The 72,089-nt window shown below is 43.7% G+C and overlaps 1 protein-coding gene and 1 pseudogene across 3 annotated transcripts; both read left to right on the top strand.

Annotated features, from left to right (window-relative positions):
* Positions 1-18,742, top strand: part of LOC142095510 (uncharacterized) — a 48,405-nt pseudogene extending 29,663 nt beyond the window's left edge.
* Positions 18,743-41,498: 22,756 nt separating this feature from the next.
* Positions 41,499-62,508, top strand: LOC142160125 (uncharacterized). 3 transcript variants are annotated; one of them, XM_075215093.1, is made up of 6 exons: positions 41,499-41,548; positions 43,070-43,269; positions 43,393-43,459; positions 43,577-43,674; positions 56,198-56,309; positions 61,268-62,508. In XM_075215093.1, exons 3-6 carry the CDS (start codon positions 43,429-43,431, stop codon positions 62,263-62,265), a joined length of 1,239 nt encoding a protein of 412 aa, XP_075071194.1. In that variant the 5' UTR covers positions 41,499-41,548; positions 43,070-43,269; positions 43,393-43,428; the 3' UTR covers positions 62,266-62,508. The 3 variants fall into 3 exon arrangements, with proteins under 3 accessions (XP_075071194.1, XP_075071193.1, XP_075071192.1); XM_075215092.1 differs by lacking the exons at positions 41,499-41,548; positions 43,070-43,269; positions 43,393-43,459; positions 43,577-43,674 and adding an exon at positions 55,522-56,055 and having other exon boundaries at positions 61,271-62,508; XM_075215091.1 differs by lacking the exons at positions 41,499-41,548; positions 43,070-43,269; positions 43,393-43,459; positions 43,577-43,674 and adding an exon at positions 55,522-56,055.
* The last annotated feature ends 9,581 nt before the right edge of the window (positions 62,509-72,089 follow it).

Below are 72,089 nucleotides of genomic sequence, written 5' to 3'. Positions count from 1 at the left end.
GACCATATGTAAAATGGTGGAATACACGTTCCTTTTACTTGTCTATAATGGAGTACCTGTTATATCCACTTCAGTCATAAAAGTTGTTCGTACCAACGCAATTAGTGGCGTTCCCACTCAACAAATGCCGGGAGAATACACCAATGCAGACACTATATGAAGCTGAAGAGATGGATTGTGTCATTTTGTGATTTTCTGTATCCATCAGTATCTTGCTGCGTATAGTTTGTGTGTGATTGGACCGTCACATTCTGAGGAAGAGACGCCTGGGCCCAGGCAAGTGACCGCTAAGCGTAAGCAGCCCAACATCAGCTACCAGGAGGTTGGTGGATAGGCTGCACCACACTATCCGGCAGCTACCCACCCGTGAAGCTCCGCATCTGAGAGGCTATAACCGAGCAGGTCAATGCTGTGGCTCCAATTTGGAGACATGTAAGTGAGGTATAAAAGAGGTTAGGGAACTAAAATGTTTTTGAAATATATTATGCTAGGAATACATTAAAAAATGGCCACCTTCTTAGAATATTGTCAAAAACACAAATGTTTTTCAACGCATGTGAAGTTATAAGAAACAAAAAACATGTACAAAAGCTAAAGATGTTTATAATTCCATTGTGACCTCTTTTATTTGTTTCAGTATGTTTAGTCTAAAAATAGAGAGATATATTTATTTGTATGTCTGGAGGTGAAAAGTCTGATTAGAAAAGGAAGTGAGTTCCAAAGGAGGGGAGCAGAACAGCAGAAGTCTTGGAAGTGGTGGTCGTTGGCAGAACAGAGAGGGTGGGAGGGAGTGTGGAGGGAGATGAGGCTGGAGATATAGGGGGCCATTGGTTGAGAGCTTTATAGGTGAGGGTAAAGAGTTTGAACTGGACTTGGTAGCGGAAAGGAAACCAGTGTAGTAGAGCGGCGAGAAATGAAAATAAGATGGGCAGCAGCGTTGAGAACGAATTGGAGCTGGAAGAGGCAGGAGGAAGGAAGGCCAAAGAGAAGGAGGTTTCAGTAGTCCAGATGAGAAATAACAAGGGAGCGGAGGATAGTCTTGGCTGCCTCCAGGTTGAGAAAGGATCTGATCCTGGAGATGTATTGAAGGTGGAAGTGACATGCTTGGGAAAGGAATTGAATGTGGGGAGTAAAATAGTAGCCAGGAAAGGACAGTGTAACGCCGACCAAAGCAGTGAAGGATTTGCTAGAGGAGAGGGTGGTTGATGGTGTCAAAAGCAGCAGTGAGGTGTAAGAGTTTGAGTAAAGGGGAACTGAAACTTAGATTTGGCAGCAAAAGGTGATTATTGCCCTTGATAAGAGTAGTTGCTGTGCAGTGGAGGGGACAAAAGCCATATTGTAGTGGGTCTAGGAGGGAGTGGGAGGAAAGGAAGGTAGTAAAACAGTTGTAGACAATCCACTGTAGAAGCTTGGATGCAAAGATGAGGAGAGAGAGATGGGACGATAGCTGGAGAGAGAGTCTGGATCTGGGAGGGTCTTTTGAGGATTAGAGGATCAAGGACATGATTTAAAGACAAGGAGAAGAAGCCTGGTGCGAGGGACAGGTTGAAGAGATGGGTAAGATGGAAGCAGGTGGTAGGAGAAAGAGAGTGGAGAAGGTGGGAGGGAATAGGGTCTTGGAAGCATTTAGTGGGGATTCGGTGAGTACAAGAGAATGGACCCAACTTCCTCCCCAGAGAAGGAGTACAATGTGGGGAGACTGGAGGGGAGAAAGGGGACAGGCTTTGGGGGGAGATGAGTCTGATGGGAGGCGATGTTCTGGAAGATGGTTTTGATTTTTGAAGTGAGATGGGTGGACAAATCTGGTGCAGATAGAGAAAGGAGGAGAGGGGCAGAGGAGTGAATTAAAAGTAGTAAACAGGCTATTGGGTTGGATGACTGAGAAGAGATCAGAGGTGTCAAGACTTGCACTCTGCAGCTGCTGTCTGCAGTGACTCTATTGGATTGGTTATGCTTTCCACTTGTAGTACCACTGCCCACCAAAGGGGCCACTGTGCTATTTGATTATTCTCCTTGATCACTGGGAGTGGTTTCAGCTGCATGAGGCCTATTTATACCTGCCTGCTTCAAACAGTCTGGGCCAGATCATCAGGTCACTCCTGTGAGCATTTCCTTGTGCTTTGTTCCAGTCTGCATTATCAAGTTGTTTGTCCCAGTCTGCATTTCCATGTGCTTTGTTCCAGTCTGCATTATCAAGTTACCTGGCATTTTAGGTTCCTACCTATTCTGTGTGCTCTCACCTGGATCGTCAGTGCCTCTGCTGTGTTGCTGTTCAAAGGCTATACTGCTCAAACTGCACTTACCTCTGCTGTGTGCTGTTCAAAGGCTATACTGCTCAGACTGCACTTACCTCTGCTGTGTGCTGTTCAAAGGCTATACTGCTCAAACTACATCTCCATGGACTGCACCACTCAAGATCATCTACTCCACATTTGTCTCGGTGGCTCAGTGGTTATTACAGGTCGTATCATCTGAGCTGCTTGCTCTTACCCACTCCACTTTGTTGCTGGACTGTTACTTGTACCTCCTGTATCGTGCTGCCTCATTGTGGTCTCATATACCTGCTGCATTACCATCTCCACTTTGTTGCTGGACTGTTCCTGCTATTGCTATATTTGAATACACTGATTATACTGCTATATTGTATGCACTCATACTGCATTGCTGGTGGTACTGCTCGCCCTGTTCCTATGTTCCTTGTGCTTAATTACCAAGACTTTCTGTGATCATTCAAGCATCATTAAATAGCTAATTGTACCTTATCCTGCATCTGTTGTCTATTTGCTGTCTGGGTATAGAACTGACATTACCAGTGTGCCTACTTCACACCAGTTACTATCACTCCCCCTAGAGTCCAGAATACCAAACTGTGACAAGAGGTTTGAAATAGGTCTGTTTGGACAGAGGTAGGGCAGATCTATAAGATGAGAGTATGAATTTGCAATGCTGGAAGTCAGCAAGAGAATGCAATATACTCCAATGCTGCTCAGCAGTACAAGAGTATTTCTGCAGATTTCTGGTGCATTTGGAATGCCAGGGTTGAGGCTTGGATTTTCGAAGGCAGGTGGTGACGGCAGGGGCTACAGAGTAAAGGGCAGAAAAAATGTTGCAGTTATAAAGGGAAATAGTAAGGTCAGAGCAGGAAAGGGTGGAAGGGCAGGAGAGAGAGTGAGTACTATGAGGAGCAGAATGTCATTAGCATTGCTTGGTGAAGGTGGCCTTGAGAGGGGAAGGAGGTCAAGGACTAATGGTAAGGCTAAAAGAGAGACGATGATAGTGAGAAAGTGAGTCTGCTAAATCAGAAATTTCACAGCGATAACTAAAAACCATACCGAGGGCGTAGCCACTGGAGTTGGAGGGTGAAGAGGTCCATTGAAAGACACTGAAAAAATGATGAGTGGTTTAGAAGTTACAGGCTTGGTGGGGACGTAAATTGGGATGTTGAATTCGACCAGGATCAGGGAGGAAAGCCACACAGCGAAGTTATCTAGCAACTGGGAGATGGGACTGGTGGGGGGGGGGGGGGGGGAATAACCGCAATGCGAAGGTGAACATGGTGCTAAAGGTGAATGTCACGGGATAGGTTAGGAGAGAAGTTAACAAGTTCAGAGGGAAGAAAGAGAAAGGAGAGAGAGTTTGGAGCTCAGTGTGTGTGGGGGGGGGGGGGGTCAGGCAATGTGGTTGGGATCTAGGAGATAGGATGAAGTGTGTATGCAATAGATGTATGTGTGCATGAGATGAGAGAGAAAGCAAGTTGACAGTATAGAGGGGGATGAATGGTTCAGGAAAGGAGGGGAGACTAAGGAAAGGAAGCAGGGGTGCGAAAAGGGAGAGGAGACAAAGGGGAAGGGTAGAGAGGTGGAAACTGGTAGGAGCACAGACTACCCGGGTGATGAGAGAGGAGGCTGGCATCAGGATAAAGCCAGGAGGCAGCAGGAGAAGGGTCCAACAGGTGGGCTTCATGAGGAAGTCGGATAAAGCAGGAGGAATCCATCAGTGGAAGCACAAGGCCTGGAGGATGCAGGAGGCAGGCAGACACGAATTAGCAGGAAGAGACTCCAGAGACAGCAAAGTGCAATAAATAACTTCCACCTACAATATGACAACTGTCATAAAATAAAAACAGTCCCCTTTTGGTATATTAGGAATCCCAACCAATATAAGATGTCAAATGAGTGTGTATATCCCCGTTTGCTAACGATATGGAAACGCAAGTTATTTCAGCGGCATCCATGATGGTCTTTTCTGGAAAATAACCAGTTGGTAGGACGTACTTCCAACTATAATCCAACGATCACCAACCTGCTCAAATACAACAGAGTTCTGTGTTGGACTTAAAAGCCGATCTTGGCCAAAATCATTGAGAATTGATATAACAATACTAAAATTAAGACCTTATATGTATAAGTACAAATCTACTTCAGAACAATAATGCTTCAACAAAAATGCAACTATAAAATTAATAAATATTTGTTTATCACACAGATGTCAGGTCACATGATCTGCATATTCCACATTTCTCCACATCTCTTATAAACAAAGCGGGGCTAGCTGATATATAATTATTATATCATAGATAAAGGTGAAATTAATATATCTCTTACAAGGGAATAATGAAAAGCAGACACTTTAACTGGATAGCACAGCGATTAGTGCCTGACTGAAGTCCAATCACATGCTATGTCTAATTAGCATATATAAGCAAGCCAAATGTGCTAATGAATCCCACAATGGTAACGAACGGATGTGTCCCAATACGTAAACATAAAGCCAGCAAACATTAACAGCAACGTCCACAACCCCATGAATACAGATTGTTCCATATCCAAAGGTATAGTACAGGTGGAGCAGACTCTGGTGTCCTGTTATTATATTACAGGTGGAGCAGACACTGGTGTCCTGTTATTATAGTACAGGTGGGGCAGTCTGTGGTGTCCTGTTATTATAATATTAAAATTATATTATATAACATTTACAGCCAAATAGTAATTTTTTCGCTTTTCCAAGCATAGTATAGCTGTCCTGACGTTACTATAGAATGTTATCTGTGCCAAAACCTACCTCATTTATGTGATGCAGATGACAAGATCTCCATGTGTGTCAGACATTGTATCCTATTCCTGCTGCTAGTGTCGCTGAGATCTTTGTTATCCTCCTTTATTCTTCTCTATATTCCCTCACAATATTTCCCATGTGCACAGCTCTGTGCCCACATTATACACAACGTTTTGTGGTGACCTTAGAATGTTTCCTCCTTTTTAAAAGTTTATTCTTCCCATGATTTTTGTAAGATATACTTGTGCCTGGATCACGTAGCAATAATTTATTGTAGAAATGTATTTCAATTAGTTGTGTAGGCGCCAATTTATATCATTGCAAATGTACTGATTTTTGATACTGTGTTATACTTCTGTATCTGTAATGTACAGATTTATGCTACAATAGGTAAATGTTGGAGGAAATTTGATTTGTAACTTCTGAGACAATATGTCACAATTTGGTTATGTAATATTTCTAGAGGAAATCCTCATTAAGGCTAATTAGAACTCTCATGTGACGTGGCCAACATTGGTTTAGCCTGAAAAAAACAGAAGGGGGGGTGTTATCTTTCTTTCCTAAGTGGCCTTTTGTCTTGTGAGCTAAAACCTATCTGAACAATGTAAATAGCATGTGATGTGGGAAATCACAGAATAGTATAAATTGCATTTAAAATCCAAGTTTAAAGAACATCTCACATCCTGATGTTAATCTTTGAATGAAAGGACCTTTTGGGCCTGATAGGAAAAGGTGTCTGGTTTACCCCATGCAAGGCTGTGTCTAAAACTGTATAAAAACAAGCACTGTTTGACCATGTAGTATCATTATACCACCAGTACTTTCTGGATATCACTAGTACCTCAAACTAGTGTGTAACTGTCCTTTTCAGCACTTTCTGAGCTAATAAACATCACTGCTTAAGAAGCCCGCTTTGACACCTACTTAACTGCTGTGATTCCTGTGACCACAGAATAGACCAATCTAATCTGTTCTCTGGCTGTTCTGAGGTTGGCACCCAGCATCTAGTACCAAAGCTCTGCCCGCTACCCAGCTCTGGCCAGTGTGATAATCCAGGGAGAGGGATCCAACGCAGCCCTGATCTGAAGGTAACACGTCGGGGGTACCAGCCGAGGTGTATCAGCAAGGGGGTACACTAGCAGCGAGAGTTACCCAGAAGGAAGCGGTTCTAAGTGCCGCTAAGGAACCTAGTGGTGGCAGCAGCAAAAGCCCCTCCTACTGTGGTTAGAGGGCGCATTTGGGAGAAAGAAAAGAGGACAGTAGCAAGGCAAGGCCAGCTGGTCCCCAGTAACACAACAGACAGGGTGGCATAGGAGCTCCATCCTGTCATAATACACTTCTTGTATATTATGTACAATTGAATCATAAATAAAAACTCCATATTGGTGGAGTTCAATTTAGCTTTTAATTGATGTCTCCCTTAATACATAGAATTACACAGTGGTGAATAAGACATCTGGTGTGTCTGGGTGATGACCATTGTGTGTGTCAGGTTCCTATAAGGTGGATGATGTCACTGTCTATTTCTCCATGCAGGAGGGGGAGTATTTAGAAGGACACAAGGGTCTGTACAAGGATGTGATGATGGAGAATCACCTCACATCACACGGTAAGAGGAGACTTTCATTTATGGTAAAGGGGAGAGCGGTGTTAAGGGCCATCTATATACATAGTATCTGGTCATCACCTATAAACAATGTATTCAGTCACTGTGTGTCTCCTACAGATGGATCCAGTAACAGAAATACCCCAGAGAGATGTCCTCGTCCTCTTTATTCACAGGATTGTACAGAGGAAAATCACAGCGTCCGACAAATGTATCGGGTATATGAAATTTAGGGTCTCAATAAATACTAAAATACTAAAGTGACTTTTCACTATATGATTTGTACAGCCACTGCGTGTGAGTTATACCTTGATATTCTTCTGTTTAATCACAATGAAATCCAACATTAGTGTAAAGATCTGACAGATATCAAAATAGAAGGTATAGAGGGAGAAGAAGCGACGTATGTGAGGGGTGATCAGCAGTGGGAGAGTCAGGAGCCATCAGCCCCTATTAGACTCCCGCTCTCCTCCTCACATCATATCATTGTGCTACCAGCCCAGAGATCTGACCAGTCTCCTCCTCACACTCACTGGTAATTCTCATACATCAGGAGCCATCAGCCCCTATTAGACTCCTGCTCTCCTCCTCACATCATATCATTGTGCTACCAGCCCAGAGATCTGACCAGTCTCCTCCTCACACTCTCTGGTAATTCTCATAGAACACTACAAGAAACAACCCAAACATCACATTAGGCCCTGCCCACCATAAGGTTGCTGCTTTTGCAGATTACGTCCTTTTATCTACTACTTTCCAGCCATCTCTATCCCCAACCTCATACAAGCATTGTAGGCTTTTCAAAAATTCACCAACTTTAAAATCCAAGGCTTTCAATATTACTCGTTCCACTTTTCAAGTTTCTTTTGTGTCCTCCCCCTTTTTTTTAATTTAATAACTTTATTTATAGCGTACCAGCACACAATGTATACATACAATATAGAAAACCAAAGTAAGCCTAAACAGGTAACGCTGTAAATATCTGGAGGGCCTGTGAAGCAGCCCCAGCTATTGCACAGAGGAATAGACACAAGAACAAAGGCAAGTAAAGTGCACATTCAGTTAGGAGGTCAGAACTGTAACAACATATTATATACCAAACTATTGAATGATGAATCAGAGTGTGAGGAATATTTTTGTATTGTAATGAGGAAGGGATGGAGAGCGAGGGACACAAGGGAAGGGGGGGGGGGGACTGAGACAAGACACGGGACTACCGGCGACCAGCGCTTCTCTAATTGAAAGCTGAATCCACTTATAGCTCATACCTGCCAACTTTTCCTCATTGCCTTCAGGGAGATCCCGGGGGAGGTGGGTGTGCGGGGACAGGGCTTGATAAATCACATTATTTTGGCCCCGTTCCTAAACGATTGTCACAATTGTGGCCAATTACAGCAGGGGTCTCAGATGACACAATATTTGCATCATTAAGCCCCGCCACTTATCTATTGCGGGGGCGAGAACGAGGAAGTTGCCCTGCTTTGCCGGGAGTCCGGGAGATCTCCCAGAAATGTGGGAGTCTCTTTGACATTCCGGGAGAGTAGGCAACTATACGTTAAAGAAAAGCAGCTAATGAATCTCTAGAGATTGAAGTGTCTTTTACATTTCTGTCTCCATTACTGAAGTCATGTTGTCTTACCTGTCAGTCTTTCATTAAATCTTGGTCTCCATGAAAATGGCCACCTCCGTAGGCATCAATACATGGACATAGGACACAATTTCATCATGCCACAGATGGCGAAGCCAACCACGTCTTGTACTGGCTCAGTATCAGGGAGAATGCCAGATTCTTCAGGGAGTGAGGGAGATCACCCCTATTTCAGGGAGTCTCCCTGACATTCAGGGAGAATTGGCAAGTATAATATAGCTTCAAGTTAGACAGATTATAGGAAGATGGATGAAGTGTTCTGAGGATGAGAGCTGTTATCGTGTGTATTGGGGGGATTATTATAAATAAACCAGTTGCACCAGATTTGGGAGAATTTGTGTGATTTATTGTTTATTTATGCTGAAATTTTTTCCATTGATGGTAGGAACCATATTTTATTGATGCGGTGTCAGACCCCCCAGTCTGACTTTTACCAGTTATTAGCCACTAGGCATCTGGCTGCATTTAGAATTTGTGTGGACAGCTTTTCTGCATTTTTATCAAGAGCCATTTAGTAATTTGAACCTGTGTAACATCACTAATTAAAGCAACCACATCATCCCAGAACAATGCATTTTTTGGGCAGGACCACCAGATGTGGAGGAATGATCCCCTGATCACCACATCTCCGCTAACATAGGTCAGATGTGGTCCCGTACATTGTTTTCAGTGTAGTCGGGTACCATCTAAAATAGATTTTGTAAGCGTTTTTTTTCACAAGAGAGGAGACAGAGGTCGTCGAGACCTGTTCTCTGATTGTTGACCAGGTGTCCTCATTCGGTGGTCCGCCCAAATCAGCCTCCCATTTAAGTTCATGGGTTGGATTATCAGTCTGCCTAGAGGCAACAAGAAGGTTATACAAGTTGGAAATAATTCCTCTCTGAAGGGGATCTCTTACACAAATAGATTCCAAAGGGGTCAACGCTCTCGTAACGTTAGGTTCTGAGAGGGATTCGACATAATGTTTTACTTGAAGGTACGCAAAAGGGCTGATTGACGGAAAATCTAATTTTTTTATAAGGGATGCCAGTGGAATACAGTGAGAAGAGTCAAGTACATCTTTACTCAACTTTATGCCACTCACATGCCAAGATTGAAAACGAGACTGGCATTGTCCTGGTGAGAAAGCAAGGTTATCTCAGGGAGGCGCTATGGGAGAGGGTATTGGGGTAGTCTTAAAATGCAATCTGCAGTAGTCCCAAATGTTGGAAGTAAAGGAAATAGCCGGGGTGAGCTTTCATAGTTCCAGGTCTGTCACTCGGTAGTATCCCCAATGCCGAGTCTAAAGATACCCTGATTCCAGATCAATCCACCGTGGGCCAAGTCCCCCTGAGAACCATGCCACGGCCTGGCCCAGGTGGGTAGCGGTATAGTAAAGGTTAATGTACGGAAATCCTCTACCTCCATTGGGCATAGCTCTATGCAAAGTCACAAAGCTGGTACGTGGGGGTTTGTAACGCCAGACAAATTGTGAGAACCAGCGGTGCAGCTGTAGCAGGGGAGACTTGGGTACCTTCACTGGAAGCGTTTGAAACAGGTAGAGTAAGCGGGGTATTATGTTCATTTTAAGGGAGACAATACTAGCCAGCCAGGAAATAATCATTTTTTGCCATCTGAGCAGATCCAGCTTAACTGTGTTAATAACATGTGGGAAGTTTTTTCTGAGTACAAAGTATCATAATTGGAAGTAATATAGGCTCCCAAGTATTTTATTTTGCAGTGCTGCCAATAAAATAAAATAAAATTGCCTTTAAGGAGATCCAGGAGGTGGAAGATGATGTGCAAGGGCCTCAGTCTTGGAAAAATGTACTTTATATCCCGAGAGAGAGCCGTTGGCAGCTAGGACATTAAATAAGATTGGGATAGAGATACGAGGTAATGTCAGTGTAAGCAGAATATCATCTGCAAATTAACTGAGTTTATACTCGTCAGACCCAGACACAACACCCCTAATATCTGGGGAGAGACGTATCCTCGCCGCCAGGGGCTCTATCAGAAGAGCAAAAATCAGTGGTGATAGTGGGCATCTATGTTGGGTGCCGTTTAAGAATGGAAGTGAGGAAGAGAGTACTCCATTCATCAAGACCCTCGCCGAGGGACCAGAATAAAGGGCACGGGTCCCATGCAACAATAGTTTTATTAGAGATTTCCCTAATACAAGTTCTCTAACTCCGCAAGAGGATAGAAACATTTGAATATAAATCAGACCAACAAGTCTCAATAAACACTGTTTTACCGCTAGACTCCCAAGAACTCCCTCCCCCACTATCTCTGATTAATGCCCAACTGATCCGGATGCAATATAATTGTGTAGGACCACGGTAGTCTGATGTAAAGCAGCAAGCCTGCAATTCCATGAATTTAGATTGTTTGACGCAGAGCAAACATGTCTGCAATTCCAAGAAAAGCTGGAAATCCAGTAGCCGCGATACTCCCACGCACAATCCTCAGCGCGCTGGCAGAAGCCTTGAGTCCAACTCCAGTAGCTTTCAGAAGCAATAACACAGACCCCCGGAGCTCTCTTGCATACTTTTTTTTTTAAAGGGGTTCCAATTCCCACAACCAAAGTTCATCCTGCAAAGGGTGGTCTTAGGAAAGCTCTCCCCTGATTGGTATGAGGGACTGTCAAGAGAGTAGTCATGTCTCAGGGCTAATATGAGTTGGGGACAGACGCGTGTTTTCTGCACAAAGTGTTTATCTCATAAAGTGTTTAGAAACTACAGTTAAACAACACAGTTGAACAACAATTGGAGACATCCAGAAATAAGCTACATTTGCTCCAACCTGACTCTGCACTTCTTCTCTATCTGCAATGGACATTGTAACTAGGTATTTCTTTTATTTTCCTCAGTTCCTTGCTTTTTATTCTTAACTCCCAATGTTTAACAAATTGCTTTTCTTACTCTCCTTTCATAGCATTATGTTTAGAACTATATCATTCTTCACCCTTCCTGGAACACAAACCTTTGTCCACAGCCCCTTCATTACTCCACTCGACTCTATTTAACACTGATGTCCTATTTATAGTCTCTAGCTGTAACAGCCTCCTCCTGTAGTCAGAAAATAAAAGGTTGCGCATCTTACAATCAATCATCTTTCCAATCTTTCTGCTTTTATTAGCTGGTGTGATATCCCCTAATCTAGGTCCCGCCCAACATCCCCCATACACGTATATTAGAATACTACAGAAATCTAGCAAGCTTCAAACACTTTCTCATTTCTCTTCCAAAGCCCTTTAAATGTGCCCTTTGGAATGCACGCTCTGTTTGTAACAAACTTACCTCCATACACGACCTCTTCCTCTCAAACAACCTCAACCTTCTGGCAATAAAAGAAATATGGCTCATACAATCAGACACTGCCTCACCTGCAGCCCTTTCACATGGTGGCCTCCATTTCACTCACACTTCCAGACCTGGAAGCAGACAAGGCGGTGGGGTTGGATTACTTCTCTCCACACAGTGCACATTCACAGTTCTACCAAATCCCATCACTTTCGTTCACAACTTTTTTTAGTACATGCTCTTCAGATTATTAATCCATTCTCTATGCGTGTTGCCGTGATCTATCGCTGCCCTTGACCACACCAACAATTTCTTAAACATTTCTCTGCATGGCTCCCTCACTTTTTATCTTCTGACATCCCCACCAACATCCTGGGGGATTTCAACATCCCCATTGCTCATCCACATTACAGTGCTGCTTCCATATTATTCTAACCTCCTCCCTTGGCCTCTCCCAGTAGATTGAATCCTCCACTCAATGGGGTGACCAATGCCTTGATCTTGTTTTCTCTAGAGTATGCTCAGTTTCTGATTTCCTTAACACTCCTTTCCCCCTCTCGGACCATCACCTTATCAGCTACATGCTTACCCCCAGTTTTTTAACCTCTCTGTCATAAAACTCTACCAGGCTTCCTCATACCTGCAGTAAACTTAATTCTGTTCATCTTCAACAGTTTTTCAGTTCTCTCCAAAACCTTCTCACCCCAATTTCTACATTCTCCCCTGATATGGCAGTTCCTCATTTTGACCAAACCCTAGCAACAGCCCTTCAAGATCAAGTGGCTCCAGCGACTCTTCAACTGGTATCAACTTCGATATCAGTCGTGGCACAATAAAGTAACACAAAATTTTCAAAGGCATTCTCGTAAAGCAGATCTTCACTGTCGTAAATTCAGTACCTTTAATGATTTCCTCACATATTCTCCTATCTACCACTCCTAACAAAATGCTCTGGACACTGGAAGACATACTTCCAATCTCTCATCTCTGCTCAGGCTTCTAACCCCAAATGCCTTTTTAACACAATTAAATCACTTCTCAGCACTCCGACTACCATCAGTGCCTAGAATCTTGCTTCCTACTTCAAGGACAAGATTGATAAGATCCGACTTGAAATGATATCCTCTTCCTTGACTAGCAATCAGCTCACTTCCTTCCCAGCACCCTCTGACACCCTCCATTCATTTCATACCACAAATGAAGAAGTATTTTCTTTCTTCTTATCTTCCTACCCTACCTCCTGTCCTCTTGATCCTATTCCCGCACAAATCGGTAGATCTCTGTCTAATGTGCTCATTTCACCTCTCCCTAAGATCTGTAATATATCTCTCTATCGGTAACTCTCCATCATTATTCAAGCACACAGTGATTACTCGTATTCTGATAAAAAAAAAATTTGACCCAAACTCTCTCAAATTACCGCCCGTCTCATAGCTCCCATTCCCCTCCAAGTTTCTAGAGAGAATTGCCTACACACAGCTCACATGCTTCCTTTCTGCAACCTATTGGATCTGCTTTGGTCAGACTTTCGTTCTTAACACTCCACATAGACTGCGTTGACTAAGGTTGCTGCTAAAACTAAAGGCCATCACTTTAATTATTCTAATCCTCCTGGATCTCTCATTTGACACTGTCGAAAAAATCTCTTCTCATACAAACGCTATAATGCCTTGGTCTTCAAGACACTATACTATCCTGGTTCTCATCCTACCCATCTAACCGCTCTTTAGTGTTAATTACTCTGGATCTACCTCTGCTCTGCTTCCTTTATCAGTTGGAGTACCACAAGGCTCAGTAAAGTTTTTTTTTCATGAAATATATTTATTAGGATGTTGTTAACGTCAACTGATCATAAAGTACATTTTACAGTTGCTCGTGATTGCAAACACATGTTATAGCATGTATACGTGACTGTCATCACTACTGATCAGGACTGAGACTAGCCCTTTAGAACTAAACTAAAGATACCCCAGAAAAACAAGTGACTTCGGACATTGCTGCGTGCGCTTTAGTTTGGCACAACCCTACTGTAATTTGAGTACGACAAAAGGCCTCTTCCCCGGCCGTTCACTCCAAGAAATCATAGGCCGCAGTAATTGTCCTTTGCGTTTGACGCAGCAGAGGGGGCTGCGTACACGGCTGTTCTGGGCATGCGAAGAGTGATTTTTTGTATGATATGCTCAAAATCGGCAGATACGTGCCTTGATGAATCAGGCTCTGAATGTTTCCCTTTGCCCTGTCACACTGCGAAGACCCTACAATACATTGTTCCTTATTTTTGGTAATGTCGTGGGATGTATTTGAAATGCAGACACCATGATGTCGACAGTCATAATGTCAACACACTTATAATGTTGACAGTCATAATGTGTACATGTTCATAATGTTGACACAGTTAAAATGTTGAAATGAAAAATGTGGATGGGGTTGTAAAGTCGTCATTCAAATTGTCGATATTAATCACTAGATTTAAAATGGCAATACATGAAAAAAAATGGTACTAGCAAATTTGGGTACCAAATTACTATTAACAGCACTAAGCTTTGCCAGCCTGGGCAGGTGGCAGTATAGCAGGGAAATCCACAGCGTGGGGTCCCCCTGACAATGCTAAACCAGCCCCAGGATGGCTGGCAGGGGGCTGGATTCCCTAGGGAGGTCTGGTCCGCCCAAAAAAATGCCCCCCCCCCCCCACCCACATCCCCTTAGTTTTAACCAGCCCAGTGCTGATAGGGCTCTTCCCAAACCCCTGGGGTGGTGGGTGTGGGCTAATAGTAATTGAATTAATGTAGGAATCCATTATGTCCTTGGTGAACTATAGGTACCAGCATATGTTGCACACTAGGTCTAAGAGGGGCTTTCCACCTTTAGTTCAGCCCTCTTAGGTGATTTTTACACTAGTGTACTGGAAATTTACAAATCCTCAAAGTGAGGAGGCCTCTAAAGCTCCCCTTGTACGGTAATTTCAGAGAAGAGCTTACTTTTCTTAGAATTCAGTGTACTAGATGGTGAGTCATGAACTTGGGGAAAATCACAATAAGTTAATGGTGAAAAACAAGATTATAACACCTTCTTAATGTCATAAGATGCAGGCAACTAAGCTTAGCATGTATGTCAGTTCAAGCCTTTCATTTGCATTACTAGACAGAATAAATGTAGGATTTGGATAATCCATGGTCCACCTTGGCCATACCACTAGTTTCTGCTCCAACATATCTCTCTTTTTATACTTGAGAACACAGGGACCATATATAAGCACATTTGTGTAGCATCTTACAGGGATGATCTGGGCTGCTACATTCTATGGAGATAGTGGAACTTGTTCTCACATAGCTGGCCATAGGGACATACTGTGGGTCTAGTTGGACATAGTCTGAGTCACCTTGTGTTATCTCATTGTAGACATCTTGGCAGTATACAGTGTGGACTCAGGATGTCCTAGTCCTTTTGCACATAAAATAAGTTACTATCCACATAGAAATTATAGAAAAGCATGTAGCAGTAAATGTATTTACAGTCAACTAATCCCCTCAATCTCATATGGAATTGCCCAACCATTCCCTCTGTAAGGCCTTAACAAGGTAATCAGCAACATGATACATGGCTTGAAAGTCTTCTTGGACAAGGTATACTTGGTCCTGGACCTCAGACCATAGGAAAATAAGTGTGTTTACTCTTCTCCCACAGTGTGCCTTGACATCAGATATTATTCACTTAGCTGGCTCCTAGCCTGTACTGTGAGGGTGTCATCAGTTAGCCCAGGCGTTGGGGCTGAAGACAGTGTGGTTTTTGTTTCAAGCCCATGTGACCTTCAATGATGGTTGTCTTTTGGATGGTAATGCAGTAGTCGGTGGGAATATTGGTCCTCTCTCCAGATCATTATAGGATCATTCTGCAGTTGAGACATAAAATAAACCATTGTGGTTGAGGGACAACAAATGTCTGTGTCTGAGTGTAGTCTGAGGCATTTATGCCATGAGTGTGCCCTTAGAGAAAGAAGGGGCATTCACCCACTGTATGCCTTGTACTAGAAAGGAAGTTGTACTAGAAGGGAAGTAACTGGGTACCATCCGGGCTCAGGTTTGTTTGTAGGAGAAACAGCAGTGTGATATTAGCTGTTACCCCATAAAGAGGTCAGTGTTTCTCTCTCAGACTGTGAGTTGTTCCCTTTAGAGAATCGGTGGTTATATCCTCTAAAGCACTTAGTCTAATCCACCTTGCACTTTGAGTGACCTTCCTGCAATATTGCTTGTTACCCATGCGGAAAACTCCTTTGATCGTAGACTGGGCTTTCTTGGAGACCATTAAGACAAGTGGGAAAGGTCACAACCTTATTGTAAGGATCCTTACCCTCTGTTCACACCCTCATTGTGAGTATGAGTATATGACAGCCTTTCAGAGAAAGTTCCCATCCACAATGTTACCATACAGGATTGGCCACAATTTCGCTTGATCTTCATCATGGTTGTTGAGGTGTGTTATAGACCTTTACATGATGATCACTAGCAGTTAGTAAATGTAGCATAAGGAGTCAGTCCTACTTTCCCTATGAAGTTATGGGTTGCTTACATAGATGTACACATCTCATCTGATAATCACTAAATAACAACATCTTCTGTATCTGTGTCTCTCCTACAGATGGATCCATCTGTAGGAGAGACACAGATACAGAAGATGTTGTTATTTAGTGATTAACATAAATCGCCCAGAGAGTGAGTAACATAAATCGCCCAGAGAGATCTTCCCGTCTTTTTACTTCACAGGATTGTACAGATAAAAATCACAATATCCCACAGTACCAGGTAGATGGAATTTAGGGTTTCACCAAATACCAAAATCCCAAAGTGACTTTTCACTATCTGTAGAGCAGCTGTGTATGTTTGTATACAATAATTATTGAAATCAGATATTATTAAATTGTTATTGTGTTGTTTTATGTGTTATTTAGAGCGAAAATCTGAGTAATCTAAAGGTAAAAAGTACAGAGGGAGAAGAAGAGACGTGTGTGACTGAAGATCAGCAGTATAAGGAGGAGGAGATCCCTACAGATATCAGCACAGGTCAGTAATAAACACTTATTACAGAAAAGTGTCGCCTTTTCCTTGTTCAGTCGCAACATCACTGTGGTTCCATCAACTGATCAATGAGATGAGACCCACCATCAACCATGATTCTCCATGTGTATTAATACCATAATGTTTGATACAGTTTCCACTGTATCCAGTGTATATTAACACTGCAATACTAAGCTAAAATAGCAACTGACTCCACTAAGAGCACACACAGAACTATAACCACACACCTCTCATTGCACAGTAGCTCCCTCCACTCTGTGCTTGGATACAATGTTGCTCTTCATCTTCTGACCTGTCTCTGTATCCTGCTCTGCCCTAGGCTTTCTTCTACTTTTGTTGTTGCTCATCTCTGCCCTGCTCCATTTTCCTTCTCTGTCCTGATGCTCCGCTCTGTGCTGTTGTCATTCTGTGTTATTATTTCCTTCTATACTGGTCTGTCCTACTGCTCTCCTGACCTTTATGTGCTTGTCTACACCGAAGCCCGAGTCTAAATTAGTAGCCGCTGTTGAACAGAGGGACATGGAGAGGCTACTTCTCCTGAAGTTGACCAGAGACAATGTCACTGTCTTGGGAAATGTTACTTCCCAAAGTCTGCATTATGGGTGGAATAGTCCAATGTGTCTAGGCCACTTGCATACCACTGTTGCTGGATCTATGTATTGTGCTTGGTAATGCAGTTGTGTTCTATGTTAAAGCAATGTTTTATATCTTAAAAAAAAGTCATATTGGCTTTTTGTACATTTATAGAGAATGGGTATTGTGCCTTTATCTGCGCTCCTTATGTTGAACTAAAGTGTAAATGCTGCAAAATGGAGTGATAGGAGGATACCTCTGTTCCTCTACAAAATAACTGAATGGTCGGAGAATTCCAAGGCGCATAGATTTTATAAATTTGATATGTAAAGGTAGGGATACTTAGTCTGTGCTCCATATGGAAATAGTGGTGGTAGGTGTCAAGTAGCAGTAAATCTGTATTTTTATACACTTTAATATACCATACCATACCATAATATTTTGTACATTTATAATTGAGATAAAGTGTTCATAGTTTGCAAATTGAGATTAAACAACTGAAATTTTGTACTCACTAATAGACAATTTGCTCTTCAGTGTACAAACAAGATGTCTATTTACGTACTTTTATTTCCAGCAGATGAACGCAGGAATATCTAGGAGGGATATCTCATTTTGTCTCCAGATTTTAGAATAGAAGACAACATCTTACGAGATTCTCCAGAAGAAAACCCAATTACCCTAAATATACTTCCAGTACATCACAGTGCAGATATATCATCTGATCCCTCTAATCATGAGGTATGTTCTCTTGACAACTCAGATATTGTTACACGTAGTGCAGGTCATACAGGTAGTACAGTATTTCTCTTTTGTGAATGTGGTAAAAGTTTTATATATCTGTCAGCCTTTGTTAGGCATCAGAAAACTCACACAGGAGAAAAACCATTTCAATGTTCTGAGTGTGGGAAATGTTTTACACGTAAAGACTATCTTGTTTCTCATCAGAGAACTCACACAGGTGAGAGACCATTTCCTTGTTCTGAATGTGGAAAATGTTTTATACAGAAGACATCTCTTGTTAAACATCAGAAAACTTACACAGGTGAGAGACCATTTCCATGCTCTGAATGTGGGAAATGTTTTCCAGTTAAATCAGGTCTTGTTAGCCATCAAAGAACTCACACAGGTGAGAAACGATTTCCGTGTTCTGAGTGTGGCAAATGTTTTATGCAGAAATCAGGTCTTGTTAGACATGAGAGATCTCACTCAGGTGAGAAACAATTTCCATGATCTGAGTGTGGGAAATGTTTTACACGTAAAGAATATCTTGTTATTCATCTGAGAACTCACACAGGTGAGAAACCATTTATTTGTTCTGAGTGTGGAAAATGTTTTATACGGAAATCAGGTCTTTTTGAACATCAGAAAACGCACAGCTGAGAAAACATTTTTATGTTCTGAGTGTGGGAATTGTTTTACACATTAAAGAAATCTTCTTAGACATCTGAAAACAAACAAGCGAAAAACAGCTTCCATGTTCTGATAGGTGTTAGAAATGTTGTACATGTAAATGAGATGTATTTACACATTTGAAAACTCAAACACAGGAGAAAAGCCATTTCCATGACCTGAAACAGAGTTGCATCAATATTCCATTTATTGTATAATATATTTATTTGATATTTGCAAATTATAAAAATACTCATAAATATATTATCAGAGTGTATATTTATTTGACATCACTGAGTTGTGGAGGGCAAAGCTCCAGCACACAATATACCAACATGTTATAATTTAATTATCATCCATAGACATAGGTGGAATGTGTGTCATCAACATAAGACTGGAACAGATCGCTCATGCATGGAACTTTGTACTTTCCATATTCTATTAGATATCATCACTTTCCACAGTAATAACAAGACAGCATTGGTGTTATATAGGGTCATCAGTAAGCCGGAGATGTAATGTGGGATCTGGGGCTATATTACATTATGTTCACACTCTGTAATTGAAAGTGTGAGATATAATTCTGACATATGTTATTTGTTAGGAACCCCTCCAGCCAGTACAGCAAAACCCGGAGGCTGCTCCGAAAGCCTGGTGTTCACTGTTGCCCCTAGTGTTGGGGACAGGTTTGGCTGCAGACAAACAGAGGCTCGTGAGATGTGCACTGGCTGGGGAGAACCCAGGAATAGAGTTTCTGACGCCGTAGAGTAGGAAATGCAGGAGGGAGTCAGGTGAGACACAAGTGGATGGTGTCAAGACTAATATATCACTCGGGCCACTGGAATAATTAAAGGAACAGCTGATAGAGAAGTCCCTTGATACACAGCAACTTCTGTACCAGTGCTTGTCTGGAAAGGAACGGAACTTGCAGTGATAGGTAAAGATGATGAAACTGCACGTAGGCAGTTGCCAGGGGTAACTATAACCCACAGTACCGGTGAGAGTCTGGAGATTTGAGGGAAACAGTTCTTAGGCGGTTGCCAGGGGTAACTGCAACCCACAGTACCGGTGAGAGTGCGGAGATTTAGGGGAAACAGTTCTTAGGCGGTTGCAAGGGGTAACTACAGCCCATAGTAATGATGAGAGTCCGGAGATTTGAGGAAAACAGTTCCTAGGTGGTTACCAGGGGTAACTACAATTACAGGCATACGGTGATATATGTAAACAGTCAAAAGTACCTGTGGCAAGGTTGAGTCCGGAGCCAGCGGGAAATAGCTGACTGGAACTGGTGAGTAGATAGTAGAATAGTCAGGAACCAAATCAGGTCTGGCTCACGGGATATCAACACAGGAGAAGAGTCAAACCAGAGCTGAGTCGGTACACAGGGAAATCCAATGAAGAGTAGACAGGAACGGAAACGGTCTGGTACATGGGGATACAACTAGCCGGCAGGAAACAACAGGAACAGGTAACGGAAAACACAAGGGAGCAGAACACTATGGTAAACATATTACCGGCAATCCTGCAGAGGATTAGACGGCTATTTAAGGAGAGCAGAACCAATAGGCTGCAAGAGATAATGGGGAAGCCAGGTGAGTAGACTAAGAGAAACAGACTGGCGGGGTGAGGCACTACATAGGAAATTACAGCATGATTGAGGGCAGATTCTGACAGAGAACAGACCTAACTGACCCTATCTAAGACCTATCTAATCTATCTGCCTATCTGATCCACCTAAACTAATCTATCTAAGAACTAAACTAACTACCTATCTAAACACCCAAGGTGGCTATCTAACTACCTACCTACCTATCCATAACTATCTATCTAGCTAACTCTGACAGAGAACCCGGTGAGTCATACAGTACCCCCTCCTTGATGAGGTGTTAGGAAACCCCTAAAACCTGGTTTCTTGGGAAACTCTTTAAGAAAGTCAAACTTGAGCCTATCCGTATGGATATCAGCACTATGAACCCAGGATATTTCTTCTGGGCCAAAACCTTTTCAGTGGGCCAGGAAATGGAGATGACCTCTCCTAAGCTTAGAGTTCAGGATTTTCTCTATTTCAAACTCAGGTTCTCCTTCGATCATAATCGGGGGAGGTTTGGTCTGGACTCGGGGTGAGAACCTGGAGGAAAATATAACTGATTTGAACAGAGAACAATGAAATTTTGACGGAATCCTCAAGGATTTGGGCAACTCCAATCGAAAAGCTACTTGATTGATTCTTCTGATGATCTTGAGTGGTCCGATGTCCTGAGGCCCGAATTTTCGAGATGGCTGTCTTAATTTGATGTTTTTAGTAGATAACCAAACTCTATCTCCGACTTTAAATGAGCACAGGATACAGTGTCGGTCAGCAAATCGTTTGGAGGTAATTGAAGCAGCGTAAATAGCAGAATGGATCTTTCTCCAGATTGCCCTGAGATGATGAGCAGAAGCTCTAGAGTTAGGTGTATCAGAATTTGGAACCTGAGAAACCGAATTGCAATGAGGATGGAACTCCATATTGCAGTAGAAAGGGGAAACAGCAGAAGCAGAATAACAAGTGTTATTGTAAGCCAATTATGCCCAGGGTAAACATTCCGTCCAGTTATTGTGTATTTTAGAGTTATAGCAACGCAAATACTGTTCCGTGGACTGATTCACCCTTTCCGTCTGACCATCAGATTGAGGGTGATATCCAGAGGACAAACTGACATTAATGCTAAGGGAAAGGCAAAAATTTTCCCAGAAGGCAGCGATGAACTGTGGGCCTCTATCGGAAACTATGTCCACCGGAAGACCGTGCAGTCTGACGATGTGCCTCACAAATAGTTTAGAAAGAGCTTTGGCATTGGGAAGCCGAGAGAGTGGAACAAAGTGGGCTTGTTTGCTGAATCGGTCAACAATTACCCATATTGTATTGCATCCACAGGACTCAGGGAGGTCCACCACAAAGTCCATAGAAATGTGAAACGAAAGGTTTATGAGGAATAGACAGGGTCAGAAGTTCCCCCATGGGTTGGGTTCTAGGAACTTGTGCCCAGACCACACAAGCAGAAATGAAAGAAACCACATCCTTCTTCATTCCAGGCCACTATAGAGAGCGTCTAAGCAATTTAAAGGTTTTCAGGATTACAGGATGTCCTGCTACTTTAGAAGTATGACACTCCATCAAGACTGCTTTCCTGAGGGAAAACGGAAAAAAAAAGAGGTGTGCCGGAGTATTTGCAGGGCCTTGATCCTGGAAACATTGGAGTGAAGACTGAAGGTCCTGGGTGATTCCAAAAATGATGTTTTGATCCGGAATGATAGGCATGGGAACAGAAGGACTCTCTTGCAGGGATTGGAAGCTGCATGAAAGCGCATCTGCTTTGATATTTTTTGAGCCTGGTCTATACGTGATCAGAAAATGGAATTAGGTGAAGAACAGGGCCCATCGGGCTTGCCTGGAATTCAGTCTTTTAGCGTATTGGGTGTAAATTAGTTTTTTGTGGTCTGTGTATACAGTGATCCGGTGGGTGGAACACTCGAGCCAGTGTCTCCAGTCCTCGAACGCCCACTTGATGGCTAACAACTCATGATTGCCCACGTCGTAGTTGATCTCAGCCGGGGAGAATTTTCGGGAAAGAGAGGCACACGGATGAAGTCTATTATCGTCCGGCGAAACCTGAGAGAGCACAGCGCCAACCCCAATATCAGAGGCGTCCACCTCAACAAAGAATGGTAGCTTCGGATCAGGACGATGAAGAACAGGAGCTGAGGAAAAGGCATGTTTTAAGGTTTCAAAAGCTTTGATTGCTTGATAGGTCCAATTTATTGGATCTGCTCCTTTCCGTGTAAGATAGGAGCCACGATGATGGAGAAAGAATTAATAAAACACCTATAATAGTTTGCAAAACCTAGAAAGCGTTGTACTGCCTTTAAACTTGAAAGTTGAACCCACTCTAAAACAGCTTGCACCTTTCTGGGATCCATAGCAAAGCCAGAGGAAGAAATAACATAACCCAGGAAGGCGATTTTTGTGACACAGAATTCACGCTTATTTAGTTTTGCAAAGAGTTGATTTTGTCGCAATCTCTGGAGAACCTTCTTGATTGGGTGATGTGCTCTTCACGGGAAGAGGAATACACAAGGATGTCGTCCAGATAGACGACCACGAACTTCCCCAGGAATTCTTGGAGCACGTCATTAATAAGGTCTTGGAAGACTGCTGGGGCATTACAAAGCCCGAAAGGCATGACGTAATACTCATAGTGACCAGCAAAAGTATTGAAAGCTGTCCTTCCATTCGTCTCCAGTACGTATACGAATCAAGTTATAAGCACCTCTTAAGTCAATTTTGGAAAATATCTGGGCTTCTCGTACTTGATCGAATAACCCGTAAATTAGTGGGAGTGGGTACAAGTCCTTGATAGTAATGGCATTTAACCCTCTGTAATCTAGGCATGGCCGCATGGTACCATCCTTTTTGGCCACAAAAAAGAATCCAGCTCCCAAGGGTGACTTGGATGGCCTAATAAAGCCTTTTTGTAAATTCTCCGTAATGTATACATCCATGGTTTAGTTTCCACCGGGGACAAAGAGTAGAGTCTACTTTTAGGCAAAGTAGCTTCAGGCAAGAGGTCAATACCACAATAGTAGGAACAATGTAGAGGTAGAGAATCTGCCTTTTTCTTGGAGAATACATCAGAAATTTCACTTAGAAAGTTGGGCAGAAGAGAATCCACAGGCTGAGTAAGACGTAGAGGAAAGGAAAGACAAGAGGCAGAATATGAGGAACTCCAATGAAGAATCTCTCCTTGCCACCAGTCTATAACAGGGTTACGAGTAGTTAGCCACGGGTGTCCCACAACCAATGGGACAGATGCACAACTAATCAAATAAAATGATATCAGCTCCGTATGAAGAGCCCCAATAGTCAGAGAGAGTGCAGGAGTGTGGAATCAGATACAAGCTCCCGGCAGAGGGTTTCCATCTAGCCCACATGCGGTGACGACATTCTCCATCTCAAGCAACGGAATGTGGAACTGTTTGGCGACTTCAATGTCGAGGAAGTTACCTGCTGCACCGCTGTCCAGAAAAGCCTTGAGTGGGATACCTTTATTCTGAAATGTCAGACTAGCAGGAACTAATAGAGAATTTTGTGAAGAGCAGGCTGGATACCTAAATGCACCGCTTCAGTCTTGTTTAGGCCTGATTTTCTCCTGACTTGTTTGGGCAGGTCTGAATGAAGTGTCCTTTGAGACCACAATAAATACAGAGACCCAGCCTTTGTCTTCCTGATCTTTCCTCGTGAGACAAGCGAAGAGTACCAATTTGCATAGGTTCCATTAGATCTGGAGTTCTGGGAAGAAATATATCTGAGGAAGCGGAGGATCCACGATCCTTCTCCATTCGTCTTTCTCTTGTATTTATAAACCTATAAACCCAGAGATAGAGGGGAAACCATTGGGTAGTTAGCAAGACACCACCCATAATCTGATTGCGTACAAGGAGATCATGCTTTTTAAGCTCTAAATTTTGGCAGACCTCACGTCTATCAGCTGGTGGCTCCTGACAATATATGCAGGCTTGCTCCCACTAGCAACATGTTAGAAGAGAGCTCAGGAGATAGTTAATAGTGCACAACTCTCTTATGCCTCGAGTGAACTGTGTCAATTAAGATGTTCATTGCGGTTGAAGTGTAAGCCTAGATCTGCTATTATACATATCTAGCACTTATCTTTTTGACGTTAATCAATTTTAGATGGTGGTTATGCAATATTGGGTTAGTACTTGAATATATCTCACTATAGTCCTTTATTCCTCTCTATATAGGGATGGTTATGACTATACACATATTGGTGGCAGATTACTGACCACTGATTTTATACCTGCATATTAATAATACTTATACAGCCTCCATATCAAATGTTCTTTGGTTTTGAACATATAGGTATGAATATATTTTGTATCCAGTTGCATTTTAATTTTGATTTTATTCATTAGATTGATATCAACCTATATTTTGTTTTTTATTAAATCCAAATAAAAGTTATGTTTTAAGTGGATGGTTTAGTTACAATTATTGAAGACATAGATCCATAGTGCACCTAGTTTCAACAAACTTCTGTCCTTTCTCTTTGTCTATTAAATTATAAAGTTTCACCAGAAGGGACCTTGTGATTAGAATATTATAAATACCAGATAATGAATGATCATATCATTTTATAAAGCAGATAAGGGGAACTAAGGCGAATAACAGATCCAAAATTGAAAGGATTGGACAAAGAGCTGCCTTCATTTGAAGAATATAATTCATATGGATCCTTTTGCAAGACACAGTTTTATACTCAGCATCTAAGTTATACAATAATATACCATCTGACACCATATATCTGCATATTGTTCTAGAGAGTGAGAGAAGTAAGAACAGCACATTGATAAATCTATTGGAAGCAATAGATCAGTCCCAGGAACATATAGATATAACATCTGGAGGTTAAGTCCAGCACAATCCCTTATCACAATGAACTAAATAAATCAATGACCATAGTATACTCACTCATTTTTTTTTATTATTTTTTTTAAAACATTTTTATTGAAGACATTCAGACATCAATTATGCAATACTGTTCATTTCATAAAAGAAGAGAAACATTCCATTGTAAATACAATCAATATACATGTACATGAATATTATTACATTTTGTCTGGGTTCCACTTGAGGTTTGACGACACCATAATACAGACATTCTAAAATATGTGTGCCCGATATTAATATATTATAGCTTTGTAATACGAAACAAGGCAAAATTGCAATAATGAAAACATTAGTAGTGAAAATAAATATGCCATCATCTCCCAATGAAAGGAGCAGACATGACATTACAGTTTTCCTTCCCCCAACCCACCATCAGGGTGAGGAGGGACCAGAGAAAGATGACAGGCCCGCCCCATCATCTCCTACAAAAATTGGAGGGTCTCGAAGAAATACACTCGTTTCATACCACAGTGTCTGGTGAAAGCATTCATATAGTTGGTTGCGTAGTTGGGAGGGTAGGATATTAATATAGCTTTCCCAAGTCTCCAAAAAATTGCGAGTTAGAGTACTCTTCTGGAGAGAAGCTTCCAGCCAGTCCATTCTCAGGAGAAAGTAAATTTTTTCTTTAAAAAGCTCGAGTGTTGGAGGGGAGTTCTGGATTCACATATGGAGAATCGATTTCCTAGCCGCTGCAGATATTGCCATAAGCAACCTTCTTCCGCCTGCAGAGGATCGCGTATCAGAAGGTAAAATACCCAGTATTGCCCAATCAGGAGTGAATGGTAAATAATTAATTAAATCTGCAGTTGCAAACCTCCATACCCGGGTCCAGAAGGCCTTGATCATAGGACATGCCCATAAACAATGATATAGGTCTGTTTGGATTTCACCACATTTAGGACACCTAGAATCAGCTGAAAGACCAATAATATTTTGACAATGTGGTGAGAGGTAGCCCCTGTGGAAAATGTTGAGAAACATCTCTGCATATGTAGAAGCTGGGAAAAGCTTTATCGAAAAAAAGAAAAAAGACATTAAGTGATAGGGTAATGATGGTAAGTATCCCAGCACTAGAGGGACTGTACACACGACCACAGTATAATAACACCTGGTTTAAGGAACAGAAACAATATGAGACAAGAAAATGTTACAATTGCAGAGAAGAGGGACATATTAGGAAGGATTGTAGGAAAGAAAAACACAATCCTAGAGGAGGGTCACATAAACACCCACAAAGAAGGAGCACACAAGTCTCAGAGGTTTTCCAACAGGCATCTGCACACATCACAGCAGTAAATGTTTTGAGGGAGAACTATAGTCAACTCAAAAAGTCAGGTTATATCTGTAGTCCTACAACCAGGCAAGGTAAAGGTTAAACCGTGGTAAGTATTAACGTGCAGGTTTAGAAAAAGACTGATTTAAAAAGTATTCTTTGTTGATTTTGCTTGTTTGTTTTATGTTGTCACATGCTTGCTTTCCTGATCGCTGGCCGAGGGTAAAGAATGAAAATGTTTGTTTCGTTTGCTGTTTTAAGATAACTATCTTGTTTTTCTTCTCACAGATAAGGGTAGACGAAGGAAATATAGACTTAGTGCTTAAAGGGGTGGGATAGAGAAATGGGAAAATTACTCTTGAAAGACTACTTAACAATGGATCATTGGAACACTCTTTGTTATAGGCTGCAGTGACTCATGATAATTTGTTTGGCTGAGAATCATTTTCCAAAAATGAAGTATGTACATACTTTGCTGCAAAGGTATGTAGCTAATGTGATACCGAGTTCTTAATGAACAAATGACGGACGACACTGGATTGCACGGTTGATGTAAGACCCCCTAGTCAAGTATGGGGAGGGGCCATAGATTAGCAAATAGCTAAGGGGATTAGTGGAATGAATACAGCCATTTTCCCATAGAGTCCAATCCAGCTGTTATTTTTGCTGTAAAAATCTCCCTTTCTGCATGTCTGTTTTCAAACCCTAGTATTCAAATCTTTGTATTCTTATTATTCGTTGCTCTCCTATTTTCTCATTCTTTACATCTATGCTAGTATCTCTCTATCTTTTTTCCTCTCTCTCTCTCTTCTCTTGTATAGAGATACGAAAAGACATAGACACAGTCTCATTAATAGGGCTGACTTTTTTTTACATAAGACAAACTCAGGGATATACACACTAGATTGACATGAGTTACAGAAACAGTTAGGGGTTTGGTGTTATGTGTATAGAAGCTGCTAGTGTTAAGCAGAAAAAAATTTTTGGTGTGGAAATATGATTCATGTTTTATAGATTGCATATGTTGTTTTTTTTTGTGTTTCGTGCCTCCTGTACAAAAATGTGCCTTTATATATATGCACAAAGGGTGGTAAGGAGATTGCTGGAGGTTAGGCATACAGATATGAATCTCTGTGTAGAACATTGGAGTAGGATTTTTGCCACAAGATACGAAATAATGTGAAATCCTAGAAAATGTAGAATTTTTGTGTTTTATATTTTTTCATTGTTAGACTGACATGTACTGGGTACTGTTATATTTGAAGAAAGTGTTATAGAAATAGACCCCTTTGCCTTTCTCACTTAGTCAAGTAGCTGAATATGAGGTACTGAGAATGGCATGTGAGTTGGCAGAGGGAAAAATCGATTGATATACATTGGTCTTCAGCATTTTTCCAGTCTAGGGGGCGACGTTGAGTTGACTGAAAAATCTTTTTATAGCAATGCCAACACATGAGTAGGACACTACATAGAGGACTTTACACAGTGACACAGTTACCAACTGAAGTAGCTGCTAGTAAAGTCCACACTTACACACACGACTATACATGGCTGTCACACCAGCGCGAACATAGCTGTCAAATAGACAGCAGGGTTTTATGTGACAGCTGACAAATGTTTTGTTTTTTCGTTTTATTGTTTTTGTTTTAAAATGTGAACACACACATACACACATACACATAATGGTTAATATATGAAGATTTGTGTTACCTGAAGAATAAACTGTCTGGAAGGTGAAGAGATGTGGCTAGGAGTCTGGCAGACCCTGGAGAGATGGACAAGGTAGACCAGTAGCTCCCAGAGTGTATCTTCCAGACCCAGCGGAGGCAGCACATGGTCTGGCTCAGCTGGGTACAGAAGGTATGTGCAAGCTGGTAAGAGTATATTGGGGTGCACCAGACATTTCTTCTCAAGCTAGTAGTACGGCAACGTCATGTCTTGATTGAGAGATTGTCAGGAAAATGATACCAATAGAGCCATCCCATATCCCTCCTGCAGATGGGTTTTTCTCCAGGTAAAACAAATCCACGTCATCCAATTACCACCATGCAGGATCCTCAGGTATACACTAGTGTACCAATGAAATATGTCTGGGTAAAGGTGTATAGAAATGTGTCTAATGTATTACTGTGTCATACTCAAAGCTTTTGTTATTCAAGGTGATAGCCCTAGAGTTATAATAGGTGAGAGGGGTATTCATGTTATTGATAATAAATGTATAATGTATGAGTAGTGGTAACAAATTACATACTTTCATCTTTCTACATACATCTTTCTACTTCATCAAATTACATCTTTCTACTTTACATCTTTCTACTTCATCAAATTACATCTTTCATCTTCATATTTACATCTCTCCTATCCTCAAAAAACCTAATCTTGACCCCACCTCTGTTGCCAGCTATCGCCCCATCTCTCTTCTCCCCTACGCCTCCAAACTTCTTGAGCGAATTGTCTGCTGTCGCCTCACCAGTTGTCTCTCGGACAATTCCCTCCTTGACCCTCTCCAATCTGGATACCGCACCTTCCACTCTACTGAAACTGCCCTGGCCAAAGTGACCAATGACCTCCTATCGGCCAAATCTAAGGGTCACTTCTCCATACTCATCCTTATTGACCTCTCCGCTGCCTTTGACACAGTGGACCACCCCCTCCTTCTGCAAACTCTTCTCTCTCTCGGCCTCTCTGGTTCCGTCCATGCCTGTCTCTGCTCCTACCTTGCTAACCGCTCCTTCTCTGTCTCCATGTCTGGCACTTCCTCCACCCCCTCCCCTCTCTCGGTAGGAGTCCCCCAGGGCTCTGTCCTCGGTCCCCTACTCTTTTCGCTCTACACATCCTTCCTCGGTGCCCTTATCTCCTCCTTTGGTCTTCAGTATCACCTTTATGCTGACAACATTCAACTTTACATTTCTTCTCCTGATCTCTCTCCCTCCCTCCTCTCTCGGGTATCTGACTGTCTCTCTGCCATCTCCGCCTGGATGTCCTCCCGCTTTCTCAAAATTAACATCTCTAAAACCGAACTCATTGTCTTTCCTCCCCCTAGACTCCCCTCCCACCACAACCTCTCTATCGTTGTTAATAACACCACCATCTCCTCTGTCACCCAACTCCGCTGCCTGGGTATCACTCTCGACTCATCTCTCTCTTTTGCCCCCCATGTCCAATCCCTTGCTCAAGCCTGTCGCTTCCAACTGCGCAACATCGCCCGCATCCGACCCTTCCTCTCACAAGATGCCACCAAAATCATCATCCACGCACTCATCTCCCGCCTCGACTACTGCAACCTTCTCCTCACTGGCCTACCCCTCTCACATCTCGCCCCCCTCCGCTCTGTACTCAATATGGCTGCTAGACTCATCTTTCTCTCACGCCGCTCCTCCTCTGCCTCCCCTCTCTGCCATGCCTTACACTGGCTCCCCATCCCCTACAGAATCCTCTTCAAACTCCTTATCACCACTTACAAGGCTCTCTCCCTGTCTACTGCTCCCTATATCGCCAACCTCCTCACCATTCACACTCCTGCCCGGTCCCTGCGCTCTGCTAATGACTGTCGCCTCTCCTCCACTCTAATTACCACTTCCCACTCCAGAATCCAAGACTTCGCCCGAGCTGCCCTACTGCACTGGAACGACCTCCCTCGTTCCATCCGTCTCACTTCCAATCTGTGCTCCTTCAAACGAGCACTTAAAACTCATCTGTTCCTCAAAGCTTATCAACCGTCCACTTAACCCCTCATCTACTCTGCTCGCTATTCGCTCACTCCCCTGGCATCACCAGTTCCCTCTCGTGTCTGGTTTGTCCACCCTCCCTTAGGATGTAAGCTCTTATGAGCAGGGCCCCTCTTCCCCCGTGTCTCCATACCTGTTCTTCTGCTCTGTCCTTACTCCTTATGGCTGTCCCGGAGTTACTGAAGCATTGGTACTTTGTGTTTATCGTTCTGTACTGTTTAACCCTGTATGGTCTACTGTTTGTACTATGTACGGCGCTGCGGAAACCTTGTGGTGCCCAACAAATAAATGATAATAATAATAATACTTTCGATTAGCCACAAACCAGTGTGAACATAAAGTAACGGTACTAGGTAGAACGAATTGAATAGAATAAGAGTTGGAACTTGATTGAAGTGGCTGATAGCTTTGGCCACTAGTCCTTCCCCGCTACCAAAGATCACTCCTGGGCTGCCTCTTAATCTGTCGATTTTTAAAATGTTCTTGACCCCTCTTGGGATGAGTATGTAACTGAGAGGCTAGTTTAGACCTTGAGAGGGAAGGTAAATGGTGAGATAGCAACCGAGAACGTTCAAAACACTTTCCTGAAAAGTCACACTAACTGTCAGGATGTTGGACCGGGAGAGTAAGTTGTGGAACAGTAATTTCCTAGGCTCAAGTTATTTGACAGACAGGTACCAGGTGTAGGCTACCAGCATCACGACAAAGGGTAGCAGAGACACACTGGTGCCCATTTCACCCACTGCAGAGGGGCCAACACTAGAGAAGGGTCCAAGTGCACTCATGAATCTGTTCTGGGAGGCCTCGAATGCAGTTAGTAGCACCTGAGCCAAAGGCTAAGACAGTTGTCCAGCTTGAAGTTGTAGTTTTTCCTGTTCTGTGTTTCTCTCATCACATTCTCTTTTCAGGACGGTCAATTCTTTTGATTGTTGACAGGTGACAGAGGCTGGTTCAGGTAATGATATTGAGGTATTGGGGATGAAGGAGAAGTTAGTAGCACAATCGGTCCAGCCAATTACTCTATTCAATTCAGGGGTAAAGGAAAATTTGGAAACCCTGGAGCTTGGAGAAAGTGTGAGGGGCTATTGTCTGAGTAGCATTACGTCCGTAAGTACGGTGACCCCATAGTTGAAGAGAGGTACATCCAGTGATGCCAGTCCAGTAATATTCAGACTTGAGCGGGCATCTTTGAGAATGATTATCATTCTTGAGTGGGTAAGGTTGTAGACCATAAAGTGCTGAATGTGCTCTGACGTGCCTCAGTGGTTATATCTAGTAGGACTAGTTCTGTTTTCACTAAATATTCCTGAGGTACCCGAATAATGGGTGGGAGGTCACTAGGGGAAAAGTACGACTCCTAGGTCCCTTAGTCTGAAGTCTCCCAATTTTTGGCAAGCCGACCACTGTTTCATGTACAAAGAAACTTGAGTATTGGGAGACTGGGAAGAACGAACAGACAATAGCCCGCCCACAAGTGTTGATGAAAAGAACTGATGACATTATTAGAGTGTATATACTAACGCAAGCTGAAGGAGATTGTATATGACATTATTGATAGACATAGGATGATGTTATTGATGAACATGTACTATATAAATGTTGTCTGAGCTAAAAGACATGCGTTGGACAAATGAACCTGTTAAACTTGAAGAACTGTAGTTGAGTATTCTGTATAACTGATACATGTTCTATTGTACTCTGTACCCTTCCAAATAACGTATTACATGTTTTATTGCACCCTTGAAGGACATACAAAAGGTCATCTCCAAGCTTCAGAGGTATACAGTCTATAGTAAAAGAAGAAATCGTTTGGGTTTAGATTTGCATGACTTTCTAGTCTCTGAGACAGGATCTAATCATACACGTGTGCAATTTCTTCTGGCTGGAAGAAAGGTTGGGAGGGATCCCCCTTTGTTAATACAGGCCATGAAGGTTTGGCGATTGTCATCTCAGATTGGGGGTGGATTGGATTTGGACCCGTGCACTCCACTCTGGGATAATTTGGATTTTGGAGAACTGACTAGGATGGAGGGAGCTGGAGCCTGGCGAATCTACAATATAATACATATTGGACAACTGTATGAGAATGAGCTATTATATTCATTTGAGCAACTTCAGAGATTATATGATCTACCTAGGGGTTACTTTTATGTCTCTTTGCAGTTAAGACATGCTCTGGCCTCACAGTTTCGGGGAGCTTCCCCGAGCTTTAGTGCAGATTCCTTAAGGGTGCAACTGTCAAGGTTGGGCCAAAGATGGCAAATTTCTTCTTTGTATTCAATATTGGTGGAAGGATCTGGTGAAGGGGGCTTGCCGGAGCTGCGATGCAGGTGGGAGGGTGATCTGGGGTGTCTTAGTGACAAGGCATGGGATAGAGTGATATGTAGCCTGAAAGAGGTCACTGCATCAGTCAGATTTTAGCCAGGTTGTTTTTTCTGTTGCACAGAGCATATCTCACCCCTCTTCGGCTCTCTAAATTTAGTGGGGGGCAGAGGGTGCTGTGTCCCAAATGTAGGAGTGAGAAAGGGGACTTTTGGCATATGCTCTGGGAGTGTCCATTGGTCTCATCCTTTTGGGGAGAGGTGGATTGTATTAAAAGGTAGGAGGTGGGAGTGGTGGCCTTGACTCCAAAACTTTTCATATTCGGTTTAAGCCTGAACAAAAAAACCCGTAAACTTATTAGACTGCTTATCAACACGTTACTTATGTTGGCAAAGGTAGTGATAGCTAGGAAATGGATGGCACCTGAAGGTCCGACCTTGAGTAGCTGGATTGACCTTGTTAACGTTACAGTCGGCCATGAAAGGTTCATGTACACCAGCAGGAACCTTGTGGATAAATATGAAAGAATATGGTGCAGGTGGAGGATATCCCCATATGTCACGGAAGGGTTGAGGGAGGTGGAGCTCTCCTAATGTAATGCTTGGAGCAGACATCCAGCCGCCTATTATTGAGCTATTTAGGTTAACGACTATACTCTGTATTATCAAAACTGTATTATTATTGCATTGCATCTTGAAATTGTGGAAGATGTGCATACCTTAGCTTGAAAATGTGAATGTCAAAGTTTTTTCTTTTATGATCCTAATGTGTGTGAATATCTGCCAATACCTGTAACACTGTGTGGGTTAGAGTTGGGGATTAAGCCTATTGTTATGGGCTTTTTTTGATGTTTAAATGTAAAAAAAGTAAAAAAACAATAAAATTTTATCTGATTTAAAAAAAAAAAAAAAGAAATCGTTTTGAGGATTAAGACCCTCTATTATGATAACTTGTTTAGATCTACAGACAGCGTAGTCATTAACCAAGGGGGACTTGCATTACATAGCAATAAAACATGGTACTGAGATCCTGCATATAAAATCTTTAAGGTGATAGTTTATTATACTATCAAAGGGTGGAACTGTCGAAGTCGTATAATTGGATGAACGAAAGTATATTGGTTAATATTGTATCGCTACACGTGGCATACTGCGATCGCACGGTAAAATACGCACACACTCGCACTACATTACGTTATCTATATATTTCATATATAAAATGATTCCGATCCACAGTGATTTATGAGCAGATAGTATTTAGTTTATTATTAGTTTATATATTATGATTATATGTACACTTTAGTGTTATTTAAGGTTCAGGTTATAGGAAATGTGTCATGTCTGATATCATTTTATTCCCCTATTCATCAGCAGTTGTCCGGTTCTTTTGCCGTAAAGATCGCATATTGCATACTCTAGTTATTGATGTTAGGGAATAAATAGTCAAAGTGATATCAAACTGTAAAATGCTAATGGACTAGTTGTAACTGGTTTCTGGGCGGGAGAATCATCTGGAATGTTGACCTCAGCCTTTGAGGGGGTTGTTTGAACTAGCCTATGACCTGTTTACCCTGGACCCACCCGAAGTCTGGACCTATAGAAGCAAGCCACGTCATCTGCATTGTTCTCTCTAAAACACGGTGACGTATACTTTCCACCATCAGTGTGGCCACACTTATTTTGAAGCTCCACTTCATGATCTTCAACGGGGTCATTGGACACTAGTATCTATTTGATGTGGGACATTTAGCTGGTTCTCTTTAGGAGTGATCGATTCCATGGTTCATCAGCCTTATTGATGGTTAACACAGTCGGTTCATCTGATTATTTATATGTCAAGTTGTTATCCACTGGCCAGTGTTGTCTATTTTATGGTTCATTTTTAATAAAGTGTTTATATACATTTATTACCCACAGATGGTTGCATATTGATTGTGTTTATCAGTCATCAGCGCTGTTTTCTGTTGTGTTAAGTCTGTCAATGACAGCCTGAGAGAGAGAGGTTATCTGCTGCTCAGTGTTGCCTATGGCAATGCTTGTTCTGTACAGCGGTTTCACAATCTTGCTCAGCAAGGCACCCTGCGTCCTGTTTTTTAAGTAGTTGGGTCAAAATGATGTAAGATGTATTTAGACCCCTTCACCATCACATTGTGCCTCTTTATCACTGCGCCCCTTCGCCATCTCATACGCTGTGTCCCCCCCCCTTCAGTGTCTCTCTGTCTCCCTCCTTCAGCGTGTCTCTCTCTCTCTGTCCCCCTCCTTCAGCATGTCTCTCTCTCTCTCTGTCCCCTTCCTTCAGAGTCTCTCTCTCTGTCCCCCTCCTTCAGAGTCTCTCTCTCTCTCTCTGTCCCCCTCCTTCAGCATGTCTCTCTCTCTCTCCCTCCTTCCTTCAGAGTCTCTCTCTCTGTCCCCCTCCTTCAGAGTCTCTCTCTCTCTCTCTGTCCCCCTCCTTCAGAGTCTCTCTCTCTCTCTGTCCCCCTCCTTCAGAGTCTCTCTCTCTCTCTGTCCCCCTCCTTCAGAGTCTCTCTCTGTCCCCATCCTTCAGAGTCTCTCTCTCTCTCCCCCCTCCTTCAGAGTCTCTCTCTCTGTCCCCCTCCTTCAGAGTCTCTCTCAATCTCTCTCTCTGTCCCCCTCCTTCAGTTTCTCTCTCTCTCTGTCCCTCTCCTTCAGAGTCTCTCTCTCTCTGTCCCCCTCCTTAAGAGACTCTCTCTCTCTCTGTCCCCCTCCTTCAGCGTGTCTCTCTCTCTGTCCCCCCCCCCTCCTTCAGCGTGTCTGTCCCCCTTCACTCTCCGTTCCTTTACTTACTTTCATTCTTCATGTTCTGCTGTCTTCTGTCCTCTCTGCTGCCGCTCTTCACTGATGCTGTTGGACGTGATGACGTCACGCCCGGCAGTCAGTGAGGGCAAGGATCCGGTGCTGGATGGGTAAGTTTTTTTTTGTTTGTTTTTTATTTTATTTTTAGAGGGTGATCGCGGCACCCTTGTGACAGCGCCGCGGCACCCCAGGGAGCCACGACGCACACTTTGGGAACCTCCGCAGTAGTCTGTTCTCCCCATGATAGGCAGGACTGAGCACCTCCTTCCGGGATGCAGCTTAAATACAGATGCAGATAAATGTTAGGTTTAAGCACCAGGCACTGGCTCGGCTCAGGAGCCTCGAATATGCACTTCTTAGTCACATCAGGATGCTCACTCTGGTACAAGTTGATTTTTTAGTACAGGTATCTCAACAGTGTCCTTCTTGCCACCACCAATGCATGGCTATCATGAACTAGGAAACCCTGATATTCCTGCCACCCTTGGTACCAGGTGTCACCAGTTGCTAGAGACACCACCTCATACATGTCACCATTCATCTCCTTGTCTGAGAGAGAGAGAGATGTTTTGGGACTATTCATTTATTTTTCAATGTGGGTCTAAGTTTGGGGAGAAGGAGGGCAAATTTATTAAACGTGAATATGAAATATTAATTGTCAGTAATGGTGTGAAATGTGTTTGTTACATGTGAATGCTATTAATGTAATGCTGGGCTGTTTTGTGGGTGGGGAATAGGTTTTTTAATTAAATACTATTAATTTTATTTAATTTTATATTCAGGCCTATTTGCAGGGAGGGAGGCCTACTTATTAAATGTGGGTGCTATTGATTTAATCCCAGGGTTGTTTTAGATTTTCACGAACATCCTAGGATCTACACAAGCAACAACTGAGTTTAAGACACCAGCAGCCACAGGTGATGAAAGTGACAAGAACAGGTAGGAGAGAGCAGGACAGTCTGTCATCTGTATTGAATCTGGTGGGGCAGTCCCGAATTTGGGTGACTGTCTCGCTTAGTCAGGATTTGGTATAACTTCAAGGACAATTGGGAGGTATGTCCTGCTTCACACTGTACTACTGGTGAAGGCAGAGCTGCCTGCACCTAACAGTAGTGCACACAGTATTGTCTGTGTATGTGTCTAAAATTATAGCCATAGTACACTTTAGGGGCCCCCCAGAGCCTTAATCCAGCTCCGAGGGGAATCCATTACCGCCCAAAAATGCTTAGAAGGGGTACTTAGGGACCCTATGTTAAAGGAATTTGAGGGTATGGAGGCATGAGCTCAATCCACATGCGTCCAACACAAATAGCTGCCAAGCCACGCCTGGTATAAAATTCTTAAATCATGCTGCACATATTCAAATCTTTATGATCCTCCAGCAATTATCACAATGCCTTCCCCTCAAAAGAACACTGAAAACCGCAGCTCCCCCCACATTCCATATCCTCCTACACCCCAACATTGTTTCACTCATCTTCCCTCCATGTACTACCTCTTCCTGAGCTCAGGCACATTCATTAACAGCTTTCTGCACTATCCTCAACCTTCCCACCACTGATGGACAATAATGACTCGGCTTCCTCACCCTGCCCTATTACCCCAGTCATACTTCTCTGCTCACCAAATTTCCACCCCTGTCCAATGTCTCCTCCACACACTGATCCCCTGCACTCCTCTGTCTGATCATCCACCTTCTGCCATATCCTCAAACCATCTTGCATGCCTCTCTAGCCCCTTCATCACCACCCTTCCCTCCCATCCTTTCCCACCACAGTCCTGCATGTCAAAGCTACCTACAAATGATTGACCCCTCAGTGGAGCCAGCAATAACCCACCTCCATTCATTATACCTACTTTATCTCCTGCTTTCACTATGTTATTCTTTCTCTCCAACAAACCTTTACTCAGTCATTTACAGTTCAATCTCTCTTCCCGAAATCTGCTCTATTTCCTTTGCTGCCAACTGGCTCTATCCTGCCTCCTGCTCATTCATCATCAGACTTCCATACAGAGCAGAATATCAGACAGGTCTGCTAAACATAATTAGATGCCCCTGCAGCAGATCACAATGCTTTGTGCATCATCCAATGTTACAAGAAATATGATAAGATGATTTGATTTTCCTCCAGATGGTCACACACTGCCGGCTCTCACTGTTCAATTCCTGGTTACACATCAGTAGTACCAGTGATTGTCATCTCTGCATTCCAGTCTGGGGTGTTTCCACCCTGCACCTTCCAACCACTTGGACTAGATAGGAGTAGCAGGAAAGATCTGTAGAGATAAGCTGCAGCTATGCTGCTACTCAGCCTGTCAGTGTCTTTCTGGTCTGAAATACTCCAGCTTCCTCACATATATGATCAAATAAACCATCATATTCACATTCCATCATGGGTTGGTATAATCATAATTGGAACAGAACACGCTAACTAATACAAATATGAAACTATCTATAGGACGCAGATCATGATGGTCCTCATACAGATGATCCCACGATGAACGGGAATAGTTCCATATATATAAAAAGAAGAAAATAAATCGCACCATTAACAATGGACAATTATTACGGAGTCCCAAAAAAAACAATCATCCACCTTATAGGAACCTGACACACACAATGGTCATCATCCAGACACATCCACTGGTGTTACTGTATAATGTCCCATTCCCAGCAGTCACCTCTCCAGTCAGCAGCTGAATGATCTTGTTGGTCAGTTCCAGGATCTTCTGGTCATTGTCTCTGTCATGTATCAGTGAGTGAGGATGGAGGCACCGAGATGGGGCTCTGGGTCCTGCTCAATCCTCCTGACACACAGGGAAGGCTGCTGGGTGTCTCACTATCACCAGATATCTTCTTCACCACTGTGTTATCCTGTGTACTGAGGGAGACATCAAATAAAAGCTAAATTAAAATGCACCTATACGGGACTGTCATTTGTGCATAATATACAAGAAGTTTCTATCATACAAATACCACCTCTCTCCTAACAACTTCCTATATGCAGGTGAAAGGAGAGGATCACAGGAAGAATCAGCTTTAAAAAGGAGGAAACATTCTAAGGTCACTACAAAACTTTGTGTTTAGTGTGGTCACAGAGCTGTGCAGAAATTTAGAGAAGAATAAAAGAGTATATTAAGTGACACTAGCAGCAGCAATAGGTTAAGCTATCTGCCACACACGAAGATCTTGTCATCTGCATCAGATAAATGAGGTAGGTTTTCGAACAGATAACACTCTGTAGAAATTTCAGGACAGTTATATTATGTTTGGAAAAGCAAAAACAATCTTATTTGGCTGCAATTTATATATAACATTATAATAACAGGACACCAGAGACTGCCCCACTTGTACTATAAAAACAGGACACCAGAGACGGCTCCACCTGTACTATAATAACAGGACACCAGAGACGGCTCCACCTGTACTATAATAACAGGACACCAGAGACTGCCCCACCTGTACTATAATAACAGGACACCAGAGACTGCTCCATCTGTACTATAATAACAGGACACCAGAGACTGCTCCACCTGTACTATAATAACAGGACACCAGAGACTGCTTCACCTGTACTATAATAACAGGACACCAGAGCCTGCTCCACCTGTACTATAACAACAGGACACCAGAGACTGCCCCACCTGTACTATAACAACAGGACATCAGAGCCTGCTCCACCTGTACTATAATAACAGGACACCAGAGACTGCCCCACCTGTACTATAATAACAGGACACCAGAGACTGCCCCACCTGTACTATAACAACAGGACATCAGAGCCTGCTCCACCTGTACTATAATAACAGGACACCAGAGCCTGCTCCATCTGTACTATAATAACTTGTTATCTCTTACGTGCTCTGTTGTTATTATTATTATAGATTTGTAAGACACAACTGCTCCAAAGCATCGGACAGCGGGAAAAACATAAAACATGGATATTATATGATAATAAAAAACACTTTGTAAAGCTCAAAATACAAGGATTCTGAGTGTCTAGCGCTTCACTCTGGCTTGCAGCTTCTCATATGTAAATGGAATACTACCCAAAAAAATTCTGTATATAGATAACACAAACACAATGTATTACATACATGAAGCGCTTCCTTACTTTGCACTTGATATTTTTCCACAAAACATAGATGGCATTCAGTTGTAGAAGTCTCTATATGGAAAAATAAAACCTCACATAGGGGCACATTTATCAATATTCACATAAAGTGAAAAGTAGTTTTCAATCCTTATCGCAATGATAAGGATTGAACTATTTCTCACATTTATGTACAGCCCTGCACAGAAACAGCAGTTCCGAAAAACTGCTGTTCCTGTGAAGGTAAAAAATCATACTTACCCCCCTCTTCGGAAGCGCCGTCTCCGGGTCTTCTCCTCGTTCTTTTCATTCTTCAATTGCGCATGTCCAGTTCCAAGAACTGGACATGCGCACACAGATCCCCTCTCTGTCGTTGCAGAGAGAGCGCGCTGAGTGACAGGGAGGGATCATGTCATCCCTCCACACATGTGCTGTCCAGCTCTGCTCTTCGGAGCAGAGCTGACAGCATTAGATTTCATCCATTCCGATGATGTACGCCAGCTACATTAATATGACAAGTTCCCGAAAAAAATGTTTTTTCGGGACTTGTTAGATTGCGTCCAGGAGCAGTCACCATTCTGTTGAATGGTAACTGCTCCCAAAAACGAAGAGGAATGCAAAGCAGCAGATATCCATGATATCTGCTGCGATGCACCCTTAATAAATTTGCGGAGGACAGGAGGCACCTTAATGACCCGTTAAAAGCACTATCGTGCTTTCTTAAATATGCCCCCATAGTGTATTACAATGTAAAACATGTGGGGATAACTATGGGATAAATGTGTAATCTTATAAGGATCCACCATCCAGACACCGTGTTGACACCGTCGTATCGCCCCCTAGGGGTTTAAACTTACGAGATGTAACTCTAAAATGCGCTGAACAATATAGTCATAGGATGGCCTCCTTATCCCACTGAACTTGATATGCACAGAATTCCCAATCTATTCGTCAATAGCACTTCAGCTTCTCTCATCACCAGGAATGCAGATGCATGCAAACAAAATAAAATAGAGGAACTTTACCGGAAGACAGATGTCAAACAGCGTGTCACAAACAAAAGCCCCTCTCACTGGTTTAGCGACTCGCGCTGCTTTCAGTCCCCCCGACAAGTCCTCTGCATAAAACCAACGCGTTTCAACTTCACTGAAGTCTTTATCAAGGTGTAATGTTCAATTCCATTAGGTGTCCTTTATATTCCTCCGTCTGATATATATTCTCTGCCCCCTTTCTCAAATTGAGGCTTGGTATACGTAAGTCCTCAATCCATATCGAGGTTAAGGCAACTTAAAGCGACACTGAGGAATATGAGGTACTATCTAATACAAATACATACTATCTAAAGAAGAAACATGAACATATCTAATGAACCTCATTTAAAAGAGTATCTTTTCTATTCAAAATAAGGTATATTATAAAGTCTCATATTCGTATCTTATGACATTAAAACAAAGCGCTGAACACAAGTACAGGGAATACTCCCTGCCTCCCAGCTATGACCAACACCGTAGAAGAATCCTACCACCAGGATATAGCTGAAACCCACCTGAGGATCTTCAGACCTTTCACTATTCATTAATATAGTGGGACAAAAATAGAAATATCCAGCGACACAATACCTCCAGTACATCCTTCAGCCCCCATACACATCCTCTACCATGATGGGTCCACACACTGACAATCCCCCCCTAGTGCACCAGATCCCCCTAACCCCAATGTCTGACCCCTGTGTTGGATGCAGACGGCCCCCTCACCCTCAGGACCAGCAACAACTGATAACACTGTGGGAGAACTACAACTCCCAGCAGCTGTGGTGAGGATGTATACAGTGTTATTACTACTGCCCGTGTATGACCTATGGGGGTACAGAGGGATCTCTATCATTATGTATCTATGTAGTTACTTCCCCCATCACAGCCTCTCACCCGGAAGATGTAATACATCCGGTCTGTGCGTTCCACTCGGCTTCCGGTCTGTGCGGTCCACTCGGCTTCCTGTCTGTGCGTTCCACCCGGCTTCCTGTCTGTGCGTTCCACCCGGCTTCCGGTCTGTGCGTTCCACTCGGCTTCCGGTCTGTGCGTTCCATCTGGCTGCCAGTTATTGTTTATGTTCGATATCTACTTCCGGGTGACCCTGAATAGGAAGAAGCAGAGAGGAGACATTGTTGTGTCTTTCAGCAGGTAATAATATTATTAATATTATAATGCGATGAGAGCAGTGTCTGGTGTCTGATTATTATTATTATTATTATAGTACAGGTGGAGCAGTCTCTGGTGTCCTTTTATTATAGTACAGGTGGAGTAGGCTCTGGTGTCTGATTATTATTATAGTACAGGTGGAGCAGTCTCTGGTGTCCTGTTATTATAGTACAGGTGGAGCAGTCTCTGGTGTCCTTTTATTATAGTACAGGTGGAGCAGACTCTGGTGTCCTGTTATTACAGTACAGGTGGAGCAGTCTCTGGTGTCCTTTTATTATAGTACAAGTGGAGCAGTCTCTGGTGTCCTGTTATTATATTACAGGTGGAGTAGGTTCTGGTGTCCTGTTATTATAGTACAGGTGGAGCAGTCTCTGGTGTCCTGTTATTATAGTACAGGTGGAGTAGGCTCTGGTGTCTGATTATTATTATAGTACAGGTGGAGCAGTCTCTGGTGTCCTGTTATTATAGTACAGGTGGAGCAGTCTCTGGTGTCCTTTTATTATAGTACAGGTGGAGCAGACTCTGGTGTCCTGTTATTACAGTACAGGTGGAGCTGTCTCTGGTGTCCTTTTATTATAGTACAGGTGGAGCAGTCTCTGGTGTCCTGTTATTATATTACAGGTGGAGTAGGTTCTGGTGTCCTGTTATTATAGTACAGGTGGAGCAGTCTCTGGTGTCCTGTTATTATAGTACAGGTGGAGCAGACTCTGGTGTCCTGTTATTATAGTACAGGTGGATCAGACTCTGGTGTCCTGTTATTATAGTACAGGTGGAGCAGTCTCTGGTGTCCTGTTATTATAGTACAGGTGGAGCAGGCTCTGGTGTCCTGTTGTTATAGTACAGGTGGAGCAGGCTCTGGTGTCCTGTTATTATAGTACAGGTGGATCAGACTCTGGTGTCCTGTTATTATAGTACAGGTGGAGAAGGCTCTGGTGTCCTGTTATTATAGTACAGGTGGAGCAGGCTCTGGTGTCCTGTTATTATAGTACAGGTGGAGCAGGCTCTGGTGTCCTGTTATTATAGTACAGGTGGAGCAGTCTCTGGTGTCCTGTTATTATAATGTTATATATAAATTGCAGCCAAATAAGATTGTTTTTGCTTTTCCAAACATAATATAACTGTCCTGAAATTTCTACAGAGTGTTATCTGTTCGAAAACCTACCTCATTTATCTGATGCAGATGACAAGATCTTCGTGTGTGGCAGATAGCTTAACCTATTGCTGCTGCTAGTGTCACTGATATCCTTAATATACTCTTTTATTCCTCTCTAAATTTCTGCACAGCTCTGTAACCACACTAAACACAAAGTTTTGTAGTGACCTTAGAATGTTTCCTCCTTTTCAAAGCTGATTCTTCCTGTGATCCTCTCCTTTCACCTGCATATAGGAAGTTGTTAGGAGAGGGGTGGTATTTGTATGATAGAAACTTCTTGTATATTATGCACAAATGACAGTCCCGTATAGGTGCATTTTAATTTAGCTTTTATTTGATGTCTCCCTCAGTACACAGGATAACACAGTGGTGAAGAAGATATCTGGTGATAGTGAGACACCCAGCAGCCTTCCCTGTGTGTCAGGAGGATTGAGCAGGACCCAGAGCCCCATCACGGTGCCTCCATCCTCACTCACTGATACATGACAGAGACAATGACCAGAAGATCCTGGAACTGACCAACAAGATCATTCAGCTGCTGACTGGAGAGGTGACTGCTGGGAATGGGACATTATACAGTAACACCAGGAGATGTGTCTGGGTGATAACTGTATCATTGTGTGTGTCAGGGTCCTATAAGGTGGATGATGTCACTGTCTATTTCTCCATGTAGGAGGGGGAGTTTAGAGGTCGTTGTAAGGACATAATAATGGAGAAACACTGGTACTTCATATCACTGGGTAAGTGGAGACTTTCATTTATTGTAAAGGGTAGAGCAGTTTTAAGGGCCATCTATATACACAGTATCTGGTCATCACATATAAACAATGTATTTAGCCACTGTGTTTCTCCTACAGATGGATCCTGTAACAGAAATATCCCAGAGAGATGTCCCCGTCCTCTTTATTCACAGGATTGTACAGAGGAAAATCACAGTGTCCCACAGGAGTATCAGGTAGATGGAATTTAGGCTCAACCAATCCTAATATACTAATGTGACTTTTCACCATATGATCTGTAGAGCCACTGCGTGTGTCTTGTACCTTGATATTCTTCTGTTTACTCTCAATGAAATCCAACATTAGGGTGAATATCTGACTGATATTAAGGTAGAAGATACAGAGGGAGAAGAAGAGACGTATGTGAGGGGTGATCAGCAGTGTAAGGTGGAGGAAATCCCTACAGATATCAGCCCAGGTCAGTAATAAACACTTATTACAGAAAAGAGTCATATATTCTCCTTGTTCAGTCACTACAACAATCTCTTATTCTACACCGTCCTCTGTCAGTACAAACTAATGAGGAAACATATCTGCCCAGTGGGGGAGTCAGGAGCCATCAGCCCTTATTAGACTCCCGCTCTCCTCCTCACATCATATCATTGTGCTACCAGCCTAGAGATCTGACCAGTCTCCTCCCCACACTCTCTAGTGATTCTCATACAACAGGAGCCATCAGCCCCTATTAGACTCCTGCTCTCCTCCTCACATCATATCATTGTGTTACCAGCCCAGAGATCTGACCAGTCTCCTCCTCACACTCTCTGGTGATTCTCATACATCAGGAGCCATCAGCCCCTATTAGACTCCTGCTCTCCTCCTCGCATCATATCATTGTGCTACCAGCCCAGAGATCTGACCAGTCTCCTCCCCACACTCTGGTGATTCTCATACGTCAGGAGCCATCAGCCCCTATTAGACTCCTGCTCTCCTCCTCACATCATATCATTGTGCTACCAGCCCAGAGATCTGACCAGTCTCCTCCCCACACTCTGGTGATTCTCATACGTCAGGAGCCATCAGCCCCTATTAGACTCCTGCTCTCCTCCTCACATCATATCATTGTGCTACCAGCCCAGAGATCTGACCAGTCTCCTCCCCACACTCTGGTGATTCTCATACGTCAGGAGCCATCAGTCCCTATTAGACTCCTGCTCTCCTCCTCACATCATATCATTGTGCTACCAGCCCAGAGATCTGACCAGTCTCCTCCCCACACTCTGGTGATTCTCATACGTCAGGAGCCATCAGCCCCTATTAGACTCCTGTTCTCCTCCTCACACCATATCATTGTGCTACCAGCCCAGAGATCTGACCAGTCTCCTCCCCACACTCTCTGGTGATTCTCATACATCAGGAGCCATCAGCCCCTATTAGACTCCTGCTCTCCTCCTCACATCATATCATTGTGCTACCAGCCCAGAGATCTGACCAGTCTCCTCCTCACTCTCTGGTGATTCTCATACATCAGGAGCCATCAGCCCCTATTAGACTCCTGCTCTCCTCCTCACATCATATCATTGTGCTACCAGCTCAGAGATCTGACCAGTCTCCTCCTCACACTCTGGTGATTCTCACACATCACTACAAGGAACAACCCAAACATCACAGACATCACATAGGCCCTGCCCACCATAAAGTTGCAGCTTTTGCAGGTGACCTTCTTTTATCTAATACTTTGCCAGCCATCTCTATCTCCAATCTCATTATAGGCTTTTCAAAAACTAAATTTTAAATCTTAATCTCAAGCTTTCAACATTACTCGTTTCGCTTTTCGAGTTTCTTTTGTGTCCTCCTCTTTTTACTTCATTTGGTCCAGACAGTCCGTGATATCCTTGTGCACACAGATATCATGTGACCTGTCCCATCTTTATACTGTAAGCTACCTACTTATAGTGAGGCAGATCCTCTTACACAGCATCTGCCCAGAATCACTTGATAGGTGTAATGTGATTAAAATTAAAGCTCTTCCACATCCTCTTTGCATTTTCCAGATGGTTCATATCTGATTCCACCTTTGAAGACCCAGAATGTTAGAGCCTAAACTCACAGTGTGTACCCCAGGTCTTCTGGGTCAAGTCCCGCAGACAGAAAACAGAGAAAGATACAACAATATCTTTATTAGAGATTTTCCTAGTACAATATCTCTAACTCAGCAAGAGGATACAAATATTTGAACATAAACCAGACCAACAGGTCCCAATAAACACTGGTTTACCCCTAGACTCCAATAAATTCCCCCCCACTGTCCATGATTAATGCCCAACCAATCCGGATGCGATATAATTGTGTAGGACCACAGGAGTCTGATGCAGAGCAAACAAGTATGTAGTTCCACGATTATAGAATAAGCCAAGCAGAGCAAACAAGGCAGCAATTCCAAGAAAAGCTGATAATCCAATAGCCACAAAACTCTCAGACTTTCGTTCTCAACACTCCACAGCGACTGCGCTGACTAAGGTTGTCAATGATTTGATCACTGCTAAAACTAGAGGCCATTACTCAAGTCTCTTGGATCTCTCTGCTGCATTCGACACTGTTGACCACTCTCTTCTCATGCAAACGCTACAGTCCCTAGGTCTTCAAGGCACTGTCCTGGTTCTCATCCTACCTATCTAATCACTCTTTCAGTGTTAATTTCTCTGGATCCACCTCTGCTCCGCTTCCTTTATCAGTTGGAGACCGCAAGGCTCAGTCCTAGGTCCTCTGCTATTCTCTATCTACACCACTTCTCTTGGATAACTAATAAGCTCCTTTAGATTTCAGTATCATCTCTATGCGGATGATACACAGATCTATCTATTCTCTCCTGATTTCTTGCCATCTGTGTAGTCTCGCGTTACTGACTGTCTTTTTGCCATTTCATCTTGGATGTCCTTTTGCCAACTCAAACTCAATTTTTCAAAAACCGAGTTAATAATATTCCCACCCCTAAAACAGAAGCTTCCTGCCTGACATTTCTATTTCTGTTGACAACATGACCATAAATCCCATCTCACATGCTCGCTGCCTAAGTGTGATCCTAGGCAGTAAGCTAGGTGTGACTCAGCACTATCCTTTGTTCCCCACATCCACTCTATATTTAAATCATGTTATACGCACATATCTGACACAAGACTCTAAAAAAAACTTTCATTCATGCACTCATCATCTCCCTCATTGACTATAATTCCCTCCTTACTGGTCATTCCCAAATCAGACACTCACCTCTACCATCTCTTTTGCATGCAGCAGCTAGATTGATTTTCCTTGCAAATCGTTATTCCTCTGCTGAGCTACTCAGTCAGTCTCAACATTGGTTGCCTGTTTTTTACCTAATAAAAATAATATACTTCTAACGCCCATTAGGAAGGGGAAAGTCTTCCTGTACCTGCGCAGAAGATTTCGGAGTGTTGTTAACGTACAATTGGCCAAGGGTAGAAACTCCCATATCCTGCCAGTCACAGAAACACCTCGGCTTGCGCAACTCAGCAAAAGCAGAGTTATCCCAGTTTGATACATCAGGGACCACACCTGTGCTATCCAGTGCCACCTGCTTAATATTCCATATCAATACCGCCTGCCGTAACAGTGCAGGAGTAGATCTAGAAACCCTGGTGCATAACAAGACCTGGAGGTGCGAGCGTGAAAACCCCACCCGCTTCCCCAGGAATCCACACAATACAGCTGCTGGGGAATCCCCAATCGACTCCTGCAAGTACGCAAACTGCATAGCAATATAGTAAGCTCTCAAATTTGGAAGGATAAGGTGTCCGGAAGCACAGGACTGATATAATGTTTGATACGTGCTTTTCACTCCCCCCAGACCAGAGAGGACAGATGCTTGTTTATTATGGAAAACAGACAACCCGGGAGATAAAGAGGAGCATGATGCAGGGGGTACAAAATTTGGGTTCTAACACCATCTTTATCAAATTAAACCTACCTGACACGGACAGAGGCAGAGGAGACTTTGGCCTCAAGGTAAATGATAAACAGGTCAAAATTAAGAGCAATAAAGTCATGAACTGAGTTTGTGATCCATATCCATAGATACTTAAACGTAAGCGTCCACTGCAATGTGTGGTGTGCTCCACTAATAGGAAGCTCCTCCCCCCCACTCCCTATGGCTAACAAGGCTGGGGAGAGAGGACATGGGAGGGAGCGGTAACATGACCATTAATACTAATGCAAGTAGCATGGGCGGGGTATAACATTTGTACTCAGGCTATAAACTTGGGGCCAAACCTGAATCTCCTCATCACTCCCAGAGAAGGCCACACTCCAATGAGTCAAAGGCCTGGGCCACATCCAAGGACACAACCACTGCCTTATCCCCAGGGACCCTCGGCATCTGAAGGTGGGTAAACAACTGTCTCAGATTAATCGACATGGACTTCCCTGGCATGAATCCAGTCTGGTCTGGGTGGATTATCCGGTGTTGAGGCTTCTAGCCAACAACTTAGCGAGGATTTTAATGTCTGTGGTCAGAAGGGAAATGAGTTGATGGGGCTCTGGAAGCAGAGGGTCTTTTCCTGGTTTGGGGATGACCACTATCAAAGCTTCTGAGATGAACATTGGTAAATAATTGCTGTAATAATCACGAAAAAACAACGTCTGCAATTTGCTCACTGTGGAAGTAAGTTAAACACCAGGGGGTAAATGTATGATAGTCCGATTTTTTTTCAACTCACCGGAAATCGGCGACTTTGCAGTGAAATTTTAAAGCGGTGATGGCTTGTAAAGGCAAACTTGCCTTCACAAGCCATCGCCGCTTTAAATTTTACCTGCAAAGTCGCCGATTTCCGGCGAGTTTAAAAAATCGCACTATCATACATTTACCCCCAGCAGTCTAAAATGGCAGAGATAGTATTATTATGCAATTCTGACCGAGCCAGGTAGACCATAAGGCTACCGCTCTTATCGCCCTGAGCATACATAGCATGCCTGGAGAAAAGGAGCCTACAATTCAATTTTTCCAGCAAATGATCTATCCATGCATTTTGAGAATGGAGCCACCGCGGTCAGTCAGATGAGGAGTGAGTGGAGAGGTATGTTCCAGATCCTGACACTCCTGCTCAAGTCTAGACTCCCCTTCCATGGAAAACGTCTCACCACTCTATTAATCAAAGTGCTCCTCAGGAACGCCTTAAAGGAATCCTAGAGAACCTGAGACTGGACCGTGTCCACATTTAGTGCAAAGTACCTCTCCCAGTTTGCCACTAAATCTCTCCCCATGCCCATGAGAGTGAGCCAGAACGGGTTAAGTTTCTAAAGCCGAGCCCCAGAGTGTGACGTAAGAGTAACAAAGAGCAGAAGGGGGGAATGGTTAGAAATACCCCTAGGCAAGTAAGTTACCTCCCCCACCAAAGGAGCTACACTATGTGAAACAAGAGCAAGGTCAATGCTGGAGAAAGTGTGGTGTGTCATAGAATGGCAAGAAAACTGCTCAAAGACTCGGAAAAAGAAAGGCTCCATACATCTACCAACCCCATATCTGCCAATAATTTAGCAACCTTAACACCTAAGGGCATCTCCCTCCACCTCTGTAGACCAACATCAAGTACATTATTAAAATCACCCATACACACTACCGGGGCATGCGGGGAACAGGCAATAAAGGCAGCAGCCTTCTTAAAAACATCCAAGTTAAATGGTAGAGGGGCGTAATTGGCCAATAGGTTAATGGACAAAGTATCCACCAGGGCCTGGATAAATACTTAACGACCATAGGGATCAATCTGGGTCTATTCCAGCACAAAACGTAGTTGTATTCTAATTAGTACTGAGACGCCACAAGAGTTAGGGGAATGCACTGCGTGGTAAGCCCATCTGACCCAGAGCTTTTTCAAAGCCAGTACACGACTACCTACAAGATGAGTTTGAACCAGTCACGCTATGTTAGGGTTATATTTTTCAACCTGAGCCAAAGCCCTATTAACTTTATTATTGAGGCCCCTCATGTGACAAGAAAGTAGGCAGAGCCCCCCAGCACCACCCCTTTTGGAAGCCATCAGACAAGACATAGATTTGGTCCCCATAATCAGACCCTCCACCCCACCCATACAGGCAAGCACACCAAGCAGAAAACAACAGATATGAAGTGAACAGGGCCCAATACAGACCCCAACAGAGTCCACGAATGTGCAAATACATGCACAGCTTAGCAGACAGAGAACCAGAGATTACAAAAAGCTATTATTAGCCGCCATTCCCTCTTCTCTGTCCAGAAGTAGAGATAAGTTTACATCTGTAGCATCACAGAACATGGAAATGAACAAAAATAAAATAAAACTTGAACAACTAATAAACCCTAGAATTCACCATGGTGAGTGGATGTGTGAAAACTGAATGACATTGTAACTTCTAAGAAACCCCCCCCCTGCCGTATATATAGACAAAACACTAGTATACCTATAACCCTAACAATCCCAACAGAGGGATACCTACCACTAGCTTGCAAGAAAGAAATCTCCAGAAATGTAGCATTTACACATTGCATACTTGACAAGAGTTAGCATTCAGATTGATAGAGCCTATTAAAGATAAACAGTATGATAATACAATAACAAAAGGATCTCTATCCCGCTTGTGCCCCAGCCCTGGGTCCGCCGTCCCGCCAGAGTCCAAGGCCTCCTTAGGTGTAGAGAAAAAGATTGAACAGCCATCCGCTATTACTCGAAGTCATACTGGAAACAAAATTTTATAGGGGAGTTGCAAGTTCCGAGTTTCTGCTTTATTTGAGTAAATTGGGCCCTGCTCTTCTGGACCTCGATAGCAAAGTCAGGGAAGACTAATATTATATGATTGTCATACTTGAGGGGCTCTTGAGTTCTAGCCAGTTGAAGAACAGTGTCACGGTCCCTATAGTGACGCAGCTTCGCTATATAAGTACGAGCCGAGGCTCTTGGCTGAGGTAGAAGGTGATGGGCCCTTTCGGCAGCAAAGTTTGAGGTGAAGGCCTGTTTCCCAAACACCTGTGTAAGCCAAGTCTCCAAGAAAGATTCAGGGTTAGAGCCTTACGGCCGTTCTGGCAGGCCCACAAAGCGAAGTTTGTTACTTCTGAGCCATATTGATTTGTGTTGGTAAGTCTGTGTGTCCTTTCATTGGGGCGATAACATCCTCCAGTGAAGATATACGATGTTCATTCTCACCATTTCACTCCCACATTTCCTGCAGATCCTGACGTATAAGGGAGAGATCAGACTGAACATCTCCAATCCGGTCCATCACCCGTTTCTTAGAGGAAGTGATAGCTAGGAGAACCTGTTGAATGGAATTAGAATCCTCCGTGGCCACAGTAGCTCTTTCCGCAGACGCTGTGGATGGTCTAGTAGAGCCTTGAGCGTCATATGAGTTAAGAACAGAAGAGATATGGACATATTTTTCCAGCTTTGCAGCTGCAGAGGCTCTATTAGTTTTACCCCTGACTGAATGTAGCCTCAAATGGAACGGTAAAACACACATCAATAGGGAGGTAGACACACAGATCTCTCACCGGCACCTTGGCCACTCTCAGAGTATGGAAGGAAAGTCATTGCAGAAGGAGAACTGTTATAGAGTCAGAAGCAATATCCCTTAGCCCCACCAGATGGCAGCACTCACACTTATAAAATTGATGTGCACTTAAAATGATAGGAAAATTGCAGGCCCAGAGTCACAGAATAGGAGCAGGAGGGTCGGATGGTGGAAATCTCTGAGACAGCTCTGCTTACCTGGACCCTGTGACACAGACAGTCTGCAAGACCAGTGGTGTTTTTCAATCAAGTGCAGCAAAATGGCCAACCCCTTGGCACCTCTCCAGCTGGCTCCATCCCAGAGTGATATGTGAGTGGTTAAAGCAGAGAGGGGGCAGCGCTGGATCTCAGGTCCCCAATAACTGCCAGAGACCAATGACCTCTGCAATGACAGGACTCACAAGCAGGGAATGTGCCATCTCCGACGAGGTTAACAGGGCAATGGCGACCATGAGATCAGAAGCAATGCAGCCAGCAGAAAGAAATCCAGGCGGCAGACAGAAATCCCGGGTGGCATCGCTCCAGAGCCCTAGCAGGAAATCTCCCAAGCCAGTAGCACCCGTTTCAGGGATCAGCAATGTGTAGAATACAGATTTGGATCAGGATATAGATAGGAGAGTAGAAGCTATGCTACCTACTCCATGCCCTGTCATGCCATGCCCCCACCCTTTACACAGTTCACACAAAACAACAACCCTCTGACCCCCTGATCACCATTGCTCTGTGACTGGTTCATACAGCCCACTAAACACTTTTTACCTTTGCATTCTGGTTGGACCAATATGCAATATGTAGCACTTAACCTCTTTGATAACCATTTATCAAAGTCCCATTATCCTATAGATTGTAAGCTTGCGAGCAGGGTTCTCTTTCCCCTCTATCTGTATTACCCAGTATTGTTTTATTATTGTGTTTGTTCCCAATTGTAAAGCACTACAGAATTTTTTAACTCAGTCCGAGGTGAAAGCAATGGGATCTTGATGCAATTAATCCCTTGGTGATGGTGGGTGATGACCAGTCATTCCCTGTTTTAACCCCTTTTAGTCATTTGTGATGTCAGAAGCGCTCCAGCTGCTCCCAGCTTCCTGTCCTTAGTACATTTACAGGAAGTGACTGGCCCACAATAAAACTTCACATCTGGCCCTGTTAAAGAACAATAACTGACTGCTTAATCCTATACTCCAGGTGACTGCTGGGAAATAACAATATTGGTTACGTCCTTTCCTCTCTAGTCCCGTTGCTCATTTTAAAACGCTGGTAAAACGGGCCTTGGACAGTAAAAGCTCCACTTGTTTGAGGATATATCATCAAAGTCCGTTATCTATGGCAGGTTTTGGGATTTCTGCAGTTGATGATTTGCCAGATTGTATTAGAAAATGGTTAACAAGATTTTGGAGATACTTTTTCAGATAAATAGCCGGAGATGTTCTTAATACACAGTGCCTCCATTGGTAGTAAGGTGGAAGAGGCTGAGTACATGCTTGTATCCAGATATTTCTGTATTTCTCTGGTACTGCACTAAATATTTCCCTTTGTCCTGTTACACTGCAAAGACCCTACAATACAGTGTTTCTTGTTTATGGTAATGCTGTAAAATCAAACAGTGGGATGTAGTTAAAATGTTGACACCATAATGTCGACAAGTCATATTGTCAACACACCCAGGGCCTACTCTCACCAAGGAAAAGTGTAAATAAAACAGACACTTGTGTAAAAATTATTTTAATTAAAATAAAAACACCCCTACACTACCCTCGTTCACCCTCTTAGTTTCTTACCTAGATCCATGTTCGTCATCTTTAATAATTCCAGGGATGCTTGTCAAAATAAAAAACCCTGACACATGACGCAACACTAGCTCCTAAGAGCTCCCAGCACAAATGAGTTCTTTGCGTCTGTAGTTATATATATATATATATAACATGGGGATTACCCACGGCTTGAACTCAGGACTTGAGTCAGATGCAGGCAAATTGTGTAGTTCTGGATGGGAGCTCAACCATCCTCGTTGGCTTCTACTCAACCTCCTTTTTTTGCCAGAAGGAAACTGGAGAAACCAACATGATCATCAGCTTCAAATTCGCCCTTACCAATGGTCTTAGCATTGTCTACTGGTAATTTATAGAACTTGAAGAAGGTTATTTTCACTTAATTTTGCTCTCTTCCTAGCAAGGAAGCTGAATACTTTATTTTTCTTTTTGGATTGATTGCCGTGAGGTTTCAAAACACATATTTTGAGGTTAAATGGACACATGGGAATTTTTCTCCTCTTTTCTTAAAGCAGTAGAAATAATGTCCACCTACACTACTTACACATATTTTGACGTTTTGGAAGCTGGTGCAGATTGGACAATAGTAAGGTTTGAAGAATACTAGGTTTATGTTTAGCTTTTTAACACACCAGTTTTTCTGGTTTACCTGGAGGCAGCCTTATGTACCAGTCTGGCATACCCTACTATACGACCTACTGTACGACACTTTGGAGCACTGTGGCGCATTACAAATCTACGATAATAATAATAATACCCAGTTTCTCTGTGAGTACGAATTCACCTAGTCAAATAGACGGTAGAGTAAAACATACTTTTATTGTGTATATACACACAGATTAATGGAATTTTATGAACAGGTACCAGTGGGTTCACCTCAGCATAACCTAATGCACAACAATATCTGAAAGGAGCTTAGTCGCGTTCTCTTGGTGTGCAATCCCTATTTTACAATCTTCATTCCTCTACCAGTATCGTAGTGACCTTGTCCAATATTTTCCAGATTTTGTCAGACTCACAACATGGTGAAGTTCATTGAGCTATAAATTCCAGTCTCTAACACAATCCACGACCAGTCCAACTGGAGCTTAAACCCTCTAATCAGTACTGTCCAAACTGAAGACTCCTGCCAGTGGGGTGAAGCCCATTTTTATTCCTGGTCTTGTTCCCACAGTGGTGTTTCCTCAACAGGGCTGGTGCTATATTGTGCTGACCCGACGGATTGGCACCTACTTATTGAGACTTTCTCTGAACCTCTCGTAGATCACATAAACAGCAAGCCTGCTGCTGTTTTTGGATTTGGCAAGTCTGAATGGTCACGTGTTACACAATAGGTAGCCACTTTATCAGACAAAAGAGGATAACCACCCTGATGCCTGGGTATGTTAAGTCACCAACAGATTTAACCATTACAAAATTTTCAGGTGAATTCTTGATCTGGACCAACCGTTACTTCTGGCACACTATGGCCGCTGGTCAAGGAAATACCCACAAAGTACTGTTCCCTTTTAAAGGAAGTGGTATATCTATCGGTGCCTACAAAATCCACCTGGGTGGAATCTGTTCTCACATAGCTGGCCATAGTGACATACTGTGGGTCTAGTTGGATATAGACTGAGTCGCCATGTGTTGGCTCAGTGGAAACAGCTTGGCAGTATACAGTGTGGACTCAGGATGTCCTAGTCCTTTCACACATAAAATTATTTACTATTCACATAGGAATGATAGAAAACCATAAGCATGTAGTAGTATTTATAATTAGCCCATCCCCCAATCTCATATGGTATTGGCCAACCATTTCCTCTGTGAGGCCTTAACCATCTAATCAGCAGCATTATACACGACTTGAAAGTGTTGTTGAGTAAGGTGTACTTTGTCCTGGACCTCAGACCTCTGGAAGAGAAATATTTTACACGTCTCCTAAAGTGTGCCTTGGCATCAGATACCAATCCATTTAGCTGGGTCCTAGCCTGTACTATGCGGGTTTTATCAATTAGCCCAGGCATTGTGGCTGAAGACAGTGTGGTTTTTGCCTCAAGCCCGTGGTCTTCAATGCTGGTTGCTTTCGGCGGTAATGCAGTAGTCAGTGTGAATGTTGGTCCTCTCTCCAGATTACTATGTGTTCATTCTGCAGTTCAAACATAATATTACATTTAAATCATCGTGGTTGGGAAACAATGAATTATTTTCTGTGTCTGGGTGTAGTCTGAGGCATTTTTGCCATGAGTGTGCCGTGAGAGAAAGAAGGGGCATTCACCCACTGTATGCCTTGGACTGTACGAGAAGTAACTGGGTACCATCCGGGCTCAGATATGTGTGTGGGAGAAAATCAGGGTGATATTAGCTGTTACCCCATAAAGAGGTCAGTGCTTCTTTCTCAGATTATGATTTGTTCCATTTAGAGAATCGGTGGTTATATCCTCTAAAGCCCTTAGTCTAATCTACCTTGCACTTTCAGTGACCTTCCTGCAATATTGCTTTTTATCCCTTGTGGAAAACTCCTGTGATCGTAGGCTGGGCTTTCTTGGAGGCCATTAAGACAAGTGGGAAAGGTCACAACCTTATCATAAGGATCCTTACCCTCTGTTCACACCCTCATTGTGAGTATGAGTATATGACAGCCTTTCAGAGAAAGTTCCCATCCACAATGTTTCCAGACAGGGTTGGCCACAGTTTCACTTGATCTTTATCATGGTTGAAGTGTGTTATAGACCTTTACATGATGACCAGAATCAGTGGTTCCACTTACAGATGTTTTTCCTGGTTTCCATCAGTGTTTCTACATTCAGGTTATTTCCTCCTGTTTTCCCAGGTTTATCTCAGTTTTTCAAGAATAAACATCAAGACCAGGAAATCTGGTATCTGAAAGAGGAAACACTGATCAGTATATTATATCCTTCATAGAGGACTCCAAACAAAGATGAAACAGGCTGTTTGTAATTTGATATTGTGTGTAGGGACAAACTTCTGTCACACTGTAAAATAAATATTATTTTCTTTTATTTATAAAGTGCCACAAAAGGTCTGAAGCGCCTTTATAGTTGTATAAGAGGTGCCTCCTTATATACTTAGTAATTGTAGCATAAGGATTCATTCCTACCTTCCCTATCAAGCTATGGGTTGGTTAGATAAATGTACACATCATCTGATAATCACTAAAAAAATGATCTATTCTGTAACTGTGTTTCCTACAGATGGATCCAGTAACAGAAATACCCCAGAGAGATGTCCCCGTCCTCTTTATTCACAGGATTGTACAGAGGAAAGTCACAGTGTCCTACAGGAGTATCAGGTAGATGGGATTTAGGGTCTCAACAAATACCAAAGTGACTTTTCACTATATGATATGTAGAGCAGCATTATGTGTTTTATACAATAATTATTGAAATCAGACATTGTTAACTTTTTAATTTATTGTTTTATGGGTTATTTAGAATGAAGATCTGCGTGGTATTAAGGTAAAAAATATAGAGGGAGAAGAAGAGACGTATGTGAGGGGTGATCAGCAGTGTAAGGAGGAGGAAATCCCTACAGATATCAGCACAGGTCAGTAATAACCACTTATTACAGAAAAGAGTCACATATTCTCCTTGTTCAGTCACTACAACAATCTATTATTCTACACCCTCCTCTGCCCAGTGGGGGAGTTAGGAGCCATCAGCCCCTATTAGACTCCTGCTCTCCTCACATTATATCATTGTGCTACCAGCCCAGAGATCTGACCAGTCTCCTCCCCACACTCTCTGGTGATTCTCATACATCAGGAGCCATCAGCCCCTATTAGTCTCCTGCTCTCCTCCTCACATCATATCATTGTACTACCAGCCCAGAGATCTGACCAGTCTCCTCCCCACACTCTCTGGTGATTCTCATACATCAGGAGCCATCAGCCCCTATTAGACTCCTGCTCTCCTCCTCACATCATATCATTGTGCTACCAGCCCAGAGATCTGACCAGTCTCCTCCCCACACTCTCTGGTGATTCTCATACAACAGGAGCCATCTGCCCCTATTAGACTGCTGCTCTCCTCACATCATATCATTGTGCTACCAGCCCAGAGATCTGACCAGTCTCCTCCCCACACTCTCTGGTGATTCTCATACATCAGGAGCCATCAGCCCCTATTAGTCTCCTGCTCTCCTCCTCACATCATATCATTGTACTACCAGCCCAGAGATCTGACCAGTCTCCTCCCCACACTCTCTGGTGATTCTCATACATCAGGAGCCATCAGCCCCTATTAGACTCCTGCTCTCCTCCTCACATCATATCATTGTGCTACCAGCCCAGAGATCTGACCAGTCTCCTCCCCACACTCTGGTGATTCTCATACATCAGGAGCCATCTGCCCCTATTAGACTGCTGCTCTCCTCACATCATATCATTGTGCTACCAGCCCAGAGATCTGACCAGTCTCCTCCCTACACTCTGGTGATTCTAATACATCAGGAGCCATCATCCCCTATTAGACTCCTGCTCTCCTCCTCACATCATATCATTGTGCTACCAGCCCAGAGATCTGACCAGTCTCCTCCCCACACTCTGGTGATTCTCATACATCAGGAGCCATCTGCCCCTATTAGACTCCTGCTCTCCTCACATCATATCATTGTGCTACCAGCCCAGAGATCTGACCAGTCTCCTCCTCACACTCTCTGGTGATTCTCATACATCAGCCATCAGCCCCTATTAGACTCCTGCTCTCCTCCTCACACCATATCATTGTGCTACCAGCCCAGAGATCTGACCAGTCTCCTCCCTACACTCTGGTGATTCTCATACATCAGGAGCCATCATCCCCTATTAGACTCCTGCTCTCCTCCTCACACCATATCATTGTGCTACCAGCCCAGAGATCTGACCAGTCTCCTCCCCACACTCTCTGGTGATTCTCATACAACAGGAGCCATCAGCCCCTATTAGACTCCTGCTCTCCTCACATTATATCATTGTGCTACCAGCCCAGAGATCTGACCAGTCTCCTCCCCACACTCTCTGGTGATTCTCATACATCAGGAGCCATCAGCCCCTATTAGTCTCCTGCTCTCCTCCTCACATCATATCATTGTACTACCAGCCCAGAGATCTGACCAGTCTCCTCCCCACACTCTCTGGTGATTCTCATACATCAGGAGCCATCAGCCCCTATTAGACTCCTGCTCTCCTCCTCACATCATATCATTGTGCTACCAGCCCAGAGATCTGACCAGTCTCCTCCCCACACTCTGGTGATTCTCATACATCAGGAGCTATCTGCCCCTATTAGACTGCTGCTCTCCTCACATCATATCATTGTGCTACCAGCCCAGAGATCTGACCAGTCTCCTCCCTACACTCTGGTGATTCTCATACATCAGGAGCCATCATCCCCTATTAGACTCCTGCTCTCCTCCTCACATCATATCATTGTGCTACCAGCCCAGAGATCTGACCAGTCTCCTCCCCACACTCTGGTGATTCTCATACATCAGGAGCCATCTGCCCCTATTAGACTGCTGCTCTCCTCACATCATATCATTGTGCTACCAGCCCAGAGATCTGACCAGTCTCCTTCTCACACTCTCTGGTGATTCTCATACATCAGCCATCAGCCCCTATTAGACTCCTGCTCTCCTCCTCACACCATATCATTGTGCTACCAGACCGGAGATCTGACCAGTCTCCTCCCCACACTCTCTGGTGATTCTCATACATCAGGAGCCATCAGCCCCTATTAGACTCCTGCTCTCCTCCTCACATCATATCATTGTGCTACCAGCCCAGAGATCTGACCAGTCTCCTCCCCACACACTCTGGTGATTCTCATACATCAGGAGTTATCAGCCCCTATTAGACTCCTGCTCTCCTCCTCACATCATATCATTGTGCTACCAGCCCAGAGATCTGACCAGTCTTCTCCCCACACTCTCTGGTGATTCTCATACATCAGCCATCATCCCCTATTAGACTCCTGCTCTCCTCCTCACACCATATCATTGTGCTACCAGCCCAGAGATCTGACCAGTCTCCTCCCTACACTCTGGTGATTCTCATACATCAGCCATCATCCCCTATTAGACTCCTGCTCTCCTCCTCACACCATATCATTGTGCTACCAGCCCAGAGATCTGACCAGACTCCTCCCCACACTCTGGTGATTCTCATACATCAGGAGCCATCTGCCCCTATTAGACTGCTGCTCTCCTCACATCATATCATTGTGCTACCAGCCCAGAGATCTGACCAGTCTCCTCCCCACACTCTGGTGATTCTCATACATCAGGAGCCATCAGCCCCTATTAGTCTCCTGCTCTCCTCCTCACATCATATCATTGTGCTACCAGCCCAGAGATCTGACCAGTCTCCTCCCCACACTCTGGTGATTCTCATACATCAGGAGCCATCTGCCCCTATTAGACTGCTGCTCTCCTCACATCATATCATTGTGCTACCAGCCCAGAGATCTGACCAGTATCCTCCCCACACTCTCTGGTGATTCTCATACATCAGGAGTTATCAGCCCCTATTAGACTGCTGCTCTCCTCACATCATATCATTGTGCTACCAGCCCAGAGATCTGACCAGTCTCCTCCCCACACTCTGGTGATTCTCATACATCAGGAGCCATCTGCCCCTATTAGACTGCTGCTCTCCTCACACCATATCATTGTGCTACCAGCCTAGAGATCTGACCAGTCTCCTCCCCACACTCTCTGGTGATTCTCATACAACAGGAGCCATCAGCCCCTATTAGACTGCTGCTCTCCTCACATCATATCATTGTGCTACCAGCCCAGAGATCTGACCAGTATCCTCCCCACACTCTCTGGTGATTCTCATACATCAGGAGTTATCAGCCCCTATTAGACTGCTGCTCTCCTCCTCACATCATATCATTGTGCTACCAGCCCAGAGATCTGACCAGTCTCCTCCTCACACTCTCTGGTGATTCTCATACATCAGCCATCAGCCCCTATTAGACTCCTGCTCTCCTCCTCACACCATATCATTGTGCTACCAGCCCAGAGATCTGACCAGTCTCCTCCCTACACTCTGGTGATTCTCATACATCAGGAGCCATCATCCCCTATTAGACTCCTGCTCTCCTCCTCACACCATATCATTGTGCTACCAGCCCAGAGATCTGACCAGTCTCCTCCCCACACTCTCTGGTGATTCTCATACAACAGGAGCCATCAGCCCCTATTAGACTCCTGCTCTCCTCCTCACACCATATCATTGTGCTACCAGACCGGTGATCTGACCAGTCTCCTCCCCACACTCTCTGGTGATTCTAATACATCAGGAGCCATCAGCCCCTATTAGACTCCTGCTCTCCTCCTCACATCATATCATTGTGCTACCAGCCCAGAGATCTGACCAGTCTCCTCCCCACACTCTCTGGTGATTCTCAAACATCAGGACCCATCAGCCCCTATTAGACTGCTGCTTTCCTTCTCACATCATATCATTGTGCTACCAGCCCGGAGATCTGACCAGTCTCCTCCCCACACTCTCTGGTGATTCTCATACATCAGGAGCCATCAGCCCCTATTAGACTGCTGCTCTCCTCCTCACATCATATCATTGTGCTACCAGCCCAGAGATCTGACCAGTCTCCCCCTCACATACTAATGTTTCTAATACATCAGTACTTTGGACGTTGCCCTTGTGGTTCCATTACTAATCAATAGGATGAAATACTGCCATTACTCATGATCCTCCATGTGTATTAATGCTATAATGTTTGATTAGAGTTCTATATATGTGTATACTAACACTACAATACTAAAGCAAAATAGCAGCTGATTCCACTAAGAAAACACAGAACTATAACCACACACCTCTCATTACACAGTAGCTCCCTCCACTCTGTGCTTGGATACTATGTTGTTCTTCATCTTCTGATCTGTCTCTGTATCCTGCTCTGCCCTAGGCTATCTTCCACTTTTATTGTTGCTTATCTTTGCCCTGCTCCATTTTCCTTCTCTGTCCTGTCGTCATTCTGTATTGCTATTTCCTACTATATTGCTCGGTCCTGATCCTCTCCTGCCCTCACTGTACATGTCTACACTGAAGTCTTAGCCTAAATTGGTAGCCACGGTTGACCAGAGGGAGTTGGAGAGGCAACTTCTCTGTTTTCTTTGAGTCCACGTGGAGTGTTTATGTGTGAGGGTAGTGATGTTATAGGCAGTGGGATTTGATAATTTCACTGGCTTGGGAAATGTTACTGCCCACAGTCTGCATTATGGATGGAGTAGTAGGATGTGTTTAAGCCACTGGCATGTCACTGTTGCTGGATCTATGTAATGTGCTTGGTAATGCAGTTGTGTTCTATGCTAAGCCAATGGTTTATATCTTAAACCAAAGTCATGTTAGCTTTTTGTACATTTATAATTGAGATAAAGGTTTCATAGTTTGCAAATTGAAATTAAACAACTGAACATCTTGAACTCACTAATGGTACGGCAACTTGCTCCTCAGTGTACAAATAAGATGTCTATTTACGTACTTTTGTTTCCAGCAGATGGACGCAAAAGCAGGAAAATCTCGGAGGGATATCTCGTTTTGTCTCCAGATTTTAAAATAGAAGATGACACCATACAAGATTCTCCAAGAGAGAACCCTATTACCCTAAATATACATCCAGTACTTCACAGTACAGATATAATATCTGTCCCCTCTAATCATGAGGGATGTTCTCTTGATAACTCAGATATTGTCATAGATAGAACAGCTCATACAGGTAATACAGTCTTTCCCTGTTGTGAATGTGGAAAAAGTTTTATATATCAATCAGACTTTGTTAGGCATCAACAAACTCACACAGGAGAGAGACCTTTTCCATGCTCTGAGTGTGGGAAATCTTTTACACAGAAATCTGGTCTCATTAGACATCAGAGAACTCACACAGGTAATAAGCCATTTACATGTTCTGAGTGTGGCATATGTTTTATACAGAAATCAGGTCTTGTTGAACACCAGAGAACTCACACAGGGGAGAAACCATTTTCATGTTTTCAGTGTGGCAAATGTTTTACAAGGAGATCACATCTTGTTAAACATCAGAGAACTCACACAGGTGAGAAACCATTTTCTTGCTCTGAGTGTGGAAAATGTTTTACACAGAAATCAGGTCTTGTTGAACACCTGAGAACTCACACAGGGGAGAAACCATTTCCATGTTTTCAGTGTGGCAAGTGTTTTAGACGGAGATCAGAGATTGTTAAACATCAGAGAATCCACACAGGTGAGAAACCATTTCCTTGCTCTGAGTGTGGAAAATGTTTTACACAGAAATCAGGTCTTGTTGTCCACCAGAGAACTCACACAGGGGAGAAACCATTTCCATGTTTTCAGTGTGGCAAATGTTTTATACAGAAATCAAGTCTTGTTGAACACCAGAGAACTCACACAGGGGAGAAACCATTTCCATGTTTTCAGTGTGGCAAATGTTTTATACAGAGATCAGATCTTGTTAAACATCAGAAAACTCACAGAGGTGTAAAATCATTTCCATGATCTGAGTGGGAGAAATATTTGACACATATACAAAATCTTCAACATCTGAGAACTGAAGACAAGAAAAACAGTTTCCATGTTCTGGAGGGTGTTAGAAATGTTTCACTTGCTCTTTTTACACATTTGACAAAGGAGAAAGGCCATTTCCCTGACCCGATAGACATGAAACAGGGTTGCAGCAATAGTCCAGATATTGTAAAAGATGTTTATGAATGCAAATTATAAAAAATACTCAAATATTTTTCCAGAATGTATACTTATTGCACATGACTGGAGGGCAAATCAAAGCTCCAGACATACAATATATCAACATGTTATAATTTAGTTATCATCCATAGATATAGGTGGAATCTATGTTATCAACATAAGACTGGGACAGATTGCTCATGGATGGAACTAATTGCAGTTATGGCATCACTTTCCACAGTAATAACAAGACCACAATATTATACCGTGTGACAGGATGGATCACATATGCTACACTGTCTGTTGTGTTGGGGACCAGCTTGCTTTGCCACCGTCCCCTTTCTTTATCCAAAATTGTGCCCCTCTATCCACAGTAGGAGTGGATTGCTGCTACTACTAGGCTCCTTAGCCGGCACCTAGAACCGGTTCTTTCTGGGTAACTTTCGCTGCTAGTGTACCTCTCACTGGGCTCCTGGGCTGATACCTCTGATTTCTTCCTTTAGATCAGGGTTGCTGTGGATGGTTCCCCCTGGCATATCACATGGGCCAGAGTTGCAAGGTCGTTGGCAGAGCATTAGTACTGGAATGCTGGGTTCCAACCTCAGAACAGCCAGAAATTGCCACAGTTAAGTAGGTGTCAGAGCAGGATCTTGAAGCAGTAATGTTTTATTAGTCCTTATAAGAATAGTTACACACTAGTTTGTGGTACTAGCAATCTTTCAAAAGTTACAGATTAAATAATGATACTACATGGTCAAACAGTGTGCTTTTTATACAGATTTACACAGATACCCTGGCAGGAGGTACTCCAGTCTCCTGCCCCTCTAAACAATCCAAGCCGGTTCATGCAGCCTGCACATATATCAGCCTGGAGGGCTGGGAGTTATTCCTGGGAGTTATTTCTACGTAATCCAGCCACACCTCCGCTTTAGGGGTACCAGGGGCACTTTCATACTCCTGGGCAATGGGTGTGGGATAATAATAAAAATAAACAAAATAAAATTAACAGTAATAATAAACCAATAAACCATTTTGTCATTGTGCACTACAGGTCTCAGCATGCCCAGGGCATGCTGGCACTTGGGGAATCAGGAGTGCCAGCATGACCTGACACCAGGCTGGAAGCTAGAAGCTGTAGTGCACCAAGAAACATTTAAATAAAACACACACACACACATTCTAAAACGACTTTATGTAAAATAAATAAAAGCCTCTGTAATACTCACCTACATCCAGGGTCTTCTGTAGTCCATCCAAGTATCCCTGCTATTCCACACCAATAATCCAAAATATATCCAGGGACTTTGAAAAAGACTAGTTTAGCGTCGTCCTCCAGAGGACCCGTGGAAGTATTTTGTTTTTTTATCTGCCAATCCTGGATACCGTGAATCTTTTTGGGTGTGTTTTTTTCAAAGCCTCAACTGTTTTTATCAGATTTTATAAAACAACCAGTTACAATCCTGAAAATACATTCAAATTAATACAAGGATTACATATAACAAACTATAAGTAATACCACTAAACCAACCTCCCCACTCAGAAAGCCAATTAGCAGGGTTTAACCAACTGAGCCAATCAGGTCATTGGGCATCTTCTTTAACAGTTCATCCGGAGATATCAGTATAGCAACATACAGAAGTGTTCTATCTGAAATTAATGAATGGGTAGATCACCAGAAGAGAGCACCCATTCCACTTCCAGGCCACCATTTAGCAATACGAACCAACCTGCAGGTAGAGAAATAGACAGGATTATCTGTACCTTCTAGTAACACTAAATATGTATCACATAGACCTGAAGTTACTTATACTCCAAACCTTTTTTTTCTTTTCTGTCCCTGCCAGTGTCACTCATACTTTACATTCTGTCTGATGTTCACAGGTTTTTACTACTACATAAACCAAATCATGTACCACTACCCAATGTTTTTATAGTTGTCCCTTCTCCAAATACCACCAATTTTATGTTTCTGTACTTTCAGTTGTATCTTACTGAAAGTATTGTAGAAGGGGGTGAGGGTATCACAGGGCAGTCATCAATCACTGAAAAGGTGTTTGATCTCCTGTTATCATTTGGTAAACCTTTTGCAATACCTCACATAACAGGACAGAAAGTGAACAGCCACGGCATTACCAATGCAATCCAGGACATCCAAGAAAACTTATTCACGCTGACCATACACCACAATTAGCTGACTGTACATATTGTGCCAGCAACACAACCTATTACAAAAAAAAACAAATTTCCTGAGGAAGCTTCAAAGTTGGAGGTGAAAGTGTTAGAAAATTTTAAACCGGACACCAAAATGACAATAACAACATCAATATTAACTTCTTTTGCGAACGACTGTGGGTATTAATAACAAGACCCCACCCAGCACACAGACAGCCATAACTACAGAAAAAACTCATACGCAGTACCCCTAGAATACCGATCCGTTCCGAAACTCACGGACACCTGCAGTCAGCGCCCCCGTGTAGAAGGGGAGGTAGAAGGTATTATACAGCATGAGAAACCAAGCTGGCAATCCTCTAGTTTGCGGCAACTCTAAGCATGTAAGTTGCACTTCTGTTGCTTTCATGAGACCTTTACAAGTATGGACAATACACAGGGCCGGATTAACCCGAGGTCTAACTGGGCTACTTGACAGTTCTCAGCAGCATTATTGATTGATGCGGGGGCAGGAGCGCCCCTGGCCTGATCAATGCTGCTGAGCCTGTCACTGTAGTCCTTCTGCAGTTCTCAGTAATCTCCTTACTGAGGAGATCTCATGACCAGGGGCCTCCATTCCTTTAATCCGGCACTGACAATACGAGAGTGTAAAGGAATACTACCTGAGACTTTTTAACCAATGGATATCTTATACCTTTATATCATCTGACAGTAGAAAACAATCTACTTGAGAAGGCTATCAAATATATGTGGATTTAATAAGTACACTTACTGAACTTTAATATCCACCGTCTCCATACTATCTGTTAGGAACCCCTCCAGCCGGCACAACACAACCCGGAGTCTACTCTGCCAATCAGGTGTTCACTGGAGCCCCTGGTGGTGGGGACAGACTGGGCTGCACACTGACAGAGGGTCGTGAAGTGTGTACCGGCTGGGGAGAACCCAGGCAAGCGGAGTGAGGTCCACGCAGAGGTCAAGGGCCGGCAGCAGGTTGCAATTCCAGTTAACAAGCCAGGGTCAAGGGTCACAAGCAGAAAGAAGAAACTGTAAACAGGCCAGAGGTCAGGGTCACGGGATACACAAGCAAAGTCCAAATCCAAGCCAAGGGTCATACACAGGAGATCAGCAGAAGTTCAGTAGACAGGAACAAAGCAGGTCAGCAGACTGGGAAGCAGAAGCTATAACCGGCAATGAGGCAGCAGACCTCTGCCTTAAATACCAGTGGCCACCAATCAGACACAGCCCCCTGCATAATTAATGTACAGCATTAATCAGCCCGCAGGCTAGAGGATCCGGTGAGCGCATGCGCCCGGCTTCCTCTCATTGCCGGGACGCATCGCTGAAGCGTCCGACCGTTGCCCCGGCAACGGCCGGGTCATGGCCGGAAGTGACGTCCCGGTTGACATAGCGACGGCCGGGACGCAGGTGAGTGAGTCGCGGTGGCTGGGCACCGCCGCGGCTCGTAACAGTACCCCCCCTTGAGGAGGGGTCGAGGGACCCCGACATCCAGGTTTTCTTGGGAATCTCCTGAAGAACTCCTTCAACTGTTTAGGGGCATGGAGTTGTGTCCGCGGAACCCAAGACCGCTCTTCTAACCCGCGGTTCCTCCACTGCACCAGGAAGTGCACCTGCCCTTGCACTTTTTTAGAATCCAGGATCCTTTGAACCACGCATCTTAGTGGTTTGCTTGAATTTCCCCCAGGCACACTTGAAGACTGAGTTTGGCTAGGATATAGTACCGGTTCCAACAGCGAACAATGAAACGTGTTGGGGATTCTCAAGGAGCCCGGAATTTTTAGCCTAAATGCAACAGAATTCACCTGCTTGATGATGGAAAACGGCCCGATGAACTTAGGGCCCAACTTCTCTCAAGGCTGTCTAAGCCTGATATTTTTTGTAGATAACCAAACTTTCTGGCCCACCTTGAGGGAGCAGATGGTACGATGGCGGTCCGATTTTTTTTTTGCCACAAATGAGGCTTGTCTCAATGATGACTGGACCTTCCTCCAGATAGCTCTGAGATCCCTGGCAGTGGAGCGGATCTCCTGGATACCAACGGACTTGAGCGAGTATAAAGAGTGAAAACCATAATTGCAAAAAAACGGAGAGGTTTTGGTAGATGAATGACAGGAATTATTATAGGCAAATTCCACCCAGGGTAACAAGGAGGACTAGTTGTCATGGAACTCTGATGTGTAGCAACGTAAAAACTTCTCCAAGGACTGGTTAACCCTTTCAGTTTGCCCATTTGATTGAGGGTGATATGCGGATGACAAACTGACCTTGATTCTGAGAAGGGTACAGAAGAATTTCCAGAATTGTGCTTACGAACTGAGAACCCCGATCAGAGACGATGTCAGTAGGGATTCCATGGAGACGGAAAATGTGTTGAATGAATAAGACGGCCAAATCTCGAGCAGTAGGAAGTCTGGTTAACGGAATGAAATGTGACATTTTGCTAAACCGGTCTACCACGACCCAAATGGTATTGTGTCCTGTAGAGGATGGCAGATCAACTATAAAGTCCATGGACAAGTGTGTCCATGGTTTTGCAGGAATGGCCAAAGGAACCAACTGACCTACCGGACGAGTCCTGGGAATTTTGTTTCTGGCACAAACCTCACAAGACAGGACGTGATTCTTGACATCAGCAGACAAAGATGGCCACCATACAGTACGGGAAAGAATTTCCAAGGTTTTGAATACTCCAGGATGTCCAGTAGTCTGATTATTGTGTGCTTCAGCAAGGGCTGCCTTCCTTAGATGAACTGGGACAAACAAGCATCCTACTGGAGTATTATCAGGAGCCAATTTCTGAAACCTTTGTAGGGTACAGCTTAGGTCTTGGGTTAAACCAGCATGGATCATAGACATGGGAACAATAGGCTCTGGACTAGTAACCGGAGCATTGTGTGCCAGGAAACTTCTGGGCAGGGCGTCCGCTCGAACATTTTGATTATAAAGTTAAACCGGGTGAAGTACAGCGACCAACGAGCCTGTCGGGGGTTCAGTCGTTTGGCTGACTGTATATACTGCAGATTCTTATGATCCGTTATAATGGGGATCTGGTGTGCAGCGCCTTCCAACCAATGTCGCCATTCCTCAAAGGCCCATTTAATTGCCAACAGCTCTCGGTTTCCCACATCATAGTTGGTTTCCGCTGAAGAGAACTGACGGGAAAAATAAGCACATGGATGTAAGCGGTGAGTATGGGGATCTTTTTGTGACAAGATGGCCCCAGCACCGACGTCAGAGGCATCTACTTCAAGAATAAATGGTACCTTAGGATCCGGGTGTCTAAGGACCTGAGCAGACACGAAGGCTTTCTTCAGGGTTTCAAATGCAGTTATTGCCTGTGGTGACCAATTAGCTGGATCACTTCCCTTGCGAGTCAAGGTGACGATAGGAGCCACGATATCAGCAAAGCCGCCAATAAATCTGTAATAATTGGCGAATCCCAGGAATCTCTGGACCGCCTTGAGGTTATTCGGTTGTACCCAATCCAGGATTGCTTGGACTTTGGTTGGGTCCATGGAGAAACCTTCTGAGGAGATTATATAAACTAGGAAGGATACCTTCTGGACCTCGAACTCGCATTTTTCGAGTTTAGCATAGAGATGGTGTTCCCGCAATTTCTGTAGGACTTGTCTGACATGACCCTGGTGTACTGACAACGATTCTGAATATATGAGGATGTCGTCCAAGTAGACAACAATGAAGTGTCCCAGAAACTCACGTAACACCTCATTAATCATCCTGGAATACTGCAGGGGCATTACTAAGGCCAAACGGCATGACCAGATATTCGTAGTGGCCCGAGAGCGTGTTGAATGCCGTCTTTCACTCATCACCTGCTCTAATACGTATTAGGTTATATGCACCACGAAGATCAATTTTTGTGAAGATAGTTGCCCCTCTTAGTTGGTCAAAAAGTACGGAGATGAGAGGAAGGGGATAGGTGTTCTTAACTGTAATGAGATTCAGCCCTCGGTGTTGGATACAGGGTCTGAGTCCACCGTCCTTTTTGGATACAAAGAAGCACCCTGCTCCTACTGGGGACTTGGATGGCCTGATGAAGCCTTTCTCCAGGTTTTCGTCAATGTATTCCTGCATGGATTTGGTCTCTGGACTGGAGAGAGAGTTCAAGCGTCCCTTGGGTAATTTAGAACCCGGAATAAGCTCGATGGCACAGTCGAATTCCCGGTGCGGTGGTAGAGTGTAAGCAGCCTTTTTGGAGAAAACATCCCAGAACTCATGATACTGTGAGGGAAGCTGCTCCGGAATAGGCTGAATCACACGCAGAGGTAGTGTCAAGCAAGACTGTGTACAATAAGAGCTCCACTGGACAATTTCTCCTTTTACCCAATCCATGACAGGGTTATGGCGGGATAGCCAGGGGTGACCCAGAATCAAAGGAACTGACGGACATTCAATAAGGATGAAGACTATGGATTCCGAGTGGAGAGCTCCAATGTTCAATTGTAGTAGCGGGGTCTCCCAGGTAATCTTGCTGCCTGGAAATGGACTACCATCTAGGCCACATACCGTAATGGCAGATTTGAGTTTAATCAGCGGAATTCCAGCAGAGCGGGCAAACTCGATGTCGAGGAAGTTGCCTGCAGCTCCACTGTTAATGAAGGCCGACAGGTTCACCGAACCAGCACTACACGTGAGTTGTGCAGGGATTAACACAGCATTTTTTGAGGAAACAATTTGCAGACCTAGGTGAACCTTCCCCTTGTTCCCTAGGCATGCTCTTTTCCCGGCTTATTAGGGCAGGAACGGGAGAAGTGGCCCTTAGTGCCACAATAGAGACATAGGCCATGTGATCGCCTCCTGTCTCTTTCCTCAGGGGAGAGACGATACGCTCCAAGTTGCATAGGCTCCTCGTCATCCGTGACAACAGGAATCAAGGCAGATGGAAGAGAAGATGCCTCCTTCTCAGAGTTGCGTTCCTTAATTCTTCTGTCAATTTTAATGGCGAGGTGCATCAGATCCTCCAATGAGGTAGGAGTCGGGTATTGCACCAAAGAGCTGTTCCGACAGGCCTAGACGGAACTGACTACGTAAGGCGGGGTCATTCCATCCACTATCAGGTGACCATCTACGAAATTCAGCGCAGTATTCCTCTGCCGACCGCCGGCCTTGTTTCAAGGCCCGTAGATGAGCTTCAGCGGAGGCCATACGGTCTGGGTCATCATATAGTAGACCTAATGCCTCGAAGAAAGCGTCAACTGACTGCATGGCAGGACTGGTCTGCGGCAAGGAAAAAGCCCAGGACTGGGGGTCACCTTGTAGAAGGGAAATGATAATCCCGAATCTTTGCTGCTCTGAACCGGAGGAGCGGGTCTCAACCGAAAATATAGCTTGCAGCTCTCCCTGAAATTCCGGAACAGGGATCTATTTCCGGAGAACCGGTCCGGTAAGTTCATTTTGGGTTCACAGGTGGAATCTGGAGTGGATTGCGAGGTTTTTGCAAGTTCTTCCTGAACGGACAAACGCTCAGCCAATCCCTGGATCATCTGGTACAAGGACTCAACATGGCCTGCTAAGGCTTGCGCCGGAGACAGTGTGGATCCGCTTCCATCCATCACAACCTCACAACCGGCCCTCGTGTGTGGGCCGGTTATAATGTTAGGAACCCCTCTAGCCGGCACAACACAACACGGCGTCTACTCTGCCAATCAGGTGTTCACTCGAGCCCCTGGTGGTGGGGACAGACTGGGCTGCAGACTGACAGAGGGTCGTGAAGTGTGTACCGGCTGGGGAGAACCCAGGCAAGCGGAGTGAGGTCCACGCAGAGGTCAAGGGCCGGCAGCAGGTTGCAATTCCAGTTAACAAGCCAGGGTCAAGGGTCACAAGCAGACAGAAGAAATGGTAAACAGGCCAGAGGTCAGCGTCACGGGATACACAATCGAAGTCCAAATCCAAGCCAAGGGTCATACACGGGAGATCAGCAGAAGTTCAATAGACAGGAACAGGAACAAAGCAGGTCAGCAGACTGGGAAGCAGAAGCTATAACCGGCAATGAGGCAGCAGACCTCATTGCCTTAAATACCAGTGGCCACCAATCAGAGTCTAGCTCTGAATCAGACACAGCCCCCTGCATAATTAATGTACAGCATTAATCAGCCAGCAGGCTAGAGGATCCGGAGAGCGCATGCGCCCGACTTCCTCTCTGTGCCGGGACGCAGCGCTGAAGTGTCCGATCGTTGCCCCGGCAACGGCCGGGTCATGGCCGGAAGTGACGTCCCGGTTGCCATAGCGACGGCCGGGACGCAGGTGAGTGAGTCACGGCGGTCGTAACACTATCATTATACATGTGAATGGCTTTTATATGTTCATGAAAGTTCTGCCCGGAACCAATGCAATGAATTTGTGTTTCTAATAAATACTTTTTATAGTACTAGGCTTCATATACAATCTGGTATATAAATAGTAGAACACCAAGGATATTACAATATATTACTTAAGCACCAAGGGGTAGTACTTACAATTCTAACCTTTATGATCGGGTTCTATCCCCATAGGCAGCATTACTAATATATTACCATCAATCCCATTAACATTACCTACAACATAGGACAGCACTGGGTTCACTCTCCACAACCTGCTACACACCAAACTGGTTATATCCAGAACTTGTAACACATTATTGTTTAGTCATCTGTTTGCAAACCACCAATTATATTGTAACATTGGTTATAGTCACAATTCAATGTGTTGCATGTTGCACTATATCAGCGAGATTAGTACACATCAATTGTATCACACATCGTACTTAGAACCGCTAAGTGTACCTTGGAAACAGAAATATTAGGAGTTTAGATAGCTCCTACAGTTTGAGCAGCTCATACGTGGCCAATTACCAACTGCTTGTTGGCATCAACCACTCATATCCCTCTTTATAAATATGTTTGAAGACTGACTCTGTCTTCCTCTGAAAATCTTCTCTATATACAAGATGCTGTTCATTTTTATTAGATTTCTCTAACTCTCCGAACTGACTCAGTGAAGCAGCATGAAACACAGTACTACCAGTGGGCATTGTACTGAGCTTAGTGAAAAGAGCTGCCTTCAATTGGGGCAGGTAGTGGTTAAAAATATATAACACATTACTGAAGTAAATTGAACTACAACAGGACCATCCCATTCAGTCTGCACAGAATACACACTCTGCTCTGGTAATGGATTTCAAATAATTCCATTAGCACAATATCTGTATTCCCTGTCCCAACTTGTACCATGCACTCATATCAACCACTTGTGTAGTTGTGCCATATATTTGTGCTATAGAATCTCAATTGAGTTGCAGAAATGTGAAATAACAGTCTGTGAACTGTGCCCTTCTCATGTGTAATCTGACCCTGGGATCATTACACACTGCTCCCAAACTGATAGCCACTCTATGTGTTACACCATCTGTACCTAAATCCCACAATCTTAATACCCATGTCAACAAT

This window comes from Mixophyes fleayi, chromosome 6, assembly GCF_038048845.1.
Source record: "Mixophyes fleayi isolate aMixFle1 chromosome 6, aMixFle1.hap1, whole genome shotgun sequence".
NCBI classification, from domain to species: Eukaryota; Metazoa; Chordata; class Amphibia; order Anura; family Limnodynastidae; genus Mixophyes; species Mixophyes fleayi.
This window is presented reverse-complemented; position numbering and strand designations above follow the sequence as displayed.

What these genes read in the sequence shown, in the direction of transcription:
- LOC142160125 (XM_075215091.1), top strand. Translation starts at nt 55,879, where the DNA reads ATGGGTTGGTTAGATAAATGTACACATCATCTGATAATCACTAAAAAA. An exon ending in GTGTCCTACAGGAGTATCAG is followed by an intron (nt 56,056 to 56,197) that starts GTAGATGGGATT and finishes TGGGTTATTTAG; the next exon opens with AATGAAGATCTGCGTGGTAT. An exon ending in CCCTACAGATATCAGCACAG is followed by an intron (nt 56,310 to 61,267) that starts GTCAGTAATAAC and finishes TTTTGTTTCCAG; the next exon opens with CAGATGGACGCAAAAGCAGG.